This window comes from Triticum aestivum, chromosome 5D (assembly GCF_018294505.1).
Source record: "Triticum aestivum cultivar Chinese Spring chromosome 5D, IWGSC CS RefSeq v2.1, whole genome shotgun sequence".
NCBI lineage: Eukaryota > Viridiplantae > Streptophyta > Magnoliopsida > Poales > Poaceae > Triticum > Triticum aestivum.
This window is the reverse complement of record NC_057808.1, coordinates 462,023,995-462,096,083: the sequence shown is the minus strand read 5'-3', so window position 1 is coordinate 462,096,083 and position 72,089 is coordinate 462,023,995. Positions and strand designations below refer to the sequence as shown.

The following is a 72,089-nucleotide window of genomic DNA, read 5'->3' as shown; positions in this document are numbered from 1 at the left end:
TCTATTCGATGTAATTCTTTTTGCGGTGTGTTTGTCGAGATCCGATGAATTGTGGGTTTATGATCAAGATTATCTATGAACAATATTTGATTCTCCTCTGTATCCTTATATGTATGATTTGTTATCTTTGCAAGTCTCTTTGAATTATCAGTTTGGTTTGGCCTACTAGATTGATCTTTCTTGCAATGGGAGAAGTGCTTAGCTTTGGGTTCAATCTTGTGGTGTCCTTTCCCAGTGACAGCAGGGGCAGCAAGGCACGTATTGTATTGTTGCCATCGAGGATAAAAAGATGGGGTTTATATCATATTGCTTGAGTTTATCCCTCTACATCATGTCATCTTGCCTAATGCGTTACTCTGTTCTTATGAACTTAATACTCTAGATGCATGCTGGATAGTGGTCGATGTGTCGAGTAATAGTAGTAGATGCAGAATCATTTCGGTCTACTTGTCGCGGACGTGATGCCTATATACATGATCATGCCTAGATATTCTCATAACTATGCGCTTTTCTATCAATTGCTCGACAGTAATTCGTTCACCCACCGTAAATTATGCTATCTTGAGAGAAGCCACTAGTGAAACCTATGGCCCCCGGGTCTATCTTCCATCATATTATTTTCCTATCAATTTACTATTCTTTCCGTCTTTTATTTTGAAATCTTTACTTTCCAATCTATATCATAAAGATACCAAAAATATTTATCTTATTATCGCTATCAGATCTCACTTTTGCAAGTGGCCGTGAAGGGATTGACAACCCCTTTATCGCGTTGGTTGCAAGGTTCTTATTTGTTTGTGTAGGTACGAGGCGACTTGCGTGTAACCTCCTACTGGATTGATACCTTGGTTCTCAAAAACTGAGGGAAATACTTACGCTACTTTGTTGCATCACCCTTTCCTCTTCAAGGGAAAACCAATGCATGCTCAAGAGGTAGCAAGAAGGATTTCTGGCGCCGTTGCCGGGGAGGCTTACACCAAGTCAAGTCAAGATTTGATCTCCCGTCAACGAGCCATTTCTGGCGCCGTTGCGGGGGAGGCTTACGCCAAGTCAAGACATACCAAGTACCCATCACAAACTCTTATCCCTCGCATTACATTATTTGCCATTTGCCTCTCGTTTTCCTCTCCCCCACTTCACCCTTGCCGTTTTATTCGCCTTCTTTTTCCCTTCGTCCTTCTGTTTGCTCGTGTTGCCATGTGCCTTCTATATGCTTGCATCTTCGCTTGCTGAAAATCTATTGATATGGATCCACTTAAAGTGTTCTACTTGGATCATCTTCGATCCTTATGCGCTCGTGCTGAATCCCCAACTAGCCTAGCTGATGGGAAATCTTTAGATGAGCATGCTCATTTTGTGCATCACCGTTTGTCTGAAAAAGGGAGACTCTTATGGGAATAAATGAACGGATTGCTGTGTTATGCTTGGAATCTTTGTGAAATTTATGATTTTACTTGTTGCTCTAAGAACCCTAAAAACACCACCCCTACCTATTTGAGTTTAATGATAATGAAATCTTATCTTCTTATGCAAAGAGTGTTTATAGTTACTACGATATCGAACAAATTGAAGAATTTGTTGCTTTTAAGGGTGCTTATAAAGTTTCTTCTTTGATTGAAAAGTATGATATTACTCTCTACGAATCTGAAAATTTTGACATACTTAAATATTGCTATGAAAACTATGCTCATAATGTCTATGTCAAAGAGTTTATTGAAAGAATGACCGTTGCTTCTGAAGAAAATAATGATATGCATGAATCTAGAGATAATTATGATTCCGATGATTTGATTGAAATATCCCTTGATGAACATGATGCTTGCTATTCTTGTGGCCATGATGCCAATATTTATGAAGATGAATTTGCTATAGTTCCTTATGTTAAACATGAGATCGTTGCTATTGCACACATACTTGATAGTTCCTTCGATGAAAAGCATGATTGCAATGATGTTATTATAAATTCTCTTGATGTCAATTGCGCTAATAATATGCAAAACCCTAAGCTTGGGGATGCTAGTTTTGCTATGTCTACTACTTGTTGCAATGATCACGATTGGGGTGATTCTTCTTATGATCTTGAAAATTTATTCAAGCCCCATGATGAATATGAGATTGATAATAGTGTTTGCAATAATATTGAAAGTGGGTTTGGAAGAGTGTCAACTTTAGATCCCACATATTTGTAGAATGTTCAATCTTATGATTTTTTTTATAAAAGTGGGTTTGGAGAGGTCATGACTTTAGTTAATGTTAATCCCACTATTTTGGAAGAGTGTCCACTTTGCATGCATGTGGATCGTGTTGAAAACATTTTATGTGATAGCTATTTTGTTGAATTTGATTATGATCCAATTATTATGAGAGAGGAAAATATGGTTGTAGAAATTTTCATGTCACTAAATTACCTCTCGTCATGTTGAGATTGCTATCATCTCTTTCTTCTTCCTTGCATATGCTAATTTTTGCTTGCTATGATAATTTGTTTTCTTATAAAATGCCTATGCATAGGAAGTATGTTAGACTTAGATGTGTTTATCACGTGTTCTATGATGCTCTCTTTGTGCTTTAATTCTCGTCTTTGATGTGAGCATCATTGAAATTATCAATGCCTAGCTAGGGGCGTTAAACGATAGCGCTTGTTGGGAGGCAATCCAATTTTATTTTTATTTCTTGCTTTGTGTTTCTATTTAGTAATAAATAATTCATCTAGATTCTTTTTAGATGTGCTTTTATGTTTTAATTAGTGTTTGTGCGAAGTAGAACCAATAGGATCTTCTTGGGTGATAGTTGTTTGATCTTGCTGAAAAAGACAGAAACTTTGCGCTCACGAAAATAATTGTTAAAATTCACCAGAATGTGATAAATTGCCAATTCGTTTTGCAGTAGATCAATATACAAATTTTCCAGGCTATCCTAGTTTTTCATAATTTTTGGAGTTCCATAAGTATTCGAACAAATCAGATTTCTGCAGACTGTTCTGTTTTTGACAGATTCTGTTTTTCGTGTGTTGTTTGCTTATTTTGATGAATCTATGGCTAGTATCGGGGGGTATGAACCGTATACAAGTTGGAATACAGTAGGTTTAACACCAATATAAATAAAGAACGAGTTCATTAGAGTACCTTAAAGTGGTGATTTGTTTTCTTATGCTAACGGAGCTCATGAGATTTTCTGTTGAGTTTTCTGTTGGGAAGTTTTCAAGTTTTGGGTAAAGATTTGATGGATTATGGAATAAGGAGTGGCAAGAGCCTAAGCTTCCCAAGGCACCCCAAGGTAAAATTCAAGGACAACCAAATCCTAAGCTTGGGGATGCCCCGGAAGGCATCCCCTCTTTCTTCTTCGTTCATCGGTAACATTACTCGAGGCTATATTTTTATTCACCACATGATATGTGTTTTGCTTGGAGCGTCTTGTATGATTTGAGTCTTTGCTTTTTAGTTTACCACAATCATCCTTGCTGTACACACCTTTTGGAGAGACATACATAAATCGAAATTTATCAGAATACTCTATGTGCTTCACTTATATCTTTTGAGCTAGATAACTTTGCTCTAGTGCTTCACTTATATCTTTTAGAGCACGGTGATGGTTTTATTTTATAAAAATAATTGATCTCTCATGATTCACTTATATTATTTTGAGGGTCTTTTAGAACAGCATGGTAGTTTGTTTTGGCTTTAAACTTAGTCCTAATATGATGAACATCCAAGATAGGTATAATAAAAACTATCATATAAAGTGCATCGAATACTATGAGAAGTTTGATACTCGATAATTGTTTTGAGATATGAAGATGGTGATATTAGAGTCATGCTAGTTGATTAGTTGTGAATTTGAGAAATACTTGTTCTAAAGTTTGTGATTCCCGTAGCATGCACGTATGGTGAACCGTTATGTGATGAAGTCGGAGCATGGTTTATTTATTGATTTTCTTCCTTATGAGTAGCGGTCGGGGACGAGCGATGGTCTTTTCCTACCAATCTATCCCCCTAGGAGCATGCGCGTAGTACTTCGTTTTGATAACTAATAGATTTTTGCAATAAGTATGTGAGTTCTTTATGACTAATGTTGAGTCCATGGATTATACGCACTCTCACCCTTCCACCATTGCTAGCCTCTCTAATATCGCGCACCTTTCGCCGGTATCATACACCCACCTTATACCTTCCTCAAAACAGCCACCATACCTACCTATTATGGCATTTCCATAGCCATTCCGAGATATATTGCCATGCAACTTACCACCGTTCCATTTATTATGACACGCTCCATCGTTGTCATATTGCTTTGCATGATCATGTAGTTGACATCGTATATGTTGCAAAGCCACCTTTATAATTCCTTCATACATGTCACTCTTGATTCATTGCATATCCCGTTACACCGCCGAAGGCATTCACATAGAGTCATATTTTGTTCTAGTATTGAGTTGTAATTTTTGAGTTGTAAGTAAATAAAAGTGTGATGATCATCATTATTAGAGCATTGTCCCAAGTGAGGAAAGGATGATGGAGACTATGATTCCCCCACAAGTCGGGATGAGACTCCGGACAAAAAGAAAAAAAAAGAAAAAAAAAGAGGCCATAAAAAAGAAGAAGATAAAAAGGCCCAAATAAATAAAAAGAAAGATGAGAGATAAAGAAAGAAGGGACAATGTTACTATCCTTTTACCACAGTTGTGCTTCAAAGTAGCACCATGATCTTCATGATAGAGAGTCTCCTATGTTGTCACTTTCATATACTAGTGGGAATTTTACATTATAGAACTTGGCTTGTATATTCCAATGATGGGCTTCCTCAAAATACCCTAGGTCTTCGTGAGCAAGCGAGTTGGATGTATCTTTTGAGATTTCATACACTTATAGCTCTAGTGCATCCGTTGCATGACAATCCCTACTCACTCACATTAATATCTATTGATGGGCATCTCCATATCCCGTTGATACGCCTAGTTGATGTGAGACTATCTTCTCCTTTTTGTCTTCTCCACAACCACCATTCTATTCCACATATAGTGCTATGTCCATGGCTCACACTCATATATTGCGTGAAGATTGAAAAAGTTTGAGAACATCAAAAGTATGAAACAATTGCTTGGCTTGTCATCGGGGTTGTGCATTATTAAATACTTTGTGTGATGAAGATAGAGCATAGCCAGACTATATGATTTTGTAGGGATAAGCTTTATTTGGCCATGTTATTTTGAGAAGACATAATTGCTTAGTTCGTATGCTTGAAGTATTATTATTTTTATGTCAATATTAAACTTTTGTCTTGAATCTTTTGGATCTGAACATTCATGCCACAATAAAGAGAATTACTTAGAAAATTATGTTAGGTAGCATTCCACATCAAAAATTCTGTTTTTATCATTTACCTACTCGAGGACGAGTAGGAATTAAGCTTGGGGATGCTTGATACGTCTCCAATGTATCTATAATTTTTTTATTGTTCCATGCTATTATATTATCTATTTTGGATGTTTAATGGGCATTATTATGCACTTTTATATTATTTTTGGGACTAAGCTATTAACCGAAGGCCCAGTGTAAATTGTTTTTTTTCCTATTTCAGTGTTTCACAGAAAAGGAATATCAAATGGAGTCCAAACGGAATGAAACCTTCGGGAGAGTTATTTTTGGAACAAACGCAATCCAGGAGACTTGGAGTGGACTTCAAGGAAGCAACGAGGAAGCCACGAGGCAGGGAGGCGCGCCCAGGGGGTAGGCGCGCCCCCCACCCTCGTGGGCCCCTCGTGGCTCCACCGACCTACTTATTTCACCTATATATACTCATATACCCTGAAAACATCCGGGAGCACCACGAAACCCTATTTCCACCGCCGAAACCTTCTGTACCCGTGAGATCTCATCCTGGGGCCTTTTCCGGCGCTCCGCCGGAGGGGGAACCAATCACGGAGGGCTTCTACATCAACACCATAGCCTCTCCGATGATGTGCGAGTAGTTTACCACAGACCTTCGGGTCCATAGTTATTAGCTAGATGGCTTCTTCTCTCTCTTTGGATCTCAATACAAAGTTCTCCTCGATCTTCTTGGAGATCTATTCGATGTAATTCTTTTCTCGGTGTGTTTGTCGTGATCCGATGAATTGTGGGTTTATGATCAAGATTATCTATGAACAATATTTGATTCTCCTCTGAATTCTTATATGTATGATTTGTTATCTTTGCAAGTCTCTTCGAATTATCAGTTTGGTTTGTCCTACTAGATTGATCTTTCTTGCAATGGGAGAAGTGCTTAGCTTTGGGTTCAATCTTGCGGTGTCCTTTCCCAGTGACAGTAGGGGCAGCAAGGCACGTATTGTATTTTTGCCATCGAGGATAAAATGATGGGGTTTATATCATATTGCTTGAGTTTATCCCTCTACATCATGTCATCTTGACTAATGCATTACTCTGTTCTTATGAACTTAATACTCTAGATGCATGCTGGATAGCGGTCGATGTGTGGAGTAATAGTAGTAGATGCAGAATCGTTTCGGTCTACTTGTCGCGGACGTGATGCCTATATACATGATCATGCCTAGATATTCTCATAACTATGCGCTTTTCTATCAATTGCTCGACAGTAATTCGTTCACCCACCGTAAATTATGCTATCTTGAGAGAAGCCACTAGTGAAACATATGGCCCCCGGGTCTATCTTCCATCATATTATTTTCCTATCAATTTACTATTCCTTCCGTCTTTTATTTTGCAATCTTTCCTTTCCAATCTATATCATAAAGATACCAAAAATATTTATCTTATTATCTCTATCAGATCTCACTTTTGCAAGTGGCCGTGAAGGGATTGACAACCCCTTTATCGCGTTGGTTGCAAGGTTCTTATTTGTTTGTCTAGGTACGAGGCGACTTGCGTGTAACCTCCTATTGGATTGATACATTGGTTCTTAAAAATTGAGGGAAATACTTACGCTACTTTGCTGCATCACCCTTTCCTCTTCAAGGGAAAACCAACGCATGCTCAAGAGGTAGCAGCATAGATCGAGATTAGGATTTGTCACTCCGATTGTCGGAGAGGTATCTCTGGGCCCTCTCGGTAATGCACATCACTATAAGCCTTGCAAGCAATGTGACTAATGAGTTAGTTGCGGGATGATGCATTACGGAACGAGTAAAGAGACTTACCGGTAACGAGATTGAACTAGGTATGGTGATACCGACGATCGAATCTCGGGCAACTAACATACCGATGACAAAGGGAACAATGTATGTTGTTATGCGGTTTGACCGATAAAGATCTTCGTAGAATATGTAGGAACCAATATGAGCATCCAGGTTCCGCTATTGGTTATTGACCGGAGATGTGTCTCGGTCATGTCTACATAGTTCTCGAACCCGTAAGGTCCGCAGCCTTAACGTTCGATGACGATTTGTATTATGAGTTATGTGATTTGATGACCGAAGTTTGTTCGGGGTCCCGGATGAGATCACGGACATGACGAGCAGTCTCGAAATGGTTGAGACGTAAAGATCGATATATTGGAAGGCTATATTCGGACATCGAAAAGGTTACGGGAATTCGCCGGGGGAAGTGTTGGGCCTTCATGGGCCTTAGTGGAAAGGAGAGAAGGGCCACAAGGGGAGGCCGCGCGCCCCCATGGGCTGGTCCGAATTGGACTAGGGAGGGGGCGGCGCCCCCCTCTTTCCTTCTCCCTCTCCTATTCCTTTCCTCTCTCCCCTCTTGGAAAAGGAAGAGGACTCCAACTAGGATTGGGAATCCTAGTTGGACTCCCCCTATAGGAGCGCCCCTCCTAGGCCGGCCTCCTCTTCCCCCCTCCTTTATATACGTGGGCACGGGGGCACCCAAAGACACACAAGTTGATCCTTAGCCGTGTGCGGTGCCCCCCTCCACAGTTTTCCACCTCGGTCATATTTTCGTAGTGCTTAGGCGAAGCCCTGCGTCGGTAACTTCATCATCAGCGTCACCCCGCCGTCATGCTGACGAAACTCTCCCTCGGCCTCATCTGGATCTAGAGTTCAGGGGACGTCACCGAGCTAAACGTGTGCAGATTGCGGAGGTGCCGTGCGTTCTGTACTTGATCAGTTGGATCCCGAAGACGTTCGACTACATCAAACGTGTTACTAAACGCTTCCGCTTTCGGTCTACGAGGGTACGTGGACACACTCTCCCCGCTCGTTGCTATGCTTCTCCTAGATAGATCTTGCGTGATCGTAGGAATTTTTTTTGAAATACTATGTTCCACAACAGTGGCATCCGGGCCAGGTCTATGCGTAGATGTTATATGCATGAGTAGAACACAAAGAGTTGTGGGCGATAATAGTCATACTGCTTACCAGCATGTCATACTTTGATTTGGCGGTATTGTTGGATGAAGCGGCCCAGACTGACATTACATGACCGCGTTCATGAGACTGGTTCTACCGCCGTGCTTCACACAGAGGTGGCTAGTGGGTGTCTGTTTCTCCAACTTTAGTTGAATCGAGTGTGACTACGCCCGGTCCTTGTTGAAGGTTAAAACATCACACTTGACGAAAAATCATTGTGGTTTTGATGCGTAGGTAAGAACGGTTCTTGCTAAGCCCGTAGCAGCCACGTAAAACTTGCAACAACAAAGTAGAGGACGTCTAACTTATTTTTGCAGGGCTTGCTGTGATGTGATATGGTCAAGACGTGATGATATATAATTTGCTGTATGACATGATCATGTTTTGTAACAGTTATCGGCAACTGGCAGGAGCCATATGGTTGTCGCTTTATTGTATGAAATGCAATCGCCATGTAATTGCTTTACTTTATCACTAAGCGGTAGCGATAGTCGTAGAAGCAATAGTTGGCAAGACGACAACAATGCTTCGGTGGAGATCAAGGTGTCAAGCCGGTGACGATGGTGATCATGACGGTGCTTTGGAGATGGAGATCAAAGGCAGAAGATGATGATGGCCATATCATATCACTTATTTGATTGCATGTGATATTTATCTTTTTATGCATCTTATTTTGCTTAGTACGACGGTAGCATTATAAGATGATCCCTCACTAAAATTCAAGGTATAAGTGTTCTCCCTGAGTATGGACCATTGCGACAGTTCGTCGTGCCGAGACACCACGTGATGATCGGGTGTGATAAGCTCTACGTTCACATACAACGGGTGCAAGCCAGTTTTGCACACGCAGAATACTCGGGTTAAACTTGACGAGCCTAGCATATGCAGATATGGCCTTGGAACACGGAGACTGAAAGGTCGAACGTGAATCATATAGTAGATATGATCAACATAGTGATGTTCACCATTGAAAACTACTCCATCTCACGTGATGATCGGACATGGTTTAGTTGATATGGATCACGTGATCACTTAGATGATTAGAGGGATGTCTATCTAAGTGGGAGTTCTTAAGTAATATGATTAATTAAACTTTAATTTATCATGAACTTAGTCCTGATAGTATTTGCATAACTATGTTGTAGATCAATAGCTCGCAATGTAGCTCCTTGTTTATTTTTCATATGTTCCTAGAGAAAAACTATGTTGAAAGATGATAGTAGCAATGATGCGGACTAGGTCTGTGATCTGAGGATTATCCTCATTGCTGCACAGAAGAATTATGTCCTTGATGCACCGCTAGGTGACGGACCTATTCTAGGAGCAAATGCAGACGATATGAACGTTTGGTAAGCTTGGTATGGTAACTACTTGATAGTTTAGTGCACCATGCTTTACGGCTTAGAACCGTGACTTCAAAAATGTTTTGAACGCCACGGGGCATATAAGATGTTCCAAGAGCTGAAATTGGTATTTCAGACTCATGCCCGAGTCGAGAGGTATGAGACCTCTAACAAGTACTTTGCCTACAAGATGGAGGAGAATAGCTCAACCAGTGAGCATGTGCTCAGAATGTCTGAGTAATACAATCGCTTGAATCAAGTGGGAGTTAATCTTCCAGATAAGATAGTGATTGGCAGAAGTTCTCTATTCACTGTCACCAAGTTACTAGAACTTTGTGATGAACTATAATATGCAAGGGATGATGAAAATGATTCCCCGTGCTCTTCGCGATGGTGAAATTGGCGAAGGTAGAAATCAAGAAAAGCATCAAGTGTTGATGGTTGACAATACCACTAGTTTCAAGTAAAAGGGCAAGGGAAAGAAAGGGAACTTCAAGAAGAATGGCAAGCAAGTTGCCACTCCCATGAAGAAGCCCAAAGCTAGACCTAAGCCTGAGACTGAGTGTTTCTACTGCAAAGGGACTGGTCACTGGAAGCGGTACTGGCCCAAATACTTGGCGGATCAGAAGGATGGCAAAGTGAACAAAAGTATATATGATATACATGTTGTTGAAGTGTACTTTACTAGTATTCATAGTAGCCCCTGGGTATTTGATACTGGTTCAGTTTCTATGATTAGTAACTTGAAACATGAGTTACAAAATGAACAAAGACTAGTTGAGGGCGAGGTGACGATGTGTGTTGGAAATGATTCCAAAGGTTGATAAGATCACCATCGCACACTCCTTTTACCTTCGGGATTAGTGTTGAACCTAAAATAAATGTTATTTGGTGTTTGCGTTGAGCATAATATGATTGGATCATGTTATTGCAATATGGTTATTTATTGAAGTCAACGAATAATTGTTATTTTGTTTACATGAATAAAACCTTCTGTGGTCATACACCCAAGGTGAATGGTTTATTGAATCTCGATCGTAGTGTTACACATATTCATAATATTGATGCCAAAAGATGCAAAAGTTGATAATGATAGTGCAACATACTAGTGGCACTGCCGTTTAGATCATATTGGTATAAAGCGCATGAACAAACTCCATGCGGATGGACTTTTGGAATCACTTGATTATGAATCATTTGATGCTTGCGAACCATGCCTCATGGGCAAGAGGACTAAGACTCCGTTCTCCGGAACAATAGAGCGAGCAACAGACAAGTTGGAAATAATACATACTGATGTGTGCGGTCCAATAAGTGTTTAGGCTCACGGCGGGTATCATTTTTTTCTGACCTTCACAGATGATTTGAGCAGATATGGGTATATCTACTTGATTAAACACAAGTCTGAAACATTTGAAAAGTTCAAAGAATTTCAGAGTGAAGTGGAGAATCATCGTAACAAGAAAATAAAGTTTCTACGATCTGATCGCAGAAGCGAATATTTGAGTTACGAGTTTGGCCTTCAATTAAAACAATGTGGAATAGTTTCACAAACTCATGCCACCTGGAACAGCACAGCATAATGGTGTGCCTGAACGTCGTAACCGTACTTTATTAGATGTGGTGCGATCTATGATGTCTCTTATCGATTTACCACTATCATTTTGGGGGTATGCATTAGAGACAGCTGCATTCACGTTAAATAGGGCACCATCTAACTCCGTTGAGACGACACCATATGAACTATAGTTTTGCAAGAAACCTAAGCTGTCGTTTCTTAAAGTTTGGGGTGGCAATGCTTATGTGAAAAAGTTTCAACCTGATAAGCTTGAACCCAAATCGGAGAAATGTGTCTTCATAGGATACCCAAAGGAGACTGTTGGGTACACCTTCTATCACAGACCCGAAGGTAAGATATTCGTTGCTAAGAATGGATCCTTTCTAGAGAAGGAGTTTCTCTCGAAAGAAGTGAGCGGGAGGAAAGTAGAACTTGATGAGGTAGTTGTACCTTCTCTCGAATTGGAAAATGGTTCATCACCTAAATAAGTTCAAGTGATGCCTACACCAATTAGTGAGGAAGTTAATGATGATGATCATGAAACTTCACATCAAGTTACTACCGAACCTCATAGGTCAACCAGAGTACGATCCGCACCAGAGTGGTACGGTAATCCTGTTCTAGAAGTCATGTTACTAGACCATGGTGAACCTACGAACTATGAGGAAGCGATGATGAGCCCAGATTCCGACAGATGGCTTGAGGCCATGAAATCTGAGATAGAATCCATATATGAGAACAAAGTGTGGACTTCGGTTGACTTGCCCGATGATCGGCAAGCCATAGAAAATAAATGGATCTTCAAGAGGAAGACTGATGCTGACGGTAATGTTACTGTCTACAGAGTTCGACTTGTTGTCCGAATCATGGAGTTGACTACGATGAGACCTTCTCACCCGTAGCGATGCTTAAGTCTGTCCGAATCATGTTAGCAATTGCCGCATTTTATGAAATCTAGCAAATGGATGTCAAAACTGCATTCCTTAAAGGATTTATTAAAGAAGAGTTGTATATGATGCAACCAGAAGGTGTTGTCAATCCTAAAGGTGTTAACAAAGTGTGCGAATTCCAGCGATCCATCTATGGACTGGTGCAAGCATCTCGGAGTTGGAATATACACTTTGATGAGTTAATCAAAGCATATAGTTTAATACAGACTTGCGGTGAAACTTGTATTTACAAGAAAGTGAGTGGGAGCACTACAGCCTTTCTGATAAGTATATGTGAATGACATATTATTGATCGGAAATGATGTAGAATTTTCTGGAAAGCATAAAGGAGTGTTTGAAAGGAGTTTCTCAAAGAAAGACATCGGTGAAGCTGCTTACACGTTGAGCATCAAGATCTATATAGATAGATCAAGACGCTTGATAAAGATTTTTCAATGAGTACATACCTTCACAAGATTTTGAAGTAGTTCAAAATGGAACACTCAAAGAAGGAGTTCTTGCCTGTGTTGCAAGGTGTGAAGTTGAGTAAGACTCAAAACCCGACCACGGAAGAAAATAGAAAAAGAATGAAAATCATTCCCTATGCCTTAGTCATAGGTTCTATAAAGTATGCTATGCTGTGTACCAAACCTATTGTGTACCTCACCATGAGTTTGGCCAGAGAGTATAATAGTGATCCAGGAGTGGATCACTGGACAGCGGTCAAAATTATCCTTAGTGGAATAAGGATATGTTTCTCGATTATGGAGGTGACAAAGAGTTCGCCGTAAAGGGTTACGTCGATGCAAGCTTTGACACTGATCTGGATGACTCTGAGTTTCAATCTGGATACATATTGAAAGTGGGAGCAATTAGCTAGAGTAGCTCCGTCCAGAGCATTGTAGACATAGAAATTTGCGAAATACATACGGATCTGAATGTGGCAGACCCGTTGACTAAGCTTCTCTCACAAGCAAAACATGATCACACCTTAGTACTCTTTGGTTGTTAATCACATGGCGATGTGAACTAGATTATTGACTCTAGTAAACCCTTTGAGTGTTGGTCACATGGCGATGTGAACTATGGGTGTAAATCACATGACGATGTGAACTAGATTATTGACTCTAGTGCAAGTAGGAGACTGAAGAAAATATGCCCTAGAGGCAATAATAAAGTTGTTATTTATATTTCCTTATATCATGATAAATGTTTATTATTCATGCTATAATTGTATTAATCAGAAACTTAGTACATGTGTGAATAGATAGACAAAACAAAGTGTCCCTAGTATGCCTCTACTTGACTAACTCGTTAATCAAAGATGGTTAAGTTTCCTAGCCATGGACATGTGTTGTCATTTGATGAACGGGATCACATCATTAGAGGATGATGTGATGGACAAGACCCATCCGTTAGCTTAGCATTATGATCGTTGAGTTTTATTGCTATTGTTTTCTTCAAGACTTATACATGTTCCTCTGACTATGAGATTATGCAACCCCCGAATACCGGAGGAACACCTTGTGTGCTATCAAAAGTCATAACGTAACTGGGTGATTATAAAGATGCTCTACAGGTGTCTCCGAAGGTGTTTGTTGGGTTGGCATAGATCGAGATTAGGATTTGTCACTCCGATTGTCAGAGAGGTATCTCTAGGCCCTCTCGGTAATGCACATCACTATAAGCCTTGCAAGCAATGTGACTAATGAGTTAGTTGCGGGATGATGCATTACGGAGCGAGTAAAGAGACTTACTGGTAACGAGATTGAACTAGGTATGGTGATACCGACGATCGAATCTCGGGCAAGTAACATACCGATGACAAAGGGAACAACATATGTTGTTATGCGGTTTGACCCATAAAGATCTTCGTAGAATATGTAGGAACCAATATGAGCATCCAGGTTCCGCTATTGGTTATTTACCGGAGATGTGTCTCGGTCATGTCTACATAGTTCTCGAACCCGTAAGGTCTGCACGCTTAACGTTCAATGACGATTTGTATTATGAGTTATGTGATTTGATGACCGAAGTTTGTTCGGAGTCCCAGATGAGATCACGGACATGACGAGGAGTCTCGAAATGGTCGAGACGTAAAGATCGATATATTGGAAGGCTATATTCGGACATCGGAAAGGTTCTGAGTGGTTCGGGTATTTTCCGGAGTACCGGAGAGTTAGGGGAATTCGCCGGGGGAAGTATTGGGCCTTCATGGGCCTTAGTGGAAAGGAGAGAAGGGCCACAAGGGGAGGCCGCGTGCCCTCCCATTGGCTGGTCCGAATTGGACTAGGGAGGGGGCGGCGCCCCCCTCTTTCCTTCTCCCTCTCCTATTCCTTCCCTCTCTCCCCTCTTGGAAAAGGAAGGGGACTCCAACTAGGATTGGGAATCCTAGTTGGACTCCCCCTATAGGCGCGCCCCTCCTAGGTCAGCCTCCTCTTCCCCCCTCCTTTATATACGTGGGCAGAGGGGCACCCAAAGACAGACAAGTTGATCTTTAGCCGTGTGCGGTGCCTCCCTCCACAGTTTTCCACCTCGGTCATATTGTCGTAGTGCTTAGGTGAAGCCCTGCGTCGGCAACTTCATCATCACCGTCACCACGCCGTCGTGCTGACAAAACTCTCCCTCGGCCTCAGCTGGATCTAGAGTTCGATGGACGTCACCGAGCTGAACGTGTGCAGATCGCGGAGGTGTCGTACGTTTGTTACTTGATCGGTTGGATCGCGAAGACGTTCGACTACATCAACCGCGTTACTAAACGCTTCCGCTTTCGGTCTACGAGGGTACGTGGACACACTCTCCCCGCTCGTTGCTATGCTTCTCCTAGATAGATCTTGCGTGATCATAGGAATTTTTTTGAAATACTGCGTTCCCCAACATCGGCGTCGACCTGCCGGTCCCTAGGTGCACATTGGTGGTGCCTCGACACCGGGGTGCGGCTGCAGTGCCTGGTGCTGGCCGCGGACCTCTTGCCGTGGTCACCCGCGGGACCCCTCCCCAGCAGCGTGTCCTCCCATGAGCGCCGGTGGTAGCCCGGATCAACTCCGTCGTGTCCTCTGCGTGCGGCACCCGACGGCATCCCCTTGCAGCCGGAGGAGGCGACGCGCGACGGCGGGCACAGCAGGGGCGCCGGGGCCTGCCCGGGCCGCCCATCCTCGACGCGCACGGTCTAGACCCCGGGGTCAATGCGGGGGTACGGCCGGTCATCCTCATCATCGTCGTCGTAGGGGAGGCCACTCTGCGGCGAGTGCGAGGAGCGCGGCGAGAGCGGCGTCCAGTCTTCAACATGGTCGACATGCAGCAGTAGGTCGTACTGCAGCAGCTCCTGCAGGGGGCACCACGCGGCTCGGTGGCGAGTAGCCGTGCATCTCCTCCACGCGGCCCGCCCCCCTCGCATGCTTCCAGAACGTGCGCTTGGTCGGGATGAACGAGAGGTTCCAGACCCAGACCCAGCAGACGAAAAGCTTGGTGTCGGGCGCTCAAAGGTCCGGCTGTCGAGGCGGTCGACGATTACCTTGTCTCCAATGGCCTCCACGGTGCCCTCGAGCGTCCAGAGCTGCATGGGAAGCTTCTCGATCACCACCCGGACGTGCAGCATCCACTTCTGGTGCACAGCATGGGTGTCCTCCCGCCACGGCTCGAGCAGGAACGGCACCCCATCGACAGTGAGCGAGCCGTGCCGCACCACCAGGTCCTTGTGCGCCGGCAGGTTGAAGAAGACGAAGAAGTCTTCGGGTCCGTGGGCGGTCACTCTCAGCAGGTGGGACGGGATCTTGAGCTCCCTCTCCAGCGCCCTCCCGATGGACAGGGGGCTAGCAGCGCGCGCCTTGGTGCCCACCGCGGTGATGATGACGGCGTGCTGGTTCAGCAGGAACACCTGGTGCTCCATTGCAGGGGTGGAGGCGATAACCTTGTGGCTGTTGCGCGGGCGGCGGGCGTGGTCGATAGTCGGTGCGAGCTCCATGGCCGCAGGGGAGTGGTGAGGGGCAGGCGGCGGAGGTGGAGGGGGCGGTGGTGGCGAGGAGCCACCGGCAGGGGAGACCGGGCGCCCAAGATCACCTAGCCGCTCTCTAGCAGAGCCCCCCCCCCCTCTCTTTTTGCGTGGATTTTGCGGGCCTTCCCAGCCGTAGTACCCCTGCCGCTTGCAGATGATGCAGCGCAGGGGGTCTCTACAATCTATCCTACGATGGCGAGTGCTAAGGCACCAGAAACAGAGATCTTTGAACCTGCTTAAAAAGGCCTCGCGGTCGGAGTTGTGGCGATGGCGGCGGGGGGTGTTGTTTCCGGATCCGGCAGGAGCCCGCTGGATCAGAGCACGCGCGCTGGTTCTTGCGGGGTTGATGGAGCGTCTAGCCATCTTCAATGCCTCCATACGCCGGCCGAGCTTGGGGGACGGCACCACCATAATGGATTTAAGGCGATTGCCCCCAAACTGGGGAGGCACGGAGTTGTCCGCCAGGGTAGAGGTCGCAGCATGCCAATCCGCGTCAGATCCGCACAGGGAGAACGAGGCCGAGGCGCGGATCCGCGGCGACGGGGCGGTAGGGGTCTCCGGCACCTGGGACGGACCGTAGGACGCAGCCCAGATCTCCCCCTTCTCCGGGGTGCTCCAGGCGAGGCTGGCGGTCGGCGAGGCCGGGCCCCCGCGTGGGAGCCGCGCGGCATGGCCAGGGGCGGAATCCCCGGCGGTCGGTGGTAGGGGCTAGGGCGTGGGTGGCCGCCGCGGCCTGAGCGGCCAGCAGCGCGGGGGAGGGGGGGAGGAGGGGGCGGGCTTTCCTAGCCTGGCTCGCAGGCCGCCTCAGCTCGCCACATTTGAGATTCCCACTTGATTCTCATGCATGGCGATATTCAGTTATAGCTAGACCACTTGTGATCCCAGTTATCTCAACTTTTGTCAATGGACATCATCATCTTGGTGTCTTGGGCACTCTAGAACACTCGAAATAATTTCATTTTCAGACGTACTAACCCTGGCATATATATGCTTGCAAGTGAGAATTCAAAGAGGAACTCCATTGGCTCGTACATAGAGCTAAGAGAAAATCACATGCTTCACTGCCAGATTGGTGCAGGAGTTCATATAATCCAGGTGGCATGACAGTTGTTCTTTGATCTTTGTTGTATATTTTTTTTAGATACACTTTTAGCCTTAGCGTTTTTATCTTTTTGTACATAACGTATATAAAAAATATTTAAAAAGTACTGGAGGAAGTAATTGCCACAGGCTCGGCAAAAAAGGTAACTACTTACTTGCTTGTAATCATTTTTTTCCAGATGACACAACATTTGTACTCCTAATTACTCCCTCCGTCCGAAAATGCTTATCCCTCAAATGGATGTATCCCGCCTTTCAAGTTAGTGCTAGATACATCCATTTGAGAAATAAGATTGGACAAGATTTTTCAAACGGAGGGAGTACTAATTGTGGTTATGAACTTATGACCATGATTTTAAATGTGAATCCCTTTCACGCTCAACCACTTCAAATTCACGCTCATGTTTGATCTGTTGTGTGTTACTACAAAGAAGCAGCTTTTACCAGCAAACAAATGAAACGACCCTCGATTAAGAATGCCACAGTAGAAAAACCAACATTTACTGCAAAAATGCCAATTTTACTATCTTTTCTGTGGAGGTTTATATCATATGAGGTATACCTTGTTTTTGATAAAACCAATGGGATAGCTTGTTTCCTTTTTCCGGGCAGCACGTACGTCCAACTTGCATCTAATACGCGGGCTCCAAACCCCTGCCATCCGCACGTGTCTTATCTTCCCCTGTAGCTTTTGTGTTCAACCAGTTTTTTTTTTCTATTTTTGAGTAGATTGTGTTTAACCAGTTTATCTACCGAGGTCTACCCCGCATCGAGAGAAAGATAGCGTGCCTGTGTCACCGTGTCCGTGTGAGAATAAGAGAGAGATGACTCGTTTTTTGACGTGGTAAAAATATATGCTGGAAGTTGGTCCACGTGTAAATGTGACAGGAAAATCGCTTTCACGCACCCAAGACGCAGCCGTCATGCACAGGTAGAGCGCTGCTGTCGGAAAGCGATCGCCGTTGTCTTACCCAGCGGGTAACCGCCAATTAGCACGGCCCCAGACCCATTAACGGGAAGCCAGGAAGTGCTACAAATATTATATGAAAATGACGACTCACGCGGGTTGTTCTGTGAAAACAACATCGCATCGGACAGTAACCATGCATATACACTGACACTACTGACAGTAACGACTATCGACCCCGGCGGCGGTTGTCCTGACATGCGTATACGTGCACCACAGCTTTTTCTTTTTTTCAAAACAGAGGAAAAATATCTGCCTCATCAATTAATTAAGAAGAAGAGAATTGCCCAATTAATTAACGAAAACCAGACGAAAACCAATACATATAAACTACATACGGACTACTTGCTAGAAAAGGAACTTCATGACATCACGGTTAACCCGACGAACATACATAACATGCAATGATCACGAACCCTCGCAGATCGACGTTGCAGCAAAACCCTCAACAAAACCACCCAACGCCACCAAATCCATAGAGGCGAGTCAATTGAAGATGGATGGCGAAGAGACTACGCATCCTCCGTTAAGCCACCACGGACGCCTTCCTGGTGGTGTCACTCTTTTTGCCTACACTCCTGATAGCCTTCTTCATCTTCTTCATTTTGTCCGTACAAACCTTCTTTCCTACTCCCTCCGTCCCAAAATTCTTGTCTTAGTTTTGTCTAAATACGGATGTATCTAGTTATGTTTTAGCGTTAGGTTCATCCGTATCTAGACAAATTTAAGACAAGAATTTTGGGACGGAGGGAGTATTTCCTAGGAGGCAAGCAATCGTCTTGACAGACCCAGACAAACTGCAGCCAAGCTGGCGAGCAAGCGACCAAGTTTTTTTGGTGAAGACTACCTCGTCAATACGGCAGGGGCCTGCACCACAGCCTGATCTTGGCAAGACCGGCAGGGCCTGCGCCAGGATTTGATTCCGATACCCATGCACGACAAGACATGTGCTAAGTGTGCAGCTGATTGCAACGCATTATTAGCGCGGATACGTGCAAGTGCAACTGAGGCGATCCATGATTAGTGACCACCGTCCTAGTACGCGCGCACATGCAGGTGCGCTCTCTCTCTCTCTCTCTCTTTTTTTTTTTTTGCTCTCGCTCGTGAAATACATTGTGTTTAATCCGGTAGTACTAGAGTATACAGTATAGTATTGCGGTGAGGTGATATAATAGTATTCGATTTGCATCAAAACCATCGTGGAGGCCCCCAGTGTACGTAATCTTTTTCCCCCGAAACTCCCGGAGCGCCGCCAAGGGCGATTAGGGTTTACGGGTGGAACTTGACGGCGCGCGCCGATCTACGGCGCGGCGCACAGGATCGTGATCCTGAGGATGGCTTCATCAGCGGGCCATGGCCATGGGAAGGAGCCCCTGTCGCCGGGCGCGGCAAGGGCGAAGCTGGCGGAGGCCCTAGGTAAACTGGACATTACTGAAGAGGAGGCGACGCCGCTAGTTCTCGGTGATAGAGAAGAAGGTCAGCCGGAGAAGTGGATGATAGCGGGGAAGGTTCTGCACCGACGTGTTCTACACATACAGACAATCATCAGCGCACTTCGTCCGGCCTGGGGTAACCCTAAAGGTCTGATCTTTAGATCGGTAGAGGAAAATACGTTCGTGGCTGAGTTCGCGAGCAGGAGAGATCGTGATCGAGTTTGGGAAGGTTCGCCTTGGCATGTAAGTGAAAACGCCGTCGTCTTGTCGGAGTTTGATGAATGCATGCGGCCTTCTGAACTGAGCTTTAGCAAGATTCATATGTGGGCAAGGGTCATCAACTTGCCCTTCAATCTACGGGGAGGGAAGTGGTGTGCTGCAATAGCTCAACAGATTGACAAGCAAGCATCTGAGGTGCAGTTTGATCATGTTAATGGTTATATCGGAGCTAGAGTTTCAGTTGATGTGGACAAACCGTTAAGGCGCTGGATCTTAATTGAGTCAGCGAGGAGGAAGCAGGCGGACCTGTATGACATCCAATATGAGAATGTTCCGCACTTCTGTTTCTCATGCGGAAGGTTGGGCCACTCCGATTTGCATTGTCCGACCCCGGGGACTCGAGATGCCAATGGGGACCTCCCCTTTGGAAGAGGACTGCGGGCGCCGGAAGATCGCAGAGCGCCGAGTGCTAGCGAGAACTCGTCTCGAGATCAATCAAATAGTCAAAAGAACAAAGCTGAGACAAGAGGTTCGAGTAATGCAGCTGAGAAAGGAGCTGAAGTTAATTCTCCGGTTAAGAGCAAAAATCTAAATAAACGCAAGGGAGGGCCGCAAGAGAAGAAACAAGAATACAGGAGGGTTATACCCTTGCTGATGGACAAGGCACACGACCCAGAGGATGGCCAAGGGGGCGATGTAGAGGTGCTCTCGGACTCCTCTGAGAAAAGTGGTGAAGGCGAGAGGTTGCTAAAGAAGAAGAAACCTACCCCGGTCAACTCCGGTGAGACGGCAGAGGCTGCGGTGCAGCCCTGCCGGGCACAATGAATTGCCTCAGCGGGAACTGTCGCGGGCTTGGGAACCCAGCGACAGTTCGCGAGCTTCGCAGTGTGGTGAAGCAAGAAGGGCCCGGTCTCTTATTTCTGATGGAGACTAAGATTGCGACAAAGAGGGTAAGAAGTCTGCAAAATCTTCTGGGCTTTGCGGGCTGTTTTGCAGTTGATAGTGATGGTCTAAGCGGTGGCATTGGTCTATTCTGGACAACTGAGGTTTAAGTGGATCTTCAGAGTTTCAGTTCGGGGCACATAGACGTGATGGTGCAGAATAGTAATCTGAATCGAGATAAATGGAGATTTACGGGGTTTTATGGGGCCCCTCGAGCTTCAGACAGACACCACAGTTGGAGATGTCTTCGGGCTTTGTTTTCTATCCAACATCCGGCATGGTTATGCGTAGGGGATTTCAATGAAACACTGTATGCTACGGAACATTTTCCGCTCGCTGCCCGGCCTAAATGGCAGATGTGTGCGTTCCGTGAAGCAGCTGATGATTGCTTGTTCCAAGATATGGGGTGGTCTGGAACAGAGTACACTTGGGATAATGGTCAAACATGTGACGATAATGTCAGGGCCTGACTTGACAGAGCGTTTGGGAAACCAGCATTGATCCAGATGTTCGGGCACTCAAGAGTTCGGCACATAAGTACCACGGACTCCGACCATTGCTTGGTCCTGGTCGAACTCCGTACGGATGTGGCCGAGAGGAGAAGGGGAGGGAAGCGGTTTCGCTATGAAGATGTATGGCAGACACATGCAGACTATGATAGTGTTGTCTTGAATAATTGGCAAAAAGGAGCTGGTTTGCATGGCCTGGCGGGGGTGATTAATGCGCTTAATAACATGCAGAGCTCATTATCCACATGGGGCGCACGTGAGTTCGGCAGCCTGACGGCCAAAATGAGGAAACTTCGACAGAGGTTGAACCAGCTTAGGAGCCGCGCGGCCAGGAGAGGTCCAACTGATGAAGAGAAAGCCATAGTCAAGAAGCTACGTGAGGCACTCCATCAGGAGGAAATATGGATGCGCCAGAGGTCCAGAGTACCATACTTGCGCGAGGGATACAGGAATACAATTTTTTTTCACGCACAAGCAGGTCAACGCAGGAGAATGAACAAAATTGAGGGACTTGTGCGAGCTGATGGGTCGGTATGCCAGTCCTGAGCAAATGACCATGAGGAGGTACAACAGTTCTACACAACTCTGTATACATCTCAAGGAGTCAGACCCCTTGATGAACTGCTGGACTTAGTTCCAAATAGGGTGACAGCACCTATGAATGCACACCTAGATAAGCCATTTACGGCAGAAGAGGTGAGGGTGGCGCTGTTTCAGATGGCCCCATCCAAAGCACCCGGAGTGGACGGATTTACTGCAGGATTTTTTCAGAGGCACTGGCCACTGCTGAAAGATGACATAACCCCGGCAGTGTTGAGCTTTTTGAATGGGGGCGAGCTTCCAGAAGGTATGAATGATACATCCATCACCCTCATCCCAAAGGTTCGGCATCCACAAAGAATAACCCAATATAGACCTATTTCTCTTTGTCCTATGTTGTACAAGATTGCAGCAAAATGTATTGTTAACAGGATGAGAGATTTTCTTGACGACGTTGTAAGTGAGGAGCAAAGCGCTTTTGTGTCTGGGCGCCTCATTACAGATAATGTTCTTATTGCTCATGAGAGTATCCATGCAATGAAGAAAAGGAGGAAGGGAAAGAATTAGGTATGTGCTGTCAAGTTGGACATGATGAAAGCTTATGACCGCGTCGAATGGCATTATCTTCATGCGATTATGACCAAGTTGGGCTTCAGCTCGTTCTTTATCCGACTGATTATGAAGTGTGTAACATCAGTGCGGTTCTTGGTTCGAGTGAATGGGGAGTTGCTGCCGTTTTTCGCCCCTTCTAGGGGATTCAGGCAAGGATGTCCCATGTCACCTTATTTATTCCTTCTGTGTGCCGAGGGCTTTACTACACTCTTAAACAGATATGGTGGAGTGTATGCAGACAAGGGGATTCGAGTGTGCACCCAGTCACCGTGGATTAATCATCTACTGTTTGCAGATGATAGTCTTACCTTCATGCAAGCTAAACTGGAGAGTGCAAAGCGTCTAAACAACATTCTCAGGATTTATGGTGAGTGTTCGGGACAGTGTGTTAACAAAGAGAAGAGCTCCATATTTTTTAGTCCAAACATTCCTAGTCCAGTACGAGCAATTGTGAAAACTGCGATGGGTATATCAGTTGAGGCATTCAATGAGAGGTATTTGGGCCTCCCCACAGCAGTTGGACAGATCACCTCAGACACCTTTGATTTCGTTGGAGAAAGGGTGAGGTCAAAGTTGAATGGGCGTACAGAAAGATTGATGTCTTGCGCGGCGAGGGAAGTGCTCATCAAGGCAAGAGCACAGGCGGTGCCAACATACACTATGAGTTGCTTTAAACTCACGAAAAAAGTGTACAAAAACATCTCCTCACCGATGGCAAAGTTCTGATGGAGCAGTTCTATAGATCGAAGATCTCTACATTGGATAGATTGGAAGTCTTTGTCGCTTCCAAAAATCAGAGGAGGCATGGGATTTCGTGATCTGGAACGTTTCAATATTGCATTGTTAGGGAAACATGGCTGGAGGCTTATCACTAGCCCGAATTCATTATGCTCTCGGGTGTTGAAAGGCCGCTATTTCCCGAACACGGATTTCATGCATGCTACTGTTCCTTGTAACGCCTCGGCTACCTGGCGAGCGATCGTTGCCGGGAGGGCGGCACTGGATACTGGCCTACTAGAACGGATTGGCGATGGCTCATCCACGCGCGTGTGGCAGGATGGATGGCTACCAGGCAAGCTTTCGCTGCGGCCCACTGCACAGATCGATACAACACCTATCAATCTTGTTTCAGACCTGGTCGATGATGTGACTTGGTCTTGGAAAGCTGGCCTTGTTCGAGAAAATTTTATACCACCGGATGCTGATACTATTTTGAATATTCCACTCAGACAAGGAGGTGGTGATGATTACTGGGCTTGGGATCATGAGAGATCGGGTTCCTATACTGTGAAGTCAGCGTATCGTGCTCTAATGACTCATAACGAGCATTCAGCTCTAGAGGAAGGGGCGACTACAGAATCTTCAAAGAATAATAAGCAGTTATGGACTCGTCTTTGGAAGCTCAAAGTGCTACCTAAGGTGCGTGTGTTCTGGTGGACGGTCCTCCGTGGCATTCTTCCAGTGGAGAGCACACTACAGTACAGGCATATTGCAACCTTAGCACGATGCAAGGTGTGCATGGGAGCTGATGAAGATTTGATGCATGCTTTGATCAAGTGTTCACATGCTCAAACTTTCTGGACAGAAGCTCGAAAATGGCTGCAGGTCAAGCTACCGGAGTTACACCCTATGACTTGGTGTAGGGATATTCTTTGTGACTCTCGGTTTTCAGAGAGTGATCGGGCAAAAAAAATTACTGTCATGTGGGCTATTTGGACCTCTCGCAATAATATAACGCATGACAGAGCAAGTATGAACCCGCCACAATCTCTCAAACGTATAAGAGAAACTCTTGCCTTGCTGGAGGTTCCCTTGGAACGGACGAAGGTTCTACCTGGCTATGGCTGGAGGCCACCGGATCAAGGCTGGACAAAGGTAAACACAGATGCTAGTGTTTTAGTGCTTGAACACAGAAGTGGAGCTGGAGGAGTGGCACGGACTTCCTCGACCTACTTGGCTGCCTGGAGCAAGCCCTACCCCCACATCACGGACACGTTGATAGCCGAGGCGTCTGCTTTGCGAGATGGGGTGATATTCTCACAGCTTCGAGGCTTTTCGCAAGTGCTCATGGAAACAGATTGCTTAGAATTGGTTCAGCTATGGCACTCGCGACGGTTTTCGCGCTCCATCGTAGCGCCGCTATTATTAGAAATAGAAGAGCTAGCCTTATCTTTTCTATCTTTTGATGTTCAACATGTATCGAGAAACTCCAATATGTCGGCCCACTTGTGTGCTAAACATGCTTGCACCTTGGGGATCACCGACTGCTGGATGGACTCCCCCCCCCCCCCCGGCTTCCTCATGACCAGCGTTTTGGCTGATCGTGCGGGAACAGAGTATAGTTGAATAAAGCTCGAAGTTTCCCGCAAAAAAAAAATCCCTCAACATCGTAACGTGGGCCAAACCAGTAGAAAGTTTCTCTTTTTTAGAACTAATAACCGTATCAAGTTAAGGGCATGTATAAGATATTTTTTTTAGCCGAATGTATAAGATAATTTATCTTAATCCCAACACGTAATTAAGAAAAACCAATCAAAAGTGATGTATAGTGGGTTGTTCCTAGTTTTATCTCTCATAACTAAATATCCTTAAATTTGTGGTGAGACATATTATTGTTAAAATATTACTGTATTTTTTTGTTAAGACAAGGCGAGCCATGAACCAACATGTGGTTGGATGATTAGAAAGACAATGGTATCCCTAGCCCATCAGGGTTCAAGTCATAAGTTTGACACCGGTGCTCGCATTTTCATGGACTTATTCCAGGCCTTTCGGCGATGTGCCCTCAGTGGGAGGAGACGTCTCCGTCGACTACGAAGGCGTACGTGGCGACTTCGTCAATCTCAAGATGATATGTCGGCTAAGTCTCTCGAGTGAATAACATAAAACTATGACTTTTCGCGTTATGGTTCCAAAAAACTACCAAAAATTTATTTGTGACTGATAACTACCACTTTCGGCATCGGTTGTTTCAAAAACCCAAATCGTCGAGTGCTTTGCAATTGATTGCGATTATGACAGCTGGGGCCCGCTCCTAAACAAACCATTTAGCTTGACCCTTAACTGGCATGTGGGGCCCACATGGCAGTGTCTCTTCCTCATATTTGACCACATGACAGTGTCTCTTCCTCATATTTTAATATTAAAATATGAGGAAGAGAAACTGCCATGTGGGCCCCACATGTCAGTTAAAGGCCCACATGGCAATGTCTCTTCCTCATATTTTAATATATAAGCAATAGGTCCATGTAAATATTTTTAAAATGCAATTTGGTCCCTGCAAATATTTCAAAAAAGCAATTGGGTCCCTACAAACATATTTTGAAAAGCATCAGGTCCCTGCCATAGCTCCTCAGGCCATGCTTGTCGTTGCTGCGGGCGGCTGTGGCAGGAGCATATCGGTGGCCAGCTCCTGTCCGTGCTGCGGCCGACCGCACCCCCCGCCGGTGAACCCCTTCTACTCCGGCGTCGCATCCATGACCGCCATCGGGGGCAGCCGCGTCGGGGAAGGTAGGGTGAGGGAGGAGCTCGGAGGACTAGCGATTTGGATTTTTTTAGATAGCCAACGCTAAAAGTGCTAGTTATCAGTCATAATCAAATTTTTGGTTGTTTTTTGGAACCATAACGTAATAGGTGGTAGTTTTATGCTACTCACTCGAGTCTCTCGAAGGTGCTCATAGTGATAGGGTGTACATGTGTGCGCTTATAGAGTTGAGTGTATATCCGTATGTGTGAGCGTATGCGTCTATATTATTTTCTCTTTCTTTAACTACATTTATCCTACGTGATACATCTAAGATAGCACCAAATGTAGGCACACCCTAAGCTCGATCTTTCCAGCGTCTTCATATGTACCTGCCAAGTTAGAATTTGGTGACAACACGACAGGGGACGTTGCAGCAAATAATAGTAGGCGACACACAAACACACACATACAGAGATGCACGATTGCATAGCACCAGCCAACCGGGTCTGTCTGTGAGTTCATCTCTGCTTGTGCAACTTATTCATTAAGTCGACCAGGCTACGGTCATTCATTCAGACCGTAATCCTGCTGTGTTTCCATTGATTAGTTTCACTGAAAAACAAACTGGCCGGCTAGCTTACCTCTGCAAACGCACACGCGGTTCAATTATATGAGCGTTCTCCGCCTCGTCTAACGACAGGCAGGCAGACAGGCGCAGAATAAGTTATCTTGACCACCGGCGCATAGCTTAGCTTGACGAGCGCCAAATATTCCGGGGAGTGATCTAATTTTGACTCGCAACAGAAGGCGGTCGGGTTCCCTGTTCACACTTTTGATTCTGTTTTACTCTCTACGAGCTGTTCGACGCACGTTCCTTTTGAGTTCTCACATAAACTAATGCAATGCTTACGACGATTAGTACCATCTCTCCGCTAATCTGACAAAAATATGGCGTCGTCTCTCATGTAAGTAGACAACGAAATGCACTTCCTCCTCCACACAAATTTTATATTGTACTACATGGACCTCCAATGAAGGATGCGGAAGACCGAAAGTCCCCTTCTAATCCCCAGCTCATTTGAGCTCGGGATGAACAGTAAATTTCAAAAAAAGTAAAAAATTTGAAAAAAATTCTGAAATTGTTTCGGTGCAAATTTTGAGAAATGTTCTCAGCGCTTGTAAATTTTCATCCCGAAATAACATCCATGGAAGTCATGAAAAAAACACTCCAAAAGTCTTCCGAAAATTGCATTTTTGGAGTGCCAATTTTCTTATTTTACCACGACTTTCACTGATGTTATTACGGGGTGAGAATTTCCAAAAACCCAGAACATTTGACAAAGTTTGCACCAAATTTTTTAAGATATTTTTGAGTTTTTTTACTATAATTGTTTGTTTTACTGTTCACTAGGTAGCATATGAGCTTGAGACTAGATACTCCGCGTCCGTGGGAGACTACCAACATAATTTATATGGGTCATTTGCGCTTGTAAATGAAACACTGCAATGGGAAGTAACGTATTGGTATACATGCTATATGTAAGTTGTTTGAAAAATTATTTTGGGTAAGTCGATTTTCTAGACCATTAAATTAAAGATCCAACGGCCCGCCCTCTTTCTTCCTCCTCCCTCAACCATTTTTTTCTTGCAAAATCGACATACCATAGAGGTGTAGTGTCACTCTAATCTAACGGTTCATATTAGCCGGTCTAATTAATGTTCACCATGGAAGCCTGGAAGTGTGTCCTGATTTTCGCTTGTTGCATTGTGTCCACTGAACGAACATCATCGAGGAGTCTGAAATAAATCTAGAAAATGCGAGCACCAATACCAAGTCTAGGAGATGAGCCTTGTTGGGCTGATTCCATCACAAAGAATCTAATCATCTTAGCTACATTTAGTTCGCATCTCCCTAATGATTTTGACTCTATACAAATACGGTTTTGGGTAGTATGATAATAAGAAATAAACACCCAATATTAATCTGTTGTATGGTAAAAAGGGCTTTTTCTATAAGTTTAATCAAAGTTTGCAAAGCTTGTTCTTAAAAAAATCTATATGCACCATGTTAGGTAATCAAAGCGGGGATTACAACCCACCAAGTATCTTTACGAAAACATCATATCTCATCAGGTAGTAACCATTCATCCCGGGGGCTGTTTCCGTCCCTGACTTTTGCCGCGCTTTATTTAGCCCAGCTAAGTGATGCGCTATGCATGATTCCGATGTACACATCACTAGTGACAGATATGAATCATAGGCGTTAATATATGAATCATAGGCATTATTTGTGTATATACTAAAGTTTTGGTATACATGCTATATGTAAGTCGTCTGAAAATTTATTTCAAGTAAATCGATTTATAGATCATTAGATTAAAGATCCAACGGCCAACCTTCTTTCTTCCTCCTCTAGTTTTCTTCCTCCTTCTACCATTCTTCTTCTTACAAAATCAACTTACCATAGAGGTGTAGTGTCAATCTAATCTAATGGTTAATATTAGCCGGTTTAGTTAATCTTCACCGTGGAATCCTGGAAGTGTGTCCTTATTCTCCCTTGCTGCATTGTGTCCACTGAACGAACATCATCGAAGACCCGAAATAAATCTAAAAAATGCGAGCATTAATGCCAAGTCTTTAAGATTTGGAACCCTAATGGGTTGGTTCTACCACAAGAAATCTAACCATCTAAATTATGCTTAGTTCGCAACTCTCTAAGATTTTGACTCTATACTACACATATTGTTGGGTAGTATGGATGGATCGGGTCCATTAGATTAAACAATACCCCCCTCCCATATTAACCTGTTGTATTGTAAAAGTTTATTTACAGACTTGATCAAAGTTTGCAAAGCTTGTTTAAAAAAAGTATATATGTGCACTATGTTATGGAATCACAGAGGACTACAAACTACCCAAGTATATTTGCGAATACAAACTACCCAAGTATATGTGCGAATACAAACTACCCAAGTATATTTGCGAAAACAACATCTCACATGGGTTTTTTTTTTTGAAAAGGGGATATATTAATATCGCGAAGATAGCAAAGTCTGTGCACCAACAAGATATCTCAAAAACATCCAGGATGCACACAGCCAAAAAAACAGAGTATTTACCAAAAAACTACCACAATTCGTGAAACCGTGCCTACAAACTACCACTTTACAAATTTGTGCGGAAAACTACCACTTTTGTTCTAATCTTTGCCTAAAAACTACCAAGTCAGAAATGTGGCCGATTCGACTCGTTTAAGCGTGATTATGACAGGGTTGGCCCACATATAAGCATTGACATGATAATAATAGTCAACCCCGCTAGGTCGACCGTTATGTTGACCGTTATGACAGATGGGACCCATGTGTTCACTGGGACATTTCTACAAACACTTTGTATGCGTAGTGTCGCCGGACCGGCTATGGGCGAGCTGCCGCCGCACCGCTGAGCAAGCGAGCCGCCGCGCTGGCTGGACTCCGCGTCGCTGGGCGAGCTCGCCGGCGACCGCCGCGCTCGAAGCGGGCCTCCGCGCGAGCTTCCATTCCGGGTGAGCTGGCCATGGCTACGCGCTGGCCTCCGCGACCTGGCCATGGCTGCCGTCGTGCTCGAAGCTGGCATTCGCGCCTCCGGCCAAGCTGTCCTGGGTCGTGGCGGCGGACGGGTCCGTGGTCATCTGCGACGACCGCGCCATGGCCAAGGCCGGGAGTTCTGCGGCTGGTCCTTCCGCCCTTCCCGCCCGGCTGCATGTTCGGCCGCGATTTTACATCGAGGAAATTGGAGCTAGCTAGCTCGATTCGTCCGAAGCAAAAGTCGATTGGAGCCTGGCTATTAGAGCTAGCTAGCTCAATTCGTCTGCCATTGAAAGCCACCGGAGATCTCCATGGGGAATTTTAGAGGAAGATAGTGAATTTTAGAGGAAGAAGAAAGAACTGACATGTGGGCCCCACATGCTAACGGTCAAAGTAACGGGGTTGACTTTTTCAGCCCGACGGGTGGGCTCAGCATGTTATAATCACGCTTAAACAATCTGAATCGGCCACTTTTCTGACTTGGTAGTTTTTAGGCAAAGATTAGAACAAAAGTGATAGTTTTTCGCACAAATTTGTAAAGTGGTAGTTTTTAGGCACGGTTCCACGAATTGTGGTAGTTTTTTGTTAAATACTCAAAAAAACAAAACAAAACAAAGGCCTCGCCATAGTGATCAACTTCTCTTAAAACAATACCTTCAACAATGCAATTGCCAGACACAACTAATGAATGTCACACCTTAGATTTTCACCCTGAAAGTCATGACTCGGTACCCAAGGAGCACCAACAAAAATAAAATCTTTCGTGCTACCGCCCTCACTTGTCACTGCTGCTTCTGAAAGTTATCAAATAACTAGCTGGAACTAGCTGACTCAATCGCCTTCAAGGCCCCCTCTGTCGGTTATTTACCATCCACCCGGGCCGTTTGCGTCCCTGACTTTTGTCGTTGCTTTATTTAGCCCAGCTATGTGATGCGCCATGCATGATTTCCATGTACACATCTCTAACTATGAGCCAATGAATCAACGATACATGTGCTAAGTGCTAAGTGCTAAGTGCACCCACCTCCAAGTACAGAAGCAAGCACACTGCATTATTTGCCCACGCACACGAGGGATGTGAAGGATGGGCGGTGCTGTCCGTATTACTCCCTTGTGAAACACATTCAGTTCAGTTCAGTGGTTGAGGAATGCCTATGATTTGTATTTCACAAGGTACACAAATCATAGGCATTATTGGTTTATACAAAAAGAACAGTGACAGCTTCGACTAACGCGTGATACATGAACATCTCGCAAATAACAACAAAAAATGGAGTGTGAACAGGGGTTCACCGTCGTGTACGTACTTATGCTGCGGGTCAAAATGATTCTCTGGAACATTGCACCCGTCAAGCTAAACTATGCATCCGATGGTCAAGTTTATTAAATTATCCAATTCCTGTCTCTTTGTACGGGTGTACATTTGCAGAGGTAAGCTATATACTTAGCTGGTCAGGCCAGATTAGTTTTCACTGAAGCCAACGTCTCGTCCATCGCTGTGGTTTGAACGACTTACAGACTGAATGAGGTACAAGTGACACGACAGGTGTGGACTACATAATACCGCTTCTAGAAAAAGTTTTTTGTATGGTTTGCGGGCTGTATTCTCCGCAGGTCCGCCTCTGATGCCAGAGCATCTCCAACATCGTCCATTAAGAAGCTTCTGAAGGCCACAAGAAGCTTCCAAAGAAAAGTTTTTTTAAAAGTTCAATTCCTTGAAGTATTTTTTCATGGAAGCTTCCAAAGGCCACAAGAAGCCCCACAGCCCCCACGCGCCGCTTGGGCCCCTGGACCTTTGATCCACCCGCCTCTCAACGCCCACGACTCTATATATACCTGAAAATACCTCTGGATTTTTAACCCTAGTATTTTACCCTCCGCATCTCTCTGTTCCATGACAATCCGATCTGAAGACCTTTTCTCGTACTCTGTCGAAGGGGAAATTCTGCATGGTGGTCATCTTCATCAACTTTGGAGGCCGCCATCATCGTCCGTGAGCAGTTTCCTTTGGACTATGGTCCATAGCAGTAGCTAGTTGGTTTCTCTCCCATATTTCTCAATACAAACAGCACATGAGCTAGTCTCCTCTGAGGCGACTCGGGAGCCAACCCTAGCGCCGCCGCCGCATTTTCCCCCTCTCCTCCCCTCCCTCCGCCGCCGCCTGAGGGCCTCCGAGGCGCGGGTGCTCGGCCCCAATGATGGTGGCGGCGGGATCTGGCGCCTCCTCTCCTTTGGAGGGCCTTGGTTCCCGGGAGCGGCGGCCCTGGCCGGTGGGCGCGGTGCAGCCGGCGGGCTCTGGTGGGCAGCCTTCCACGGCCGCGCGGGCGGAGTGGGGGCTGCGGACGCTGGCGCAGTGGCGGCTCCTCGCAATCCGTCATGGCTCCAAGTAGAAGATCCGCCCCTGCTCCGATCTGTCCCGATCCGTGCTGGCACCGGTCCTTGGCGGCTGCTTTCGGTGTCCCCTATTACCGGCCTGCCGGATCTGGCGTGCGGGTGAGGGTCCGGGGGAAACCCCTGGCTGACGCCTTTGGCGCCGATCCCCTTCCTGGAGGCTTTGGGGTGGATCCTCTCCCTTCCGCCTCCTCCTCGAGCTATGGTGAAAGCTTTTGTTCCCCTGTTCTGGGCGTCGACGGCACCCTGGTGTCGTGTTCCTTCTTGAAGGCGGCGGCTGGGAACAGCTCTTGGTGGCGGGGCTGCTGGTGGCGTGGTGGCGGTGCGACTTCGGCCTTCTACTTGGTGTTGCGCCTTGCTTCGCGGGACCAGCGGACGGTTTCTTTGGTGGAGCGGTGCTTCATCCATCCATTGATGGCGACGGATCTTGACGGCGTGGCGCAGTGCAGATTCGGAGTTCGATGTGGGAGGATGGACTCGCGCAGGAGGACGACGCTGTCTGGCGTCGTGGTGGCGTCGATGGCAGAGAGACCTGGCAAGGTAGATGCAACAGTACAACTCTGAAGATGGACTCGTGGCAGGTGGCTGCGGGGGCCTCATACCCGGCAGGCGTCCTGGTTGAGGAGTGCGCCGGACTGGTAGGTGCCCCATACCAGGCAGGCGTCCTGGTTGGGACCTCAGGTCTTAGATGTTTAGGTTTGGTTGTGATGTCTGTTTGGTATTAGGCCCAGGCTATCAGCGCCCCTTCATCAATTGGATAGGTGTAGCGACAGTTGGTGCTTAGACGGTGGCTTTAGTCTTGCTGTTGTATGACTTTATAAGGTCTTGTGAGAATAATTAATAAAATGACCGTATGCATTGTCCAGATGCAGAGGCCGGGGATCATCCTCCTTTTCTAAAAAAACATGAGCTACCCTATATGATTGTGATCTATTTGGTGTAATCTCTTGGTGCGTTTTTGTGGTGTGATGAATTGACACTTTATGACCAGATTTATCCATGAATCTTTTTAGGTCTACTTGGTTTGTTTGTTGCATAACCCTTATTCATGTATGCTCCCCGGTCTATTCTTTTTTGCTTTGGCCAAGTTTGAGGGGTGATCTTCATGAGGGAGTTCTGTATGATATTTGGGTTCAATCTTACAAGTAATCTACCGCAATAACATAATGTAGAAAAGACTTGTAGTGTGTTGTTTCCACTAGAGATAAAAATATGATTGTGTAGTTTTCCTTTGAACACAGGCTGAAGACAATATATCATCTACTTCATGTCATCATATTTAATGCAATAGTCTATTTTTACTTAATACTTTCATATGCAAGTTGGATAGCGGGTGGGTCATTAGTTATAGATGCAGTTGGATAATTGTCTAGAATTATTTGGACGTGATGCTCATATGTTGATTATGCCATGGATAGTCATAATTATAAAAATTGCAATTTAATCGGTACGCAACTGTAATTTGATCACCACACAGTGCTTTCTTTTGAAGAGAATCTACTAGTGAACTTATGGATCACGATCCATCTTCTTCAAATATTCTCTCAAACTCAATCAAACAATCTTTTTATTCCTTAATTTTACTTTCTTGTTACAATTAAATCTTTCACACACATGTGCTTTTAATCCTTGTAACTAGTTAAGATAGTGAGACTGACAACCTCGCTAGTTTTGTTTGGGGCCAAGGCAATTTTGTATTTGTGAGTGCAGTTGATGATCATTGTATGTGTTCCCAAACTCTTTTTGGTTGTAAAACTTAATGTCACCTACTTTAAGGGAAAATTGTTCTTTGCTACAAATACTTGGATTTGGGGCCCACAACTTCCTAGTTCAGAGGAAGTAGCAAGCATCCTCAAGGCAGTTGTTGCCTTCTGGTAACCAGAGAATCCAATGTTTCCAATGGCATCCTTCTTCGAGATGAAGTAGTCATCATAGGCCCGGACACCATTGTAGAGGCGATCGAACACAGTTCAACTCATCCGGAATCGACGGTGGAAAAAGGACTCGAGTAGCGCATCGAGGACAAAGTAGTGATCAATCAACATCATATGCCTTCGTGCCCTCTTCTGATTCAGAACTCAATGCCCCTCGAAATTGAGAACATGCTCCTCCGCACGCTGGCATCTTCGAGAACCACATGCCCAATCACCGTTTCATCCTCATATTTGTCCCCATCTGACGAGGATGAATCCATGAACTCGGCATAGAAGTACTATGTGGCCCAAATCATCATGTTTCCTTCAAAGTAAACAATAAAAACGTCAATAATATTGGATATGGCATTTGGAGGAGCACTTGCCCGGTGTGGTATCCGTCATGGACGACAAGGGTGAAGGGTACCTGAGCGGTGGCCGTACCAAGGGTGGCATGAAAGCTTATGGAAGTCAGCTGGCAGAGGTCCAACAAGGCCTAGGTGACGGAGTGGGTAGTACAGCTGTGACGGAAGTCTCAGACTACGCGGATACACAACAAGGGTGGAGGGACGGAGTGAGAAAGGGGCTCTAGATGGAGTTTTTATGTGGGCTAGGGTTGTCGGGGTCTGACGTGGTTGCTGTCGAGACGTGCGCAAACCTCCCCCAGGTTTGCTTCTAGTTTGTGGGAATTCGGACATGCGATTGATCCGTGGATGTTTCATGATTATGTTGGAGAGCTCAAAGTGTCCGGACCACGTGGTCTGGATGTTTACGGGCGGTCTGATGCACGACATTGGAGGTTCCCTAACCTTACTTCTATCAACTCAAAGTCTTACGCGCATGTCTACAGGTATGATTGCCAATCAAGTTTTTAGCAACGGTCTATTTTATTTTAAGAAACACATTACATATGAATATGTTTAAAAATTCAAGTTTTTAGCATCGGTGTATTTTATTTTAAGAAACACATTACATATGAAGATGTTTACAAACACGCACGCACATTTTTCATGACAACCCAGAATCTTACACATAACTATAGTTATGAGAACCCCTAACTTCGTTCTGTATGATAAGACATCTACAATTGGAAATTTTGTCACAGTCAAATTAAAGACACAAAAACCATGCAAAGTGTTTTCTTGCAAAAAGGTTAAAGATTATACTCCCTCGGTTTCATAATGTAGTGTGTATATTTTTTTGAAAAGTCAAACTTTGACAAGGTTTATAAAGAAAACTATTTACATCTACAATACCAAAAATATAAAATATGAAACTACATCTTATGATGAATCTAATGATGTATGTTTGACATTCTAGATGTAAATGCTTTTCTCCACAAACTTGGTCAAAGTTTGTGAGGTTGGACTTTTCAAAAAATATATATGCACCACATTATTGAACGGAGGGAGTATATGAAGTAGCAAAAACCCTTGTTAAAAACACTCCCACGGAAAATGAAAAATACATCCAAATCTTTGAAGGTGTCGAAGTCTTCTTCTTCTTCATGCATCCACCGATCATGTGCTTGAGAAAAGCTTGTTGTCATCTATGGGCCTCCTTCTTAGTGTAGCAAACTTGTTAAACCGAGGAACTTCTAGAAACCTTGCCAAGTTACCTATTGCATGCCAAAGTTACCTATAAAATTGGGGGAGCTGGTCGAGTTAGAAACATGGTGTATTCCCCATAGCCAGTGATAGTGTTACGGCCCAACGATGTCTCACCTCTCTGATTGTTGGCCAAAGTAGGCCGGCCCGAGGCCGGCCCATGGGCTCTATAGAAGGAAGATTCCGAGAACTTGTTGTTAAAGATAAGGAAGCCGGGTCCGTGGAGGACTCTCCTCCACCAATGTAGCCGACTAGGACCGTGTAATGCTAGAGGTCCTGGTATATATATGCGCCAGGGCGAAGCTAGTCAATACACACATTACTTTACAAGTTAGTCCCTCAATCATAACATGTACTCCGTACACCCCTATACATCAATACAACATAAGCAAGAGTAGGGTTTTACCTCGTATGAAGCATCTGAACCTGGGTAAATCCAGTATCATGATTACCCTCTAACCTGCTGATCACCACATCGGGATACCCTATCGAGGGATCTGCCGGATTCGACTCTGACACTCAGTGCTTTCCACATGTAAGAGATATCCTCAAGTAAGCATTATTTTCGTTGTTTGTCAAAGGGTAGGTAGGTTGATGTTTTAGTGTACATGAGCCCATCTTATCTATACCAATGTTTAGTGTGCCACTGCTGACGAGAAATGCCCTTGCGCATGGGTGACATACACAAATTGACAAAAGATTTTGTAAAGTTTGCTGGTCTCATTCGCCAAAGGCTAGATACAGCTTTTGGCCAGCCATATCCTACTGCTCACTAACAATGATTGCGGAGCAGCTTGACCCAATACTAAAGAGCGTCCTTCCTTGAATAGGCAGTTTCCGGAAGTTTCCAGCGAGAATCCGGGCCGGTTTTGGAAATCTTCCAAGCCAATTTTGAGAAGCTTCATGGTCGGGTTTTTCTTTTTAGTTTGTTTTCAGTTTAATGATTGGTCTTTTATTTTCCCTGTTTTTGTCTTCATTTTTCTTTTTATTTTATTTTTTTGCTTACTGTATAATTTTATTTTTCTATTTCATTGTTTCAATTTGCGAATATATTTCAAATCCGTGAACATTTCCCACATTCATGAACAAATTTAAAATTGTACATAAAAAATCATGAGCATTTTTTGAATTTGCAAACATTTTTTGTATTTACGAACGGTTTTGAACTCATAGATAACTTTTAAATTGGTGAACCTTTTGGAATATATAAAAAAAATCACCAAAAAAATTGAATTCATGTCATGAATATTTTTTAATTCATGACTCGCAAACTTTTTTGAATTCATCATTTTTGTAAAATTTTCAATATTTTTGGAATTGATGGAAATTTTCTAACTTCGGGACAGTTAGAACAAATCCATGAGCATTTTTTTTAATTCATGTAGTTTTTTGAATTCTTAAACATTTTTCAATTCATGAAGATTTTTTGCATTCACAAACATTTTTAATTCATGATTTTTTTAATTCACCAACATTTTTTGAGTTCAAGAGTTTTTTGCATTCATGAACATTTTTCAAATTTATGAACATTTTTAATCACAAATACTTTTTAAACTTCACTCACATTTTTAAATATTGCAAATGATTTTTAAAATTCACAAACATATTTGAATTCACCGACACGAAAGAGGGGGCTCCCCTTCAAGCCCCCTAACGGGTGTGCTACTCGGACAAAACATCTGCTCGGACCAAGGTGCGGTGTCTGGGGTGCGTGTCGTGATAAGGGATCATCTCGCGGGATGGGGTGCATGGAGTCCCCAAGACGGGGTTTGAGGCGCGCCGTGGCAATAGCGGTGGCTCACCGAGCAAACCAAGGACTCTTGATGTGACAAATCGAGGGGGGGAGTGGTGCCCCTCCCTGGGCCGCGTTGTGCGCGGGTACGATGTCCATATATGGGGTACAATCGCGTCGTCCCATACCCTGACCGATGATGGTTGGCTACGTGTGTCAGTTTAAAAGGCTTGTGGTCATCGTGTACAATAGATATCTATTATTCATGTTCATAGTGTCAGGTAGGGACAGAAGGGAAGTCAACTAGGCCCTTGAAGTACAAAAGGGTAAATTGGCAACATTAGTAGGAAAGGGAGAAATATACAAAAGAACACACAAAAGCACTGGTAGAGTAATCTAGGAGTTGCATTGTAGCTCCGATCTCGGCAATCACCCGTCGACAGTACTTTGTGGTTTTCATTTTACACTTATTTCTTGCTTGGTGCACTAACTTCCATCACATGCGCATATAACTGAGAGAATCGTGTGATGCATGAAGCATATGATTCATATTAGCCAAAAATGTACCATTACAAAGGGCTATTGCGTGAGGGCTATTGCAAATTTGGGACATTTAGGATACCATGTAACCGTCCTTATGTCAAATAAATGAACTGAATTTTCAAAACTAAGATCACTTTTGGATTCGTTTGGTTGAACTAAATGAACTAAGAGTTTCAGAATTGCATCTCTCATATAGGTCGGCAATTGTATATCACATTGATTATTTTTTATTTCAGGGAAATATATTTTTACTCGCAAAATTTCAACAAAAATGTAAAAATTAATATAGCACGAAATAGAGGAAAATATTTGTGTGTATAAAAATCCATCTGAATTAAAAAAAGTCCCCAATGTTTGTTTATTTAAAAAATCATATATTTAAAAAATATTCAGGCATATCTACATATTATTTATTTATATTATTAAACAAATCACATATTTACACCAAAAAGATAAATTAAATAAAAGTTAAAAACAATAATACCAAACCATAAAGGGTGAAACAGGAATGCAAATAAATGAAAAGGAAATATTAATGATAAAAAATAAAGCGGAAATTAACAAAAGGATGAAAAAATAAGTAAAAAAACTCACACGTGGGTTGGGTCATCAATGCAGGCAAAATGGGGCCACCAAAAAGGCTAGAATAGGATTTTCCGCTCCACGACGGTTTGGCTTGGTTTAGTACCACCTCGCCGGCGAGAGGAGGTAGGGGTGGTAGAGCAAGTGTATATAACTAGCACATAGGTCACCGATGCAGCATACCAACCTACCTAGACGGGGCTTACGACTGATCAAGAAGGGTCGTGGCCTAGATTAACGGCTCACATTGCACTTCGTGAGCGTGTTGTTCTACCATCTCCCCAATTGGGAGAATGGACGTCATAATTTTTGGTAGAGGGGGTATGCGCGTGTGCGACCCCTACCAATCCAGAATATTCAAATTTAGAAATTGGTAAATTGTAGCTATGCATGTTTGGCAAACTATTTCTACTTCATCAAGTAAGCGTATGTGGTCTGTTTGGTTTGCCTTCAAAAGTTTGCAATGGCAAGACTTGCAAAAATAATAATAACTCTATGCAAAGTTGAGTACTCAGTTATGCAACAAGTCAATTAGTAGAAAATATTTGGGTCAATGCCAAATATTGGCATGTCAAAATTTAACATCAAACCAAGCATGACCACAATGTTCCTTTTGATGGCCTATGAATATCTGTACTACAAACATGTTTTGACACACAGTTTTCCTAGTGATGACATCTTCAAAACAAGGCTAGACTGTAATGTAGATTGTCAACTTAATTATGGGTTTGTGAGTAGGTAGCATATTATTACTGCAAGCTTAATTACTTTCCACATACTAAATTGTTTCTTCACAATATTCTTTTGAATGTGCCCCTGATATATCTAGCTATAATGTTTTTTCATGTGGAGTATGTCACAACAAGTTATCAATACGACTTGATGAGCCAAATCATGAATTAAAGAAACAATAGATGTTGGGATCGTCGGTCTAACTGGTTTACACACTCTATGTGCCAGATCACAGAACTGGCACTACAATCTAATGTTGGGATTGTCTTTTGCTCGATTAAGTTTGTCAAGCTTTTATTCATCATCATATAAACCAAGACTAATCTTCATCTTCTCCTCACTTATTAATTGTAGGGGACAAAGCTCCAGTATAGGCACTCATGTCAACTAGCACTAGCAATTTTTTAAAATCCTTCACTAAATTTAGTTTAATCACTGTTAATTTTTGGAATGACACCATGCTGTAGAACTGAGCCATAGGATCTCTTTTCTAGCTTCACCCTTTGTTATAGTCTGACAAGAAGCTTTGTCCTTCTTTGTAGAACTAATGACAATGTATACGGATTTGATGGTGTGAAGGCAACAGATCAAAGCTGAATAACCTCCATACATCAAATTATTAGATCATTACCCTTTATAACTCTAATGGTTTCTATGAATGCATGCACGCACACCCTACCCCTATGAGCACCTTCGAGAGAATGAGTTGGCCCTTTTTCACTGAGAAAACTCTAGAAATGCAAAACTTGTCAAAAATCCAAACAACTTCGCATGATGCCTTGAATTGGTCAAGAAGTTGATGCAAAAAATTTCATGCCATTGGACAGATGTTGAATAACAATGTACTTTGAAACGGACCCTTTTGGCCTACCCGAACACACTCTGTTGAACATGGTCTACTTTTGGGCATCCTTGAAATTACCCCAACTTTTGCAAGCAGGTGGGCATGCCCATGGTAGGTATCCAGGTCTGGTTTGAACGACTTTCGAAACCGTATGCAAGTTGCGACACGTCCAGTCATTTATTGTCCTTTTCTAATCGAGAAAATTACAGAAAATGCAAAACTTGTGAAAACCCAAACAACTTGACATGGTGTCTTGAATTGGTCATACAAGGCCATGAAAAAATTGAGGCCGTTTAAGGAATGTAGCGAAACGAGGTGCTCCCGAACGGACCCATCTAGCCTAACCGAACACTCCCTGTTGAACATGGTATTTTTGGAAAATCTCATGACTGGCCACAACTTTTGCAAGCGGATTGGCATGTCCATGTTAGGCATACATGCTTGGTTTGAATGACTCCGACACCGTATGCACGTCGCAACACGTCCGGGCATTTATCGGTCTTTTTCACCGAGAAAACTTCAGAAAATGCAAAACTTGTCAAAAACTCAAACAACTTGACTTGAATTAGTCATAAAAGGCCATGCAAAATTTGTTCACAAATTCAAAAAATGTTCGGGGAGTTTTAAATAATGCTCGCGCTTTCAAAAAAAATTAGAATTCAAAAAAAATTCTGTTTTTAAAAAAAATATACAAAGATACAAAAAATATACAGGGAAACTCAAAAAAATGGTTTCAAATTTAAGTTCATGTTTTTATGTCTTTTAATTTTAAATTTGTTAGAGTTTTACAAAAAATGTTCAAAAAATATTCGTGTCCAAATTTTTGTTAATTATTATTTTTAAATGTTCGTGCTTTGACATTTTGAGCAATTTTGAAAGATAAAAACATTTTTAAAAATATTTATTAAATTTTCTGAAAATGCAAAAATTTGTATTTTATGAAAAAAAAAGTTGAAAACGCAAACATTTCTTGTAATTTTGAGAAAACAATGAAAAGTACGATCATTTTTTGAAAAAGAAAAAATGAAGAAGAAACAAAAAGCGAACAAAAAAGAAACAAATAGTGGGAAAAGACCGGTTGAACAATGGGCCGGCCCAGCGAAACCGGGGCCTTCTCTGAACTGAAGAAGAAGGTAAGAAGAAGAAAGTAAATAGGCACAAGCGTTAAAATGTCTAGCTAGTTAGTGCAGTTTTCTTTGAACGCAGTGGTCATGAGTTTGATTCATGTCGCCCGCACTCTTTTTTGAAGTTTAAAAGGAAAGAGAAAAAAGCTGAGAGCACCATGTACTGGCAGTATGTACACTAGCCACGTATCAGCATGGATGACGTATTGTTTAAAAAGACCACCCTAACCTTTTTTATGAAGGGCTATGGAGAGATCTGAACCATCTATGTATTTAAGGGGTGTACCCAAGCAGAAGTGATAGTATATTCTTTTGGTAGAGATGAAGCCACTCGAGAGAAATGAGCGGGAGATAAAAGTCACACCAACGCAAAACGAATAATAAGGAGATCATGGCGTGAAGGTAGGAGATCAGAGCTGAATAACCTCCATAAATCAAATCATTATATTATCCTTTATAAACCAATAGATTGGTTTCTGTCTCCACCCTTGATCCACATCAAAAATCACAAAAGGTCAGTGATGGCTGCACAGATGATCCCCGACTGCTCACAATTCATGCAAAAATAGATATATTTTTTTCACATTATCAAAAAATCACATATTTATGCAAAAAAGATTAATAAAATAAAAGTAAAAAACAAAAATACCAAACAATAAAGGGTGAAAGACGAACGAAAATATATGAAAAGAAAGTATTAATGATAAAAAATGAAGAGGAAATTAACAAAAAGAAATAATAATAATAGTAATAACAATAATAATATGTAAAAAGCCGGCATGTGGGTTGGGCCATCAATGCGCACGAAATGAGGCCACCAAACGGCTAGAATAGGATTTTCTGCTCAACGACGCTCTGGGTTAGTTTAGTACCACCTCGCTGGTGAGAGGAGGCGGGGGTAATAAAGCAAGTGTATATAACTAGCACATAGGTCACCGCTGCAGCATACCCCTACCTGGACGGGGCTTACGACTGACCAAGAAAGGTTGTGGCCTAGATTAACGGCTCACATTGCACTTGGTGAGTGTTATTTTACCATATCCCCAATTAGGAGAATGGACGTCATAATTTTTGGTAGAGGGGTATGTCTTGGCCAAAATCACTATTCTGATCTTTTCAGCAATCTTTGCCGCAAAATGAACTCAATATAAAAATATTTCACGATCTGACCCTTTTAGCAACGCCACAGCCCGTGGCGTTTTTTCTTCACATAGAAACGCCGAGATAGCTCACGTTTCTTGTCCACATTCAAACACCAAGCTAAGTTGTGTTTTTTTTTTTGGCTCCATATGGAAACGCCAAGGTAGGTGGCGTTGCCACGCAGGCCAAAACGCTACGAGCTTTGGCGTTTCTAGCTGAAACTCCCGCCGGCCCAGATAGAGGATCAAGTAATGAACACCAACGATCTCTGCACATGCTAAAGTGTCCACCAAAGCAAAGCTCTTCTTTGACGAATCCGATACGATTGCCCTTAAAAGAAGCAGCCAAAGGGTCCGACCAGACATGCAGTACCTAGTCATGTGCCTGCATGCATCTAGCTGAAACTCCCGCCGGCCCTGCCCGGGGTCCACGTGCCTCGCCGCCCCGTTCCTCTGGAACCTGGGGTTCTCGAAGTCCTGGTACAGCGTCTGGTTCATGACCGCCTGCAGGTGGTACAGCACGGCCTTGGAGCAGTGCCGGCCAGCGATGGCGAGCTGGTGCGGCCGGAGCAGCAGGTTCAGCTTCTCTGACAGCCCGTTGTCGAGCTCCTCCACCTGCTGGATCAACGCCTTCCAGAGCTGCTTCACCGAGAGCTGCGCCGGGAAGTGCCGGCCTTGCAGAGCCTGGAAGCCTACTGCTCGGAGCTCGTGGCAAAATAAAATTCCAGCGGGAACAAGACTAAACAATCGATATAATTAGTTATGCTCGTAGGAAGTTGTAACGTTCGGCCTGCAGCCTCTTAAGTTAAAACTAGTACGTACTACGGAATGAATGAGGAGAGTATAATCAGGGCATGTCCATCGGTCGATCTTCAAGCATGCATGTGGCCGTGCGACGGCGGAATATTAGCGGAGCAGTACGTACATGCACACGAGCGTGGGTTTCAGCTAGAAACGCCAAAGCTCATGGCGTTTTGGCCTGGGAAGCAACGCCAGCTTGCTTGCCGTTTCCATGTGGAGCGAAAACGCGAGCTAGCATGGCGTTTGAATGTGGAGCTGAAACGCGAGATATCCCGACGTTTCTATATGGAGAAGAAACGTCATGGGCTGTGACTTTGCTAAAAGGGCCAGATCGTGAAATACTTTTATGTCGAGTTCACTTTGTGGCAAAGATTGCTAAAAAGGTCTAAACAGTGATTTCGGCCGTATGTCTTTGTGCGGCCCCTACCAATCTAGAAATTTTAAATTTAAAAATTAGTAAATTGTAGCTATGCATGTGTTTGGCAAGCTGCTTCCACTTCATCAAGTAAGCGTATGTGGTATGTTTGGTTGTCCATTAAAAGTTTTGCAATGGCAAGACTTGCAAAAATAAAAATAACTCTATGCAAAGTTGGGTACTTAGTTTTGCAACCAGTCAATTAGTAGCCAATATTTGTGTCAATGCCAAATATTGGCATGTAAAAAATTAACATCAAACGAAGCAAGAACACAATTTTTCTTTTTGATGGCTTATGAAAATATATGTACTACAAACATGAATTATTTTTTTTGCGAAAACACTACAAACATGATTTGACACACGATGTTCCTAGTGATGATATCTTCAAATCAAGGCTAGACTACAATACAGATTCTCAATTTAATTATGGATTTGTGAACAGAGAGCATATTGTTACTACAAGCTTAATTACTTTCCACACACTAAATTGTTTCTTTACAATATGTTTGGAATGTTCCCCTGACATATCTAGCTTTAAAAACTTTTCATGTGGAGCATGTCACAACAAGTTATCGATGCGACTTGATGAGGCAAAACATGATTTAAAGAAACAATGGATGTCGGGATCGTAGGTCTAGCTGGTTTACACACTCTGTGAGCCAGATCACATAACTGACATTCCAATCTGATGCTATTAATTACTTTACATATTGTTTCTTTGTTTTTGCTCCATTAAGTTTATTAAGCTTTTGTTCATCATCGGATAAACCAACACTAATCTTCATCTGCTCTGCACTTATTAGCTGTAGGGGACGAGTATACGCACTGGTGTGAACTGACACTAGCGATTTTTTAAAATCCTTCATTAAATTTTGTTTAATCATTGTTAATTTTGGGAATGACGCCATTGCTATAGAACTGAGCCATAGGATCCCTTTTCCAGCCTCACCCTTGGCTATAGTCTGACAAGAAGCGTTGTCCTTCTTTGAAGAACTAATGACAATGTATAAGGATTTCACGGCCTGAAGGCAGAAGATCAAAACTAAATAACCTCCATACATCAAATTATTAGATTATTACCCTTTATTACTCAATAGATTGGTTTTTCTACGCCCTTGATCCACATCGAAAATCACAAAAGGTCGGTGATGGCCCCACAGATGATCCCCAACTGCTCACACTGTGCGCTCTGCTCCAAGAACGGCGCCCCCAGCCCGGCTTCGTGGAAGTAGCGGTTGCAGTCGCGCACGGCCGAGGGTACGTCCCGAGCTCTACTCTTGGCGTCGGCGTAGGCGTGCTTGTCGATCAAGTGCTCAGCGAACAAGAACAAGTTGCTCGCACGCTGGTAGATGAAGTAGCACGTCTGGAAGGGATCGCACGCCTTGGGCTGCGTGCGCGGATCCTCCAGCCACGCCCTGGCCTTGGCTTCCGTGGCGGCAGCCAACTTGGCGCCGATGTTCGCCGTGGCCTTGGCGAGCTCCCGTGCGCCATCCCCGGTTTGTGCCACTGCCGACAGTGCCTTCACGCAGAAGCCGTAGTTGAAGCGCGTGTCCTTGGCAGACGCCGCCATGCACGTTGCCTCCAGGTTCGCGTAGGCTTTGGTTGACATGATCAAGACGGCGCTGAGGGCAGTGGCGACAGCGAGGAGCTTGCCCATTAAGGCCCTCATCGATCTCAGCTTCTCAAGCTAGTGGTTATGTGTGCGGGGCCGATACTGTGTATGTATTGTTGGTGCTTGATGCTTTTTTTGTGTTATATGCGTGAGGAGAGCATACGTATATATAGCCTTTATAGGTGTGTATATATATAGATAATATATGGTGGTAATGTGAGAGATCAAAACCTGATCTTTAGTGTTAATACAGCTCATTTAATAAGGAGTGGAAAATAGCAATGCTAAATATATGCGATACTTCTTGAAATTCATAAATCTCCATAAATAAGGGAGGTCAAGCAGCACCCATCCTGTATTTCTTACATTTAAAGACAAAGATTAACTGGAAATTCAATTCGGCTCTTGGGAGCACATGCTCCTGCGCATGAAAAAACGCATTTTACAAATGTTAAAAAAAACTGAAAAAATTAGATGTGTTCTTTGTCATAGTCAAATGCTACTGTAAATTTTTAGGGGGGGTGGGAGCTTAAATATTTTGACCTGTGCAAAAGAATAACGCAAGACGAACACCAAATGATACCTACAATTATTACACATTTTTTTCCACCAACGAAGCACTGCTATCCTGTTTCTCATGATATTTGTCAAGCATGCTTATTACACTAACAATATATCTACAAAGAAATCAGAAAGTTTAAATTTTATTTACTATGTTTTTCAATTTGCTATTATCTAGGACAGATGTTCCCCAGAGCCAAAACGGCGAACCCAATATTCACTTCTTAAAATCGATAAATAATGTGTCATGTGTTGCTGCTAAATACTCAGTCCTAAATGCCTCATTTAATAGGTATTTTTGTTTAGATTTTCATTTTTTCTTGTTTCTTTTTCCAAAATTTCTATCATGGATATTTTTAAAATAGTTATGGATGTTTATTTTGACATACATAGATATTTTCAAATTAGTGCCCTAAAGAAATTACACATTTTTTGGTGGTTTACATAATATTTTTCTCTTGTACTATGCATACTATTTGATATACTATACTTCCAAATTGTATGAATACATTTTAAAAGTAGGAAACAAATTTACTCCCATTTAGTGCAACTTGTACTTTTTTGCAAGAAAGTATTGTACTAAATCAATGACAATTAATATGGATCAGAGGAAGTATAATATTTTAAATTTAGTATTTTATTATGATGTTCAACTATTTAAAATACATGCATTTCCTTAAAATACAAAAGGTGAAAATTTCTTCGCCCTCGGGCGGTGGCAGCTTCCCTCCCACATCGGGGTGGCAATGGGTATATATGAAAAAATTCAATTATAAAAATATATTTAATACATTTTTAATATGTTATTAATGTGTTTTTAACAATTCAAAAGTTCTGCATTTTCTTAAAATACAAAAGATATGTCTTTCTGCTCCATGACGCTCTCGCTTGGTTTAGTACCACCTCGCTGGTGAGAGGAGGTGGCGGTGATAAAGCAAGTGTATATAACGAGCACATAGGTCGCTAATGCAGCATACCCCTATTTGGATGGGGCTTACGACTGATCATGAAGGTTCGTGGCCTAGATCCACGGCTCAAATTGCAATTGATGAGCATGTTGTTCTACCATCTCCCCAATTGGGGGAATGGACGTCATAAGTTTTGGAAGAGGGGGTATGCGTTTGTGCAGCCACTACCAATCCAAAAAATTCAAATTTAGAAATTGGTAAATTCTAGCTACGCATGTTTGGCAAGATGCTTCCACTTCATCAAGTAAGCGTATGTGGTATGTTTGGTTCGCCTTCAAAAAATTTGCAATGGCAAGACTTACAAAAATAATAATAACTCTATGCAAAGTTGGGTACTCTGTTTTGCAACCAGTCAATTAGTAGCCAATATTTGGGGCAATGCCAAATATTGGCATGTAAAAGGGACATGTCTTCTAGATGCACCTTATTTCCCCCTCCCCTATCCATGGCCGCTAGGGTAAACTCTTCCCTCCAGGCTTCGCCTGCGAGCCCGTGGATACGCCTACCCTCTGCCTGCCGCTCCAGCGACCGGTGGCGGGAGGGGAATTCCGGTGTCTCCGCTTCAATTAGTAGTTTAGGTTAGGATTTTTTTTAGTCCTCGCAGGTTCGGCACTCGGGTGGATGGCGACGCTTCTTCTTCGAGTTTGTCTTCCAAGCTCCAATCCTCATCGAGTTCGTCCACCTAGACGTAGTCGACGGAGCTCCGTCATAGATTCCTGTTGTCTCCTTGGAACGGTGAGGTTAGGATTTCTCCTCATGTGATGAGATTTGGTGCCATGTGTTTCAGATCTATTCAGTGGTTCAACGACGACGACTGTGGGGCACGTGCACGAAGACTTCCCGGTTGTCATCGACAAGGTCAAGCCGGTTCCAGTATAGAAGCGGCGACAACGGCGCGTCGGCGGCTCGTTCTGACGGCGGTAGTGGTCGTTTGGTGCTCTCGGGATCTTGACGTAATTTTTATTATCTTTGAGGTGCTTTGTACTTTCGGTGAACTTTGATAATAAATTTGAATCATTTTCGCAAATAAAAAAAATATTGGCATGTAAAAAATTTAACAACCAACCAAGCAGGATCACAATGTTCCTTTTGATGGCCTATGAATATCTGTACTACAAACATGATTTGACACACAATGTTCCTACTGATGACATCTTCAAAACATGGCTAGACTATAATGTAGATTCTTAATTTAATTATCGGTTTGTGAACAGAGAGCATACTGTTACTACAAGCTTAATTACTTTCCGCACACTAAATTGTTCCTTCACAATATTCTTTGGAATGTTCCCCTGAGGCCCTGACATATCTAACTTTAAAAAAAATCATGTGGAGCATGTCGCAACAAGTTATCAATGCGACTTGATGTGCCAAATCATGATTTAAAGAAACAAATGATGCTGGGATCATCAGTCTAACTGGTTTACACACTCCATGTGCCAGATCATAGAGCTGACCTTCAATCTGATGCTATTAAATACTTTACATATTGTTTCTTGCTCGATTAAGTTTATCAAGCTTTTGTTCATCATCGGATAAACCAACACTAGTCTTCATCTGCTCTGCACTTATTAGCTGTAGGGGTCGAAGCTCCAGTATAGGCATTGGTGTCAACTGACACTGGCGATTTTTTAAATCATTCACTAAATTTAGTATAATCACTGTTAATTTTGGGGATGACACCATGTTACAGAACTGAGCCATAGGATCTCTTTTCTAGCTTGACCTTTTGCTATAGTCTGACAAGAAGCATTACCCTTTGTAGAACTAATGAGTCAATTACATCACCGGTGGTAAAACTTGGCTAGAAAAGTCACTTTAGTACTAAAACTTGTGGTATACATTGAACGAAACTTACCTCGGGCATGCATATACGATACAAATTGTGTTTGATATGAAAACAATGCTAATGAGGTGTGCCAGTGTGGCACGGGACCCACTACCAGTGACTAGACAGTGTGGATGAGGCGTGTGTCCTGTTATTTTGCAAAGAAACTCAAAATAATTATTTTTATTGGAAAAGACCCTAACACAGGGCTCCCACATGTGTACAAACCAGAAAAACATGGCGCCGGGGATTCGAACTCGAGACCAAAAGGTCGTCGGAAAACACTGCTACTACGAGCCATAGCAGGCAAAACTATATTACGTCCAAAACAGATACGAACGCTAAATGTATAACAATCAAGACACTCGCTGGGCATACTAGAGCTGCAGTTCCTGCGGCCTATTTTGCATGCGTTAGTTTATCTATCCAGGGTACATCTAAATGTGCCCTAGTTATTGCACATCTAAGTGACTTATCAATCGTAAATAGGAAAAAAAATACACACACGAATCTCCGTTTAAGATCAATGACATAGGACTTAGATGTGCAATACTTTTGGCAAATCTAGATGTAGTTTAGCAAAACTGTTTTTAAAAATATTTGTAAGTAATAAAACTAGTGTTCGAATATTTGTGTGTTATAAATATATAAATAAAAATAATGGTTAATTCATAAATAAAAACATTTAAATATACACTCATAGATTATATTAAAAAACTATTTAGTAAGTACAAAAATTTAAAATGCTCAATGAATATGATAAACTTTATACACTCGTGGCTATTTATATTATTAGGTTTTATAAAAATACTAAATATAAAAATTACTAACAATTTATGAACATTCACTGATGTATAATTTTCACTCATGACTTATATATAGGGTAACGCTATTCTAAGCGTGAGTGTACAATAGCTTATTCTACAAGCCCTAGTAACACTATATACAAAATCTAGTCAAGTAGTGTATAAAATGTAGTAATCCACAAAATATTTTTTTCACTACACAAGTTTGTAATTTAGTACATTTTTATGAAAATTACTATATTTTTTCATAGTGTGTTAATATATTTTTTATGTATCGTTACTAAGATGTAGAATAAGCTATTCTACACTCACGTTTAGTTTAGCATTACTATATACATCCTACTACCGGGTGTAGTTACACTCATGTCACCATGTGGTAGTATATATACTACATTATTATTTTTAGTATGTTCACATACTATATCTAAGATACTCCAAAGTGTGTTATATGGAAAAAATTCAAGTGAGGCCATAGTTTTTATTGTATTTGTCAAATACGTAAATATTTATACTAAAATAGAATATGCTCAAACTATGGTACATACTAGCTAAAAAGTAGTATATATATACTACCTAAATATTCTTAATACCACATACTACACGTACATACATTCTGATATGATAGATACTACCTAGAACGTACAAAACAAAAGTAAGAGTAACTATACCCGGTAGTGGGAAACATCCGATATGATAGACTATTCATCACCCGGGGTACAGAATAATTTATTTTTCAATCGAGGTAATTTTACGATCGTTTCATAAATAAATTATCTTTGGAATAAAAAAATAGTTAGATTCATACTGATTCACTACGTAAAATTTAGCATAAGAAAAGAACACCTCAAAAGACCAGAGAAATTACATTTTATGTATTTTACACTATGTTTTACATTTATAATTTTACGCAGCATAAAATATTTTTTATGGTGATTATATATTTTTTACATTCTCCTTTTACATATGAAATAAGACAAAATTTACATAACGTGAAATTCTGGTGCATTAATATTAAAATAGAGGGGTGGTGAAGAATAGCCAGGGCGATGACTACTTTTCAGTGCTCTTGTGAGTATGTACTTCCATCTTCAATATACCTCATATATGTGAGTTTTATGAAAAAAATATCATTTGTGACGTACTTTTTGTAATATACTTTTTTCAGGTACAAACAAATCAGTATATACGTAAAACGTTCAAAATATGTAGACGCACATGATTTTTTTCATGAAACTTACTTTGGGGTATGTAGTAATTATTGATGAAGTATATTAAAAATAATACAGGTATAAAATATTCGTCTATGTGGTATATGACTAGTGGGAGTACGTACTCTCAAGAGTACACAACCATTTTCATATTTTATTAGCCATGATTTAATATCCATATCAATATTTTTAGTTTTTATTATGAATAATTTTAATTATACAAATATTTTCTTAAACAACTGACTTATGGGTTATAAAATGTGCGTATAATTATTGAAATCTTTCTATAATTGGTGACATTTAAATATTAGCCACTGCCATGCACATTGCCTTCACATTCGTGTAGGCTCCGGTAGACATGATCAAGACAGCAGTGGCGACATCGATCTCAGCTTCTCAAGCTAGTAGTGATTATGTATGTCGGGGCCGATACTGTGCATGCATTACAGTGTATCTATAATATGGTGGTAATGTGATAGATAAAGGCCCTATGTTTAATATTAATACAGCTCATTTAATAAGGAGTGAAAAATAGCAATGCTGAATATATGCGCTACTTCTTGAAATTCATAAATTGCCATAAACAAGTGAGATCAAGCAGCACCCATCGTATATTTTTCACATTTAAGGACGAGCATTAACTGGAAATTCAATTCGGCTCTTGGGAGCATATGCTCCTGCGCATAAAAAGTGCATTTTACAAATGTTTAAAAAAATCTGAAAAACTTAGATGCGTTCATTTTCACAGTCAATTGCTACCTGCAAATTTTTAGGGGCAAAGATTAAATATTTTGACCTGTGCAAAAGAAAAAAGAAAACAAGACGAACACCAAATGGTACCTCCAATTGTTACACATTTTTTCCACCATCAAAGCACTGCTATCCTATTTCTCGTGAAATTTGTCAAGCAAGCTTACTACACTAACAAGAATATCTACAAAGAAATCGGAAATTTTAGATTTTATTTACTATTTTTTTCAATTTGCTATTTATCCAGGAGCATATGCTCCCCGAAGCCAAAACGGCCAACCCAATATTCACTTCTTAAAATTGATAAATATGTGTCGTGCTTTAGCGCTAAATACCCTGTCTTAAATGGAAGCATGGCCCAGCAGAGTGATTGAGGGAGTCTTCCCCAGCCCAATGGTCTTCTTTTTGTTTTTCACTCTCCTATTTTGATTTTGGAAGAGTTCTACTACTGTTTCAGTAATTCTAAGACCCTTCCTTCCCTTTTCAAGTGCTTGCTATCCCTCTTGCTCTACCCGTCCAGAGGGAGTCTAGAGGGCCTAGCTGGCGAGCGATCCCAGTCCGCGGCAGAGAACAAGACAGCAAGCGAGCGTACCTTTGTTCGCTTCTTTTCCACCAAGCACAGAAGTTGAAGGAGAACTGTAGGTCGGTGGCTACCTAAGGAAACTCCGATTCGATCCGCCCCCCCCCCCCCGGCTGGGAGGCATCTACCTCATCCCGATCACAAGGAGAGGTTCACACTGGCAAATCCAAATTGGAACTAGCTCAATTCGCAGAGTGACAGGCCTTTGCACAATTCGCCTCTGCTCTCGATAAAACAAGTCAGAATCAATTGGCAAGGGGTCGACGATTAAGGGAATTGCTTAAACAATCCCAGGCAAATCCTCTCCCAGTGGAAGAGCAGATAGCTACTATTTATACCGGAACAAGAGGATATCTTGATTCGTTAGAAATTGAACAGGTAAAGAAATAGTTCAATCACCCCAGAATCATCGAAATCCCCTCGATAGGCGTTTCTTTGTTGCCAACTGAGAAATAATACTCGTTTTTATCGGATGAGGGGGAGTGTCTTTGTTTGTTCAACGTGCAGATCCGGGAGGAAGGGGCAGGAAGCTTCATTTTCCAAAACTTTCTGTCTCATAAGACTGTGAAACCACACAATTTGACATTCCCCTTGGGAAATAGAGAAAAACAGGCCCCGGATTCCGATAACTTATGTCTCGCCCCTCATTTAACAGGTCTTTTTGTTCACCTTTTCCATTTTCTTGTTTCTTTTTTTGCAAAATTTCTATCATGAATGTTTTTTAAATAGTTATGTATGTTTATTTTGGCATACTTAGATATTTGCAAATTAGTACCCTAAATAAATTACACATTTTTGGTGGTTTACATAATATTTTTCTCTTGTACCGTGCATACTATTTGATATACTATACATGACAAAAGCTTCCAAATTGCATGAATAAATTTCAAAAGTATGGAATAAATCTACTCCCATTTAGTACAACCTGTACTTTTTTGGACAAAGTACTGTCGTAAATCAATGAGAATTAATATGGATCAGAGGGAGTATAATATTTTAAATTTAGCACTTTATTACAATATTTTCAACTATTTAAAGTACATACAGTTCCTTAAAATACAAAAGGTAAAATTTTCTTAAGGCGTGTCTGTTGCCCCCGAGGCGGTGGCAGCTTCCCTCCCACATCGGGATGGCAAGGGATATACATGAAATAAAACAAAATTGTATGAAAACAATTCAAAACTAGAAAATATATGTAATACATTTTTATATTTTATTAATTTTTTTAATAATTCGAAAGATCTGCATTGTCTTTAAAAGAATACAAAAGATATGTTTTAGTTTACTCCTGCTAGCGGCTTGTCCATTTGTATTTCCCTCATATGATGGCGGCTTCCCTTCCACATTGGGATGCTAATGGGGCTAGGTTCCTCGCAATCCCATTGGGAATTCCTCTATTAGAGGTGTGTATGGGAAGACTTGATCATGTAGCATCCCATTTTCAGCTAGACCAAATTATATGTGCATAAATGGTACAATAGACCATTATGTATGAATGCCATATTATTGTCCCTAGTTTAGTACTACAATTTTGATAATATGTTGCATTTGAAACTCACTTATCACCATTGTTCCACATATGTTGTAAAAAAGTTTGTATTTTTACATGTCCAAAACGTAACATTACGAAACTATCAAAATGTCATTTGAATATAACTTCTTATGGCGGATCTTAACCCCGCCCCAAATCCGATAGAGTCCCAAGGAGAATAGCCCGATGGGCAGCCCTCCTCCCACTTAAGAACTGGGAGGTATGAAATCCCAAAAGGCAATCACCTCGGCCCATTCAAATCCATCCATTCTATAACTAAGAAGGTAACATTAGGTTGTACTTGCTTAATAAATAAGGCCCAAATGGCCGAGATGCTACAAATGAAATCAACCGCTTGCCCGAAATCCCTAATTAAGAGGTACACGTGGCAAAAGAAACTCTCACATTCTCTTGTGCTGATAAGTGGTGCACTACATGTGCACCACCTGTCGCAACCTGGGAGATTTTACCTTTTTCGTAGATTCATTTTTTTAAAATGGTTTATCTCTTGAATCGTGCGTCCAAATCATGAGTAGTTATCATCGAGGAATTTTTCATGTCAGAATCTTTAAAGCAAGATCATATATTAATTGGTTTTGACAAACTTTTTTCATGAAAACCCTAGAAAAAAATAAAACTAGAAAAATATCGAAAAACCATAAGAAAAAAATACTAAACCCAGAAGCACAATTGTGCTTTTCGCAGAAGCACACTCTACACTTTTCCATTTTAGGGAAGCACAGTTCGTGGAAGCACAAGCTGTGCTTTTTGCCTTTTTTGAGGAAGTACATATGTGCTTTTTTTTTTCTCTTCAGAAAGCACAAATGTGCTTTTCGTTGAAGCACTACCTGGACTTCTCGTGAAAGCAGAACTTTGTTTTCCCTTTTTGAGAAGTATAATTATGGTTCTCGTGTAAGTACAGGTTGTGCCTTTTCCCTTTTCAAAAAGTACAACCACGCTTCTCATGAAAAAGCACAACTTTAAAAAAAATACCGCCAAAACCTAGGAAAAACCAAGCAAAAACCTAAAACCCATACAACCCTCAAAAGAACAAAAAACACGTGCACAAAAATTGAAATCCCAAGGGTGCGCCCAGCACGCTACCCGTGGCTGCGTATGGGCGCACCACTTGGCGTGCTCCCAAGGCCTAGAAAGTGACCTCTACGAGAGCCTTTGATTAGTTGCTCCCCGCTTGTCTGGTTGTTTCCTATTTTATTCTCGCTATTGCATAGCAAACAAATTCCCCCAAGCACTTTGTAAGCTATATCGGATTGGGACAGTACATTTATGCCTTTTTAGGTGTTTTTTCACCGAATTGGGAAAGGTTCACCATGCCCCAACTGATTTTCTCTTTTTTACTAGTTTTTTTTGTGGTTTTGCATTTTTTTTATTGTCAAATTCGGAGCCTTTGGATTTTAGAAAAAAAAAATCATTTTATGAAGTTCTTAAATTTATAGAAATTTTGTGAAAAAAATAAATTCATAGAATTGTTTTTATTCCGTGAACTTTCTTAAGATTTGGCATTATTTTTCACTAATGAACAATTTTTGACATTTGAAACTTTTTACAAAGTCACAAACATTTTCTAAAGTTTCAAACGTTTTAAAATTAGGAACATTTAAAAAATCCAAATCATTTTTCGAAATTGTGAACCTTTTTTTAAATTTATGCCCAAGTTTCTAGATTGTTTTTGAAAAAATTAGCCCCAACCCTCTGTTAAAATAGCACGTATTTTCTTGAGAAAAAAATGAATTAGACGACGAAAATGGGCCAGCCCACTACGGGCCTGAGGGAGCGCTAACCTGTGTGTTTGCTCAGGCGCCCCTATTTCTCGCTTTCTGCAAGAGAATCCTCGCTGAAGGGGAGAGCGTGTTGGGCCGGCCCAGGGGCGAGAGAGGCCACAGCCTCGTTTTCTTCGTTTTTTAATGTTTTCTGATTTCGACTTTTGATTTATTTTTGTAATTTTTATTATACTTTAAAATATTCTATATAACAAAAAACACTCTAAAAAAATATTGAACATGTCTTTTGTATTTGAAAAATATTGAACAAATATTCTAAAAATGTTGAACAAGTATTTCAAAATGTTGATCAAATATTTGAAAAAATGTTGATCGTGTATATAATGAAGAAATCGAAATAGAAAATGTTGAATCACTATTTGAAAAATGTTGAACAAGTATTTAAAAAATATTGATTATGTATACAAAAATGTTAATCAAGCATTTGAAAAAAATGTTGAACAATTATTTGAAAAATGTTAATCAATCATTTAAAAAATGTTAAATGTGTATATCAAAAATGTTGACCATGTATTAAGAAATGATGAATTTTATTGATCATGTATACAAAAATGTTAATCAACCATTTGAAAAAATGTTGAACAAATATTTTAAAATGTTAATCAAGACTGGCGTTGTGCATGTTGTGATTCTTCTCCACGCGTTATGATGCCGAAGTTTCTGGTGAAATTTCCCAGCATGGCAATGGGGGGAGGTTTGGGCGGCGAGGCGGAGGCAGGCGGTTAGGTCCGGGTTGGCCGTCCGCTGCATGAGGAAAAAGAAGTTGAAGTTTGAAGATGTATAGTGCCCGATCTATTTTCAGCCGTAGGATGAAGATCTAATGACCTTTGATGAAACTTGTTAAAGTAGTGATCTAAATGCTTTTATATTCCTTTACGGAGGAGTACCCGATAAATAGACGGCCCTTTATATTATATATTATAACCTGTGTAGTAGTGCATTGAATGTATGTATTTACACAACCGGAGAAAATATACCAAGTTTCCTTGCACTGTTAGTACCAAGAAGCACAGACGATTCATGCAAGAAAACAACAAAAGGGGTACACATCAAATGCTTCAGAACAAAAAAGACCTGCACTTGTGGCAAACAGGAACCCATGTCAAAGGTATCAGGCGATCCACCAATCCAATTGAGCGAAAGATGAGGGGTACATTTGTGAGATCCTAGGTGTCGCAACTTTAACAGGCACTGCCAGCTACCTGCATTCTCCAACCCCCTTGCACGGTTACAGTAACACCAACCCCCGACATATAACTGCAGCCCAATCTTACACTGCATAGCACAGGACAGCACAGGACACTCCTAAGGACCAACAGACACAGAGACAACAGGGGCAAAAAAAAAAAAGGAAAAGTCTACAAAATTTATGAGTCTGATTGATGAGAAACACCACTAAATCGACAATCTACGCGATAAATCCCTTTTGCCATGGATTCTCCTGAAAGAGCTGAATCATCATCCTCCCCCACCCCCTCCTCAGCAGTTAGGAACAGAAGAGTATGTACAGACTAGTCTCTTCTTCTTTTCTTCATCTTCTTTTTTCTTCTCTTTCTCTAGAAAACGGAGGCTATCGAAAGCGGTCTGCGACGACAATGGAAGCCCGAAAGGTCAGGCTGGCTGTGGCTGGGCTGCCGCAGCTCGGTTGTGGTTGTGATCGCCTTCGTAGGTAACGATCAACATCGCGGGGTCGTCGACGCACCTCTCGACATGCTTCCTCGCTGGGCAGCCCCTCACGCTGCTACACTTGTAGTAACCCCTGCAACACAATGATGCACACACATACATTCTTAAGTGGCCTGTTTGAAGAAAGAACAAAGCAGGTGAAGTGTGCTGGGAATTAGAGGATGTCAGCTGTAACCTTTCTTGGATTGCAATAGGCACACTACCAGAATTAGAACAGGTTTCTTTTTAACTACATGTATGCTTATAGCAAACTTGAGAATGAAACTACACTGACTTGATTGAAAACAAAGGCAACACTTTTGGAAAGGATATCTGAACCTCACTTTGCTATAAGCGGTATCTATTACCTAAACAGCTGGGGGATAAAATCTAGCCTTAGAAAGGTTAGAATTGTCACCCCATTAATTCAGGATTGTAACTTTTTAAGTTACCCAAAATCATGTGGATGAAAACTTTTTGGAAGATCATGCATCCAGTGATATGGGTATATATACTTAGTTCTACAGAGAAAAAACGAATAGATAAGCTCTAACTCTGAACAAAGGAAAATTACACCAACGGTACTTGCTTCATAACATAACAAAATGACAAAGCCAGCAAAGAGCAAGTGCAGACATCATGTGCAATGCAACTATATACGCAGACAAATGTATATAAAGGGATAAATAAATATGATTCAAGTATTTTGCTATACCTAGGATGCGGGGATCCCTTTATTGGCTTCTGGCCATACTTCCGCCACGAGAATTCATCAGCCGGGATGTCGGCGACCTTATTGCTGATTGCAGGGACTTTGATAGACCTCCTTATCCTTAGTTTCCTGCAATTTTGCAAATAAAGGATGATATATTTAAGAAACATAAAAATTACCATAATAACGGTAGTCAGATACCAAATGTATCACAATGAATTCCAACCTTTTCTTTGCACAGTGACACCTGCTCCCAGTTGCACAGCGTCCACTCCCATCCTCCTTGCCGGCGCACCTCCTCCTCTGCTGCATGAGGCCCAACTCCGGGGTGCTCGACGTCTGCGAGCCACTAACTAGCTGGAAGGGACGGCTGGAGCGGCTACCGTCCAAGCTCGCCATGCTCCCCTCCATGCTCAGAGATGTCAGGAACGAACGGGAGGATGAGCCCGTACAGTTAGAGCCATCAAACTTGAGGTTGACACCCTTGCCAGCACCAGTGCTGCCACCCTGATGATCACCATGGCCGCCCCTCTTCATCATCTCGCTCTGCAGCTTCATCTGATGCATGAGCTGGAACCTCTGGTAGCTCTGCTGCTGCTGGATGAAATGGAGATGCGCTGCCGGCAATGCCGGTGCCGGCGTCCCCGCCGGGGGCGCGACAGACACCGGCTGGACGAGCTGGAGCGGCGGCCCGTTCGAACCGACCGACGGGTTCTCCACAACCATCCTCTGGGGGAACTGGGCTGCTGGGATCCTGACAGGGTCCTTGGAGGAGGAGGCCTCCATCTGCTGGTACCTCGGAAACAGCTGGAGACCGGTGCTCGGGCCAGGACTGGACGTCTTGGGTGCAGCGGCAGCAGCATCGGCAGCCGATGCCGATGCGGGGCTGTCCCGGAAGAGGTTGCTGTCAAAGAGAGGCATGGGCTTCTTGATCCTTTGTCTGAACCTAGCATGGCCCTGTCGGCCATTGCCGCTGCTGATCTTGGAAGCTAGGGAGCCGAACTTGGCGACGGCGGCGCCCGTGGCCTCCACGAGGTCCTTGTGGGGAACGAGCTGGCCATGGGGGTTGGAGAGGAGGTCCAGCACCTTGTGGCAGCTCTGCACCGCCTCCCTGTTGGATTCCACCATGCCATCCATCGCTCACTCCCTCCCCCTACCTGCACACACAAACACGCACAAATCAAGAACTTCCTCAGCCCTCCGCTCGAACACACGCATCTCGAATCAAAAGGATTCAACACCTGCACTGCAATAATTGGACTCGGGTAGAAGATTCTGCAGGGAAATAAATATCTAAAACAGGCGACACGGCACGAGGATATGCTTTGTACAGTAAAGAAAAACGCAGGAGAGACATGAGTAGATATACATATGCCGATGGCTCTAATCATTCCGCCCCCATAAAAAGCACTGCCACCTCCATGGATTTCACTCCGAGGCCCAGGAAGAAGCAGCCGCCGGATGCAGGAGATTCTCCGCCATCATTCCCCGACCCGGCAGGCCAGAATTGGGCACGCGGGCGTGGGACTCGGCATTTCGGGCGGCCTTAATCGCTACCAAAACTAGGCCGCCGGGCAATCCAGGGAGGGGAGCACCTAAGCCTACAAGAACAGAAAAGGCCTACCGACCCGCCCGTGACCGCCCGCGCCACCACCCCCGCTCCGCTCCCCCGAGAAAAAGCCTCGGAAAATCCGGCGCGGAATCCGCCACCCCGGGTGACAAGAAACAGGAACCACCGCCCGCCCGCCCGGGCACCCCCGTCGATCCACCCACGAAGCGGAAACGCCGCGCCCGAATCGCCGGGCACGAAGACGATCCTACCGGCAGCAAGAAGAACAGGAGCAGAACGGAGAAGCAGGGGGCGCAAACCTCGCGGGCGGTCGCAGGCGAGCGTCGCCACCACCACTGAAGCGGAGGGGTGGCTCTGCCTCGGCTGGTACAGCGGGCGGGCAGAGAGGAGAGGCGACGAGCAGGAGCAGCAGCCGAGTGCTAGTCCGAGGCAGGGAGTGAGGAAAATAAATAAACAAGCGGAACGGGGGCGGGGGCGGGGGTGGGGGCCAGCGCGGGCGCAGTGCTCTATCGCTTTTGCGCCCCTCTCTCGTTTTTCTTCTCTCGTATTCCTCCTCGGGCTGCGGGGGCGGGGCCAACGAGGGGGGGATCCGGGCCGTCCATCGCGCCCGTCCCTGTCCTGCGTATGGACTTTTGCCCTGTCCCGGCTTTTTCTCCCTTCCCTCCCTGACGATTCTCTTATTTTAGTCCGTTTCTGGGGGTGGGGCTGTCTTCCCGGGGCTGCCGTTTCGTCAAAGGCGTGAGCTGTGTCAGGCGCCACTGTGCCCCCCGCCTGGGCCCCGCCCGCCAACGTTCTCTATCTTCGTCTTCCCTGCCCGCGCTCGTGAGCGTTTGTTTCTCCCTCCCTCTCTCTCTCTGTCCGGGGGCCATCCGGGTGTGTGCCTGGCTGCACGGTGCGGCGCCTTCTGTGCGGGTGAGCTAGTGTCGACGAACCGCCTCCCGGTTCTACGCGATTAATCAGAGACGCGGTGGAAGAAGATATGCGTTCATGCATTAACTTTTGCGTTGCGATGATGGTATCGATAGCAGTGTGATATGTGGCATAACTTTTGGTAATGTGAATTTGTAACGTCTTTGAGAGGAGTACACGTTAGTGCGGGTGTAGCGGCATTGGACAACTGGCTATTTCGTAGCATGCTAACGTACCGCTAAAGGCGTTACTAAGCGGTGGGTGAACGTTACCGTTCACTACAAGTGATGTTGAGCATGAGCTGGAAAGAGATATATATGGCTCAATGAGTTGTTTGTTTAATATATGTATACACGGAACCGCAATATCCGCCATATATTCATAAACTTCACTTATACCATAATATAGAAATGTCATTGATGTATCCGTCTGTGTGAACGTTTATCTATCTATCTCTGATCATCCCAGTGTGGGTGGATGCACGGTGTGGCGCCTTCTGTAAGTTGTCCCACTGTGGGTGGCTGCACGGTGTCGCGCCTTCTGTAGGTTGTCCCGGTGCGGGTGGCTGCATGGTGCGGCGCCTTCTGTAAGTTATCCCAGTGTGGGTGGATGCACGGTGTGGCGCCTTCTGTAAGTTATCCCACTGTGGGTGGCTGCACGGTGTCGCGCCTTCTGTAGGTTGTCCCGGTGCGGGTGGATGCACGGTGTGGCGCCTTCTGTAAGTTATCCCACTGTGGGTGGCTGCACGGTGTCGCGCCTTCTGTAGGTTGTCCCGGTGCGGGTGGCTGCACGGTGTGGCGCCTTCTGTAAGTTATCCCACTGTGGGTGGCTGCACAGTGTGGCGCCTTCTGTAGGTTGTCCCGGTGTGAGTGGCTGCAGGGTGTGGCGCCTTCTGTACGTTGTCCCAGTGTGCGTGGCTGCACGGTGCGGCGCCTTGTGTGCGCGTGAGCTGGTGTCGACGAAATGTCTTCCAGTTTCTACGCGGTTAATCTGAGACGCTGTGGAGGAAGATATGCGTTCATGCATTAATTTTTGCATTGTGATGATGGTATCGATAGCGGTGTAATATGTGGCATAAATTTTGGTAATGTGAATTTGTAACGCCTTTGAGAGGAGCACATGTTAGTGCAGGTGTAGCGGCATTGGACAACTGGCTATTTCGTAGCATGCTAACGGACCGCTAAAGGCGTTACTAAGCGGTTGGTGAACGTTACCGTTCACTGCAAGTGACGTTGAGTATGAGCTGGAAAGAGATATATATGGCTCAATGAGTTGTTTGTTTAATATATGTATACACGGAACCGCAATATCCGCCATATATTCATAAACTTCACTTATACCATAATATAGAAATGTCATTGATGTATCCGTCTGTGTGAACGTTTATCTATCTATCTCTGATCATCCCAGTGTGGGTGGATGCACGGTGTGGCGCCTTCTGTAAGTTGTCCCACTGTGGGTGGCTGCACGGTGTCGCGCCTTCTGTAGGTTGTCCCGGTGCGGGTGGCTGCACAGTGCGGCGCCTTCTGTAAGTTATCCCAGTGTGGGTGGATGCACGGTGTGGCGCCTTCTGTAAGTTATCCCACTGTGGGTGGCTGCACGGCGTCGCGCCTTCTGTAGGTTGTCCCGGTGCAGGTGGCTGCACGGTGTGGCGCCTTCTGTAAGTTATCCCACTGTGGGTGGCTGCACGGTGTGGCGCCTTCTGTAAGTTATCCCACTGTGGGTGGCTGCACGGTGTGGCGCCTTCTGTACGTTGTCCCAATGTGCGTGGCTGCACGGTGCGGCGCCTTCTGTGCGGGTGAGCTGGTGTTGACGAAATGTCTTCCAGTTTCTACGCGGTTAATCTGAGACGCTGTGGAGGAAGATATGAGTTCATGCATTAATTTTTGCATTGTGATGATGGTATCGATAGCGGTGTAATATGTGGCATAAATTTTGGTAATGTGAATTTGTAACGCCTTTGAGAGGAGCACATGTTAGTGCAGGTGTAGCGGCATTGGAGAACTAGCTATTTCGTAGCATGCTAACGGACCGCTAAAGGCGTTACTAAGCGGTTGGTGAACGTTACCGTTCACTGCAAGTGACGTTGAGTATGAGCTGGAAATAGATATATGTGGCTCGGTGAGTTGTTTGCTCAATATGAACGGCACTGCAATATCTGCCATAAATTCAAAATCTTCACTTATACCATAATATAGAAATGCCATTGATGTATCCGTTGCTACCTCTTGAGCACCGCGTTGGTTTTCCCTTGAAGAGGAAAGGGTGATGCAGTAAAGTAGCATAAGTATTTCCCTCAGTTTTTGAGAACCAAGGTATCAATCCAGTAGGAGGCCACGCGCAAGTCCCTCGCACCTACACAAACAAATAAATCCTCGCAACCAACGCAATAAAGGGGTTGTCAATCCCTTCACGGTCACTTACGAGAGTGAGATCTGATAGATATGATAAGATAATATTTTTGGTATTTTTATGATAAAGATGCAAAGTAAAATAAAAGGTAATAAAAATAGCTAAGTGTTGGAAGATTAATATGATAGAAAATAGACCCGGGGGCCATAGGTTTCACTAGAGGCTTCTCTCAAGAGCATAAGTATTACGGTGGGTGAACAAATTATTGTTGAGCAATTGACAGAATTGAGCATAGTTATGAGAATATCTAGGTATGATCATGTATATAGGCATCACGTCCGAGACAAGTAGACCGACTCCTGCCTGCATCTACTACTATTACTCCACACATCGACCGCTATCCAGCATGCATCTAGAGTATTAAGTTCATAAGAACAGAGTAACGCTTGAAGCAAGATGACATGATGTAGAGGGATAAACTCATGCAATATGATATAAACCCCATCTTGTTATCCTCGATGGCAACAATACAATACGTGCCTTGCTGCCCCTACTGTCACTGGGAAAGGACACCGCAAGATTGAACCCAAAGCTAAGCACTTCTCCCATTGCAAGAAAGATCAATCTAGTAGGCCAAACCAAACTGATAATTCGAAGAGACTTGCAAAGATAACCAATCATACATAAAAGAATTCAGAGAAGATTCAAATATTGTTCATAGATAAACTTGATCATAAACCCACAATTTATCGGTCTCAACAAACACATCGCAAAAGAAGATTACATCGAATAGATCTCCACAAGAGAGGGGGAGAACATTGTATTGAGATCCAAAAAGAGAGAAGAAGCCATCTAGCTAATAACTATGGACCCAAAGGTCTGAGGTAAACTACTCACACAACATCGGAGAGGCTATGGTGTTGATGTAGAAGCCCTCCGTGATCGATGCCCCCTCCGGCGGAGCTCCGGAACAGGCCCCAAGATGGGATCTCACGGGTACAGAAGGTTGCGGCGGTGGAATTAGGTTTTTGGCTCCCTATCTGGTAGTTTGGGGGTACGTAGGTATATATAGGAGGAAGAAGTACGTCGGTGGAGCAACAGGGGGGCCACGAGGGTGGAGGGCGCGCCCTGGGGGGGGGTAGGCGCGCCCCCTACCTCGTGGCCTCCTGGTTGATGTCTTGACGTAGGGTCCAAGTCCTCTGGATCACATTCGTTCCGAAAATCACGTTCCCGAAGGTTTCATTCCGTTTGGACTCCGTTTGATATTCTTTTTCTGCGAAACTCTGAAATAGGCAAAATACAGCAATTCTGGGCTAGGGCCTCCGGTTAATAGGTTAGTCCCCAAAATAATATAAAAGTGTATAATAAAGCCCAATAATGTCCAAAACAGAAGATAATATAGCATGGAGCAATCAAAAATTATAGATACATTGGAGACGTATCAAGCATCCCCAAGCTTAATTCTTGCTCGTCCTCGAGTAGGTAAATGATAAAAATAGAATTTTTATGTCGAATGCTACTTGGCATAATTTCAATGTAATTCTTCTTAATTGTGGTATGAATATTCAGATCCGAAAGATTCAAGATAAAAGTTCAATATTGACATAAAAGTAATAATACTTCAAGCATACTAACTAAGCAATTATGTCCTCTCAAAATAACATGGCCAAAGAAAGCTCATCCCTACAAAATCATATAGTTTAGTCATGCTCCATTTTCGTCACACAAGAATGCTCTCATCATGCACAACCCCGATGACAAGCCAAGCAATTGTTTCATACTTTAGTAATCTCAAACTTTTTCAACCTTCACGCAATACATGAGCGTGAGCCATGGATATAGCACTATGGATGGAATAGAATATAATGATAGGGGTTATGTGGAGAAGACAAAAAAGGAGAAAGTCTCACATCAACGCGGCTAATCAATAAGCTATGGAGATGCCCATCGATTGATGTTAATGCAAGGAGTAGGGACTTCCATGCAACGGATGCACTAGAGCTATAAATGTATGAAAGCTCAACAAAAGAAACTAAGTGGGTGTGCATCCAACTTGCTTGCTCACGAAGACCTAGGGCATTTGAGGAAGCCCATTGTTGTAATATACAAGCCAAGTTCTATAATGAAAAATTCCCACTAGTATATGAAAGTGACAAAACAAGAGACTCTCTATCATGAAGATTATGGTGCTACTTTGAAGCACAAGTGTGGTAAAAGGATAGTAACATTGTCCCTTCTCTCTTTTTCTCTCATTTTTTTGGGCCCTCTTCTCTTTTTTTATGGCCTTTCTCCCTTTTTTATTTTTTTTATTTTTTCCTCACTTGGGACAATGCTCTAAAAATGATGATCATCACATTTCTATTTATTTACAACTCGATACTAGAACAAAGTATGACTCTATATGAATGCCTCCGGCGGTGTACCGGGATATGCAATGAATCAAGAGTGACATGTATGAAAGAATTATGAATGGTGGCTTTGCCACAAATACTATGTCAACTACATGATCATGCAAAGCAATATGACAATGATGAACGTGTCATAATAAATGGAACGGTGGAAAGTTGCATGGCAATATATCTCGGAATGGCTATGGAAATGCCATAATAGGTAGGTATGGTGGTTGTTTTGAGGAAGATATAAGGAGGTTTATGTGTGAAAGAGCGTATCATATCACGGGGTTTGGATGCACCGGCGAAGTTTGCACCAACTCTCAATGTGAGAAAGGGCAATGCACGGTACCGAAGAGGCTAGCAACGATGGAAAGGTGAGAGTGCGTATAATCCATGGACTCAACATTAGTCATAAAGAACTCACCTACTTATTGCAAAAATCTACAAGTCATCAAAAACCAAGCACTACGCGCATGCTCCTAGGGGGATAGATTGGTAGGAAAAGACCATCGCTCGTCCCCGACCGCCACTCCTAAGGAGGACAATCAAAGAACACATCATGTTTCAAATTTGTTACATAACGTTTACCATACGTGCATGCTACGGGACTTGCAAACTTCAACACAAGTATTTCTCAAATTCACAACTACTCAACTAGCACAACTTTAATATCATTACCTCCATATCTCAAAACAATCATCAAGCATCAAACTTCTCTTAGTATTCAGCACACTCATAAGAAAGTTTTTTACTAGTCTTGAATACCTAGCATATTAGGATTATTTAAGCAAATTACCATGTTGTTTAAGACTCTCAAAATAATATAAGTGAAGCATGAGAGAACAATAGTTTCTATAAAACAAATCCACCACCGTGCTCTAAAAGATATAAGTGAAGCACTAGAGCAAAACCTATATAGCTCAAAAGATTTAGTGAAGTGCATAGAGTATTCTAATAAATTCCGAATCATGTGTGTGTCTCTCAAAAGGTGTGTCCAGCAAAGATTATTGTGGTAAACTAAAAAGCAAAGACTCAAATCATACAAGACGCTCCAACCAAAACACATATCATGTGGTGAATAAAAATATAGCTCCAAGTAAAGTTACCGATGGAAGTAGAGGAAAGAGGGGATGCCTTCCGGGGCATCCCCAAGCTTTGGCTTTTTGGTGTCCTTAGATTATCTTGGGGTGCCATGGGCATCCCCAAGCTTAGGCTCTTGCCACTCCTTGTTCCATAATCCATCAAATCTTTTATCCAAAACATGAAAACTTCACAACACAAAACTTAACAGAAAATCTCGTGAGCTCCGTTAGCGGAAGAAAACAAAACACCACTCTAAGGTACTGTAATGAACTCATTCTTTATTTATATTGGTGTTAAACCTACTGTATTCCAACTTCTCTATGGTTTATAAACTATTTTACTAGCCATAGATTCATCAAAATAAGTAAACAACACACGAAAAACAGAATTTGTCAAAAATAGAACAATCTGTAGTAATCTGTAACTAACGCAAACTTCTGGACCTCAAACAATTCAGACAAAATAGGATGACCTAGAAAATTTGTTTATTGATCAGCATCAATTGGAATCAATATTTTATCACGTTCTGGTGATTTTTAACAATTGTTTTCGTGAACAGAAAGTTTCTGGAATTTTCTGCAAGATCAAATAACTATCATCCAAGAAGATCCTATAGGTTTAACTTGGCACAAACACTAATTAAAACATAAAAACACATCTAACCAGAGGCTAGATCCAAGATTTATTCCTAAGCAGAAGCAAAAAGCAAAAAAACTAAAAATAAAATTGGGTTGCCTCCCAACAAGCGCTATCGTTTAACGCCCCTAGCTAGGCATAATAGCAAGGATAGATCTAGGTATTGCCATCTTTGGTAGGCAATCCATAAGTGGCTCTCATGATTTATTCATATGGTAATTTTATTTTCTTTCTAGGAAAATGTTCCATGCCTTTCCTTAACGGAAATTGGAATCTAATATTTCCTTCCTTCATATCAATAATTGCACCGATCGTTCTAAGGAAAGGTCTACCAAGAATAATAGGACATGAAAGATTGCAATCTATATCAAGAACAATAAAATCTACAGGCACATAATTCCTATTTGCAATAATAAGAACATCATTAATTCTTCCCATAGGTTTCTTAATGGTGGAATCCGCAAGGTGCAGGTTTAAAGAGCAATCATCAAAATCACGGAAACCTAGCAAATCGCACAAAGTTTTTGGGATCGTGGAAACACTAGCACCCAAATCACATAAAGCATAGCACTCATGATCTTTAATTTTAATTTTAATAGTAGGTTCCCATTCATCATAAAGTTTTCTAGGGATAGAAACTTCCAAATCAAGTTTTTCTTCATAAGATTGCATCAAAGCATCAACGATATGTTTAGTAAAAGCTTTATTTTGACTATAAGCATGAGGAGAATTTAGCACGGATTGCAACAAGGAAATACAATCTATCAAAGAGCAATTATCATAATTAAATTCCTTGAAATCCATAATAGTGGGTTCATTAATATCTAAAGTTTTGATCTCTTCAATCCCACTTTTACCAATTTTTGCATCAAGATATAAAAACTCTGAATTTTTGGAACGCCTTCTAGGTAAAGGTGGATCATATTCAGTCCCATCATTATCAAGATTCATATTGCAAAACAAAGATTTAATAAGGGACACATCAATAACTTTTAGATCTTCATCTTTATTTAAATAGAAACTAGAAGAAAACGCTTTCACAAAGCAATCTTTCTTAGCACGCATCCTAGCGGTTCTTTCTTTGCACTCATCAATGGAAATTCTCATGGCTTTGAGAGACTCATTGATACCATGCTTAGGTGGAATAGATCTAAGTTTTAAAGAATCAACATCAAGAGCAATTCTATCAACGTTCCTAGCCAATTCATCAATTTAAGCAATTTTTCTTCAAGCAAAGCATTGAAATTCTTTTGCGAATTCATAAATTCTTTAACATTAGTCTCAAATTCAGAAGGCGTCTTAAAATTTCCATAAGATGCACGGTGTGGCGCCTTCTGTAGGTTGTCCTGGTGTGGGTGGCTGCACGGTGTGGCGCCTTCTGTAAGTTGTCCTAGTATGGGTGGCTGCACGGTGTGGCGCCTTCTGTAGGTTGTCCCGGTGAGGGTGGCTGCACGGTGTGGCGCCTTCTGTGGGTTGTCCCGGTGAGGGTGGCTGCACGGTGTGGTGTCTTTTGTAGGTTGTCCCGGTGAGGGTGGCTGCACGGTGTGGCGCCTTCTGTAGGTTGTCCCGGTGAGGGTGGCCGCATGGTGTGGCGCCTTTTGTGGATTGTCCCGGTGAGGGTGGCTACACGGTGTGGCGCCTTCTGTAGGTTATCCTCGTGTGGGTGGCTGCATGGTGTGGCGCCTTCTGTAGATTGTCCTGGTTAGGGTGGCTGCACGGTGTGGCGCCTTCTGTGGGTTGTCCCGGTGAGGGTGGCTGCACGATGTGGCGCCTTCTATAGGTTATCCTCGTGTGGGTGGCTGCACGGTGTGGTGCCTTCTGTAGATTGTCCCGGTGAGGGTGGCTGCATGGTGTGGCACCTTCTGTAGGTTATCCCAGTACGGTTGGCTGCACGATGTGGCGCCTTCTATAGGTTGTCCCAATGAGGGTGGCTGCACGGTGTTTCACCTTCTGTAGGTTATCCCAGTGTGGGTGACTGCACGGTGTGACACCTTTTGTAGGTTGTCCCGTGGTTGCATGGTGTGACACCTTTTGTAGATTGTTCCAATGTGGGTAGCTGCATGGTATGGCATCTGGGTGGTTGCGTGGCATTTCTCCCTCCCTCTCTATCTGCAGGGCATCCGGGTGTGCATGGCTGCATGGTGCGGCGCCTTCTGTGCTGGTGAGCTGGTGTCAACAAAACGTCTTCTGGTTCTACGCGATTAATCAGAGACGCGGTGGAAGAAGATATATGTTCATGCATTAATTTTTTCAATTTTGATGATGGTATCATAGCAATGTAATATATGGCATAACTTTTGGTAATGTAAATTTGTAACGTCTGTGAGAGGAGTTCACGTTAGTCAGGTGTAGCGACATTGGACAACTGGTTATTTCCTCGCATGCCAACGGATGGCTAAAGGCGTTACTAAGCGGTGGGTGAACGTTACCTTTCATGGCAAGTAACGTCGAGCATGAGCTGGAAAGAGATATACGTGGCTAAGTGGGTTGTTTGTTCAATATGGACGGAACCGTAATATTCGCCATAAATTCATAATCTTCGCTAATATCACAATACGGATCTGTACATTGATGATTTGCCATTGATGTGTTCATCGGCGAGTGTTTCTCTGTCTATCTCTATCACTAGGCCATCCGGTGCGGGTGGCTGCACGGTGTAGCACCTTCTATAAGTTGTCCAGTGTGGGTGGTTGCACCTTGTGGCGCCTTTTGTACGTTGTCCCAACGCGGGTGGCTGCACGGTGTGACACCTTCCGCAGGTTGTCCGGATGTGGGTGGTTGCACGGTGTGGCGCCTTCTGTATTGGCATTGGACAATTGGTTAGTGCAACTGTAGCAGCATTGGACAACTGGTTATTTCCTAGCATGCCAACAAATGGCTAAAGGCGTTATTAAGCGGTGGGTGAATATTACCGTTCACCGCAATTACGCCAAGCATGAGCTGGAAAGAGATATATGTGGCTTAGTGTGTTGTTTGTTCAATATAGATGGAACCACAATGTATATCATAAGTGTTTGTCCAATATAGATGGAACCACAATGTATATCATAAGTTCATAATCTCCATGTATATATCACAATGCATATTCACCCTTGATGTGTCCACCTACGAGCGTTTCTCTTTCTATCTCTATCTCTAGGCCATTCCGGTGTGGGTGGCTGCACGGTGTGGGCCTTCTGTAGGTTGTCCCGGTGTGGGTGGTTACATAGTGTGACGCCTTTTGTAGGTTGTCCCGATATGGCTGGCTGCACGGTGTGGCACCTTCTGTATGCCAACTAGTTATTTCTTAGCATGCCAACGAGCAGCTAATTTGTTATTAAGAGGTGAGTGAACGTTACCGTTTACTGCAAGTGACATCGAGCATCAGTTGGTAAGAGATGTGGCCCAAGTGAGTTGTTTGTTCAATATAGATGGAACTGCAATATATTTCTAAATTCATCGTCTTCATTTATATCACATTACAGATTTGCCATTTGATGTATCTGCTTGTTAGCGCTTATCTATCTATCTCTATATATCTCTAAGCCATCCCGGTGTGGGTGGCCGCATGGTGTGACACCTTCTATAGGTTATCCCTGTATGAGTGGCTGCACAGTGTGATGCCTTCTGTAGGTTGTCCCGGTGTATGTGGCTGCATTGTGTGACACCTTCTGTAGATTGTCCCGATGTGGTTGGCTGCACGGAGTGGCACCTTCTGTGTGCGATGGTGCTAACAAGCCGCATCGTAATTTGTGACATCTTTGAGAGGAGTTCACATTAGCGAAAACCATAGCGGCACTAGATTACCGGTTATTTCTTAGCATGCCGATAGACAGCTAAAGGCGTTACTAAGTGGTGAGTGAACGCTCTAGTTTATTTGTGAGTGACGCCGATCATGAGCTAGAAAGAGATATATGTGGTTTAGTGAGATATTTCTTGATATACATGGTACTATGGTATATGTCATAAATTCCTAATCTTCACTTGTATCATAATAAGGATTTTTCACTGATGTCTTCTAGATAGGTTCGGATTAACAAAAAGTAGAACCACTAGATAGTTCTTAGCTATAGCATCCCGACAAACCACTAAAGGATAACAATGAGTGAATACTCCAGCTCATTGCAGTTAGAGATGAGCATGGACTGGAAGAGGTAACAATGGTTTAATGAGCTCTTTGTCGGTATCACAATATAAATGGTAGTGAAATATAGGGCAATCTTCACTTGTCTCACAATGTCGATTCGTCATTAATGTATTACATCGTGTTCATAGTAGCGGGAGATAAATAGTCATTTATAGCATATCAACAAACTGTTATAAATCTTACTGTTTGGTGAGTGAATACTTTAGTTAATGGCAATTAACGGTGATCATGTGCCAGGAAGATATATTCGTGGCTAACGAGTTAGTTGTATGTATCATAATATAGATGATAGTGCAATATATGGCATAATCTTTAACATTGTATCACTACATGGATTCGTCAGATGGCATTAGAAAGTATTATTTTTTGCATTTCAACAAAATGCTATAGGCCCCTCCAACATACTCCCCCACGCCTTCCCGATGTTTGAGCATTTCTCTAGCTCTATCTATCCATGGGTCGTCCTGGTGTGGTTGGCTACACTGTATGGCTCCTTCTGTGTGAGTTGGGGTGGATGAACCACCTCCCAATTCTACGCAATTAATCATGGGCATGAGTAACAAGATTACGGGTTTTAATGACTTGTCTTATAGTGATATTGATGATAGTGAGATATACAACATAATCTTTGCTAATGTTTGTTTGTTGATGCCATTGAGGTGAGTTCACATTAGTTGGACCATAAGATACTAGATAACTGGTTATCATGCCGATCTATAGCTAAAGGCGATACTAGGTGGTGAGAATACTCTAGTTCATTGCAAGAATGTGAACCCAAGCATGAGCCGGGAAGAGATATATGCAGATTAGCGAGTTATTTCTTCGATATAGATGGTATTGTATTGTGTTTCATCAGTTCATAATCTTTACATATATCACAATATTAAGTTGACATTGATGGCATTGAGATAGGTTCAGACGCCATGATATAGCTAGTTTACAAATGGGGTAAGCAACCTAAACTATTTTAAAAAATAGTTATTTTTAACATCCCAACAAACCGCTAAAGATTAACAAATAGTGAATATTCTAGCTCATTGCAGTTAATGGTGAGCATGAGTCGCAACAGAAATATATACTTTAGTGAGTTCGTGTGTGTTTCACTGTATAGACGGTGGTGCATTATATGACATGATCTTCACGTCAATCATACAAGGATTTTCTGTTGACGTATTTGAGAAGGTATCAAATGAATACAAATGTAGCAATGGTAGATAACTAGTCATCTATAACATCAGACAAACTTCCAAAGGTGTGATATGTCCATTTTGCATCATGCTTTTATATCGATATTTATTGCATTATGGGCTGTTATTACACATTATGTTACAATACTTATGCCTATTCTCTCTTATTTTACAAGGTTTACATAAGGAGGGAGAATGCCGGCAGCTGGAATTCTGGGCTGGAAAAGGAGCAAATATTAGAGACCTATTCTGCACAACTCCAAAAGTCCTGAAACTCCACGAAAGTTATTTTTGGAAATAATAAAAATACTGAGCGGAAGAAATACGTCAGGGGGGCCTCCACCTGTCCACGAGGGTGGGGGCGCGCCCTACCCCCCTGGGCGCGCCCCTGCCTCATGGGCCCCCTGTTGGCCCTCCGGTGCCCATCTTCTGCTATATGAAGTCTTTCATCCTAAGAAAAATCACAAGCAAGCTTTCGGGACGAGACTCCA

The 72,089-nt window shown here is 43.0% G+C and overlaps 1 protein-coding gene and 3 non-coding genes across 4 annotated transcripts; 3 read left to right on the top strand and 1 right to left on the bottom strand.

The window, feature by feature from the left end:
- Positions 1 to 38,444: 38,444 nt before the first annotated feature.
- Positions 38,445 to 38,605, top strand: LOC123126786 (U1 spliceosomal RNA). Its single transcript, XR_006462007.1, has one exon. It is a non-coding gene; the product is annotated as a U1 spliceosomal RNA (small nuclear RNA).
- A 3,303-nt stretch (positions 38,606 to 41,908) lies between these two features.
- Positions 41,909 to 42,065, top strand: LOC123126787 (U1 spliceosomal RNA). The gene has a single exon (XR_006462008.1). It is a non-coding gene; the product is annotated as a U1 spliceosomal RNA (small nuclear RNA).
- Positions 42,066 to 46,467: 4,402 nt separating this feature from the next.
- LOC123126788 (U1 spliceosomal RNA) lies at positions 46,468 to 46,628 on the top strand. The gene has a single exon (XR_006462009.1). It is a non-coding gene; the product is annotated as a U1 spliceosomal RNA (small nuclear RNA).
- Positions 46,629 to 56,065: 9,437 nt separating this feature from the next.
- LOC123122777 (protein WRKY1) lies at positions 56,066 to 59,415 on the bottom strand. Its single transcript, XM_044543116.1, has 4 exons — positions 59,212 to 59,415; positions 57,569 to 58,499; positions 57,346 to 57,471; positions 56,066 to 56,724 (listed from the first exon to the last, which is right to left on the bottom strand). Exons 2-4 carry the CDS (start codon positions 58,477 to 58,479, stop codon positions 56,577 to 56,579), a joined length of 1,185 nt encoding a protein of 394 aa, XP_044399051.1. The 5' UTR covers positions 58,480 to 58,499; positions 59,212 to 59,415; the 3' UTR covers positions 56,066 to 56,576.
- Between the last annotated feature and the right edge of the window lie 12,674 nt (positions 59,416 to 72,089).

What these genes read in the sequence shown, in the direction of transcription:
- LOC123122777 (XM_044543116.1), bottom strand. Translation starts at nt 58,479, where the DNA reads ATGGATGGCATGGTGGAATCCAACAGGGAGGCGGTGCAGAGCTGCCAC. An exon ending in TGTCACTGTGCAAAGAAAAG is followed by an intron (nt 57,472 to 57,568) that starts GTTGGAATTCAT and finishes GCAAAATTGCAG; the next exon opens with GAAACTAAGGATAAGGAGGT. An exon ending in AAGGGATCCCCGCATCCTAG is followed by an intron (nt 56,725 to 57,345) that starts GTATAGCAAAAT and finishes ATTGTGTTGCAG; the next exon opens with GGGTTACTACAAGTGTAGCA.